The sequence below is a fragment of the Trachemys scripta genome, chromosome 10 (assembly GCF_013100865.1).
Source record: "Trachemys scripta elegans isolate TJP31775 chromosome 10, CAS_Tse_1.0, whole genome shotgun sequence".
In the NCBI taxonomy this organism is placed as follows: Eukaryota; Metazoa; Chordata; order Testudines; family Emydidae; genus Trachemys; species Trachemys scripta.
Window position 1 is genome coordinate 21,848,683 of NC_048307.1, and position 72,089 is coordinate 21,920,771.

General features: G+C 39.2%; 1 long non-coding RNA gene across 2 annotated transcripts; it reads left to right on the top strand.

The window, feature by feature from the left end:
• The first annotated feature begins 28,222 nt into the window (after positions 1-28,222).
• Positions 28,223-55,754, top strand: LOC117883802. Of its 2 annotated transcripts, none has more exons than XR_004647420.1 (3): positions 28,223-28,473; positions 54,218-54,392; positions 54,488-55,754. It is a non-coding gene; the product is annotated as an uncharacterized LOC117883802 (long non-coding RNA). The 2 variants fall into 2 exon arrangements; XR_004647421.1 differs by lacking the exon at positions 28,223-28,473 and adding an exon at positions 43,414-43,618.
• Positions 55,755-72,089: the final 16,335 nt, after the last annotated feature.

Here is a 72,089-nt window from a genome sequence, read left to right on the forward strand (position 1 = left end):
TCCCTTTATATCATACCATCATGTATTTTCTTTAGATCACACATTGTATAGAGAAGCTCTTTCACAAATGTTTTAAAGAGTTTTAAAAAATTCTGTCAGCACTGTTTTTTATATTCCTTCCCCTGGAAAGCTAGGCTACCTTAGCACTATGTACATTTCCAGTCTGCACACAGCTGGATGCTAGATAAATAGTAATAAAATGCTATGTAAAGAAGATAACCAATACATTTCAGAAACTGCTAAAACAATTGTGAAGAATGGTGTGAAGATTTTCTTAGGCTGAAAAAAGATAGTTGTACTCTTCCCCAAAGAAATACTGACAAGTTATTTTCAGACCCTGTCTCTAGACACGGAGTGAAAGGAAAAAGAACACAGGCAGGGTGGATTGCAATGTGTAACTTTAGTAAGATATGATCAATAATCAGGGCTAATATTTTCAAATTCTTTGCAAATAATTCTGTGCCCCCTTGGAAGCCTAGGATAAGGGCAGGGAGGAGGGCCGGTGAATCTCTTTAGATATGATGGTTGCTTTGCACTGTGGAATGTGGATACCTTTGGCTATTCATATGAGAATTGTATTCCATGCCTTGGTTTCCCGCTGAGGGTATACAAGGGAATACACAGAAGGTCTTTCAAGACTTTCTGCTTTATTTAATGCAAAGCCACAGGAGAAGAATCATGCACAGGATGTTTATTGAAAGGAATGAGAAAGTGTTGCTCTTCCAACAACTGAATGTTCATGAGCGATTATAACACAAATGTGATGACTTGGTGAAAGTAAACAAACATCTGTCCTGAAGGAGAAACAGCAAAGTCTTGTTTTGGTTCCATGCATTCTCAGAGACACTGAATAGCATTCTGTTTCAAGAATGAAGTTGTGTTTTTGCAGTTAGGTTGGCTTCCCTGAACATACAAGCAGTTTTCATGGTAGCAACACAAGCTATTTACCAAGTTAGCACTAGTTACCTGGTAGTGACCATTTTTTAGCATTACACTGAAATTAATAGACAGTGCCCACACATTGTGCTGTGGTATTTTCAACTAACTGAATAAATAACTTCTGCCATCCCTTATTTCTGTCTTCTGCCATTTCCAGAATGTTAAAGGTTTTGCAGAAAAGTAGACTCTGACCCTACAAAGAATTTCATGTGGGTTGCCCCAATAAAGATGGGGGGAAGGGAGAATGCCATACTGGGGTGGGAGTATACCCATGCAAATTGAGTTGCAGAATCAGGCCCTCAGAGAGAAGCACATTGCAATCCAGATGTTTTATGTATGATATGGGAGATAGTTCAGCTGGAGAAAAGTATTTTGTGGTTGAAAATGTCCGGAATAAAAATATATAATCTAGTGACTCTGAGGCCTAGAAGGTTTATGTCAAGTTATTAAATCTTCTATGAGTCAATAGCTTCTTATTGCTCAATGAGACAAGAATGCTCGCCATCCCAGCTCTGAAGCGTCTATCATTTCATGCCATCAGTCCTCTACTTATAATCATTACAGTGTGTAGCCACTGCACATAGACTGCAGAATGAGGAAAGAGGGATTTTAATGCACCAGCATTCCTCAGATTTTTTGCTCTGAAGCAGCAGGACTTATGTATGCCTGTATCATGAATAATGACTTGTGAGGAGAAAAAATATGAAATGTGCCAATTTAGCTGGCTGTGTGCCTGAAGGAACAACACCCTGTTTCAAGAATAAATTGACTTTCAACTGAATGCCAGTAGTTTTGCTGCAGGTACAGCAAGGGCTAAGTCTATCACACATACAAACCCCTTTCCCCCACACGGATGGCATTTCTCTTGTGAACTCTAGAAATATTTTTCCATGGTTTGTGCAAAAACCCAAATGGTTGACAAGAGACAATACGTAATTTGTTGTTTGTCTCCTTTAGACAGTAGAGAGTTATATTGTCTGACTAAAAGTGGTCTCCCGTGTGCTCAGATGGGTTTATAGTTTGGGTAAATATATTGTATGGGATTAAAATCGAAATCAAGTATCATACAAACCCCACTGCCACAAACCCTGGGAAAGTGTAATTGACGTACTTGAAGGAGACATTTAAGAAAGGTGCTTTTTAGATCAATTTATGTTATGTAATCTCTCAAAACAAGTAGCGAGGATCTGATTTCTGAAATGCCCTTCATGAAAAAGGAAAGTTGTTTAGGGGCTGAATTAACAGCAGATTAAACATCTCCTTTAATTTGAGGACAATGAAAACAAGACATATATCCCTTTTGATGAGAAGCTGCTTGCTCTGTAGCATGGCCATATTGAACCAATACAAAAACCCAGAGATCCAGATCTTCACCTGGGGCAAATCAGCATAATTCCATTGACTTCAGTGGAGCTATGTCAGTTTACACCAGCTGAAGATCTGTCTTAGATTGTCCCAGATCCTAGAACGGAGTCTACAAGATTTTACAGGCAAATGTAACCTGTTCTGGAAGATATATACCAAAAAGTCATTTATGGATGGTCTGATAACCCTTCTAGATAAGTCTGAGTTTTTTAGGACCTGACCAGAAAACTGTGTTGTGCGGGGAGGGGGAGTGGAGTGGAATGGAACAGCACTATCTCTTCTCCCCTATTTATTCTATCAAGACATAAGGCAAGTGTATGGATGTGGCTAGGAAATATTTAATAGTTGTTGAGCCTAGTAATATTTGTGTTTGGCCAGAACAAATTACATTTTAATGCAATTTTTTAAACCCAAGTTGCAATTTTAAGAAAATAAAATCAGTGAATGCTTGTTAAAATATTTTACTTTCTAAAATATTTATAGTGTCAATTTTAAATTCTGATACAAATTTGTAGTTTTTATTATTTTTATTTTTAAAAGACAATACTCATTGTCTTTTAAAATATTTGAGACAAATTTTAGATAGCGATGCATTTCTCACTGGCCTAAATTTTGTATGAAGGCCCAAATCTCTATGGTGCTGAATACAGTGGCAACCTGAAATGCATGGAAACACATTTAGAAAATGATTTTATAAACAACTGAATGATATATAACAGTTTTGATTGTGCTTAGTTTTAATATGTAATTTAAATATTAAAAGCTGTGATTTTTTCATGCATTTCAGTATTAATTATGCTGCATTTCAATGTTTAATTTAATTTTTAAAAGCTGTAGATGTAAATGTCCATGCATTTCAGGCTGTTGCCTAATTTTTATTTCACCGCATGATCCAGAGTGGTAGAATTTTATATGCACTTTGCCCTGGTATAAATGACAACAGAAAATTCAGGGGAGAATTGGCCCCAGTGACTCTAAATTCTGCAAGAATCTTCTTCTGGCTTTTGTTCCACAATGGATCCTGAAGCCAAATAGAAATTATGTAACAGTCTGAAAGCCATGGAAAAAAACTCACACCATCTAAAAATTATTAAATATTTAAACGGAGATGAATCAATGCAGTTGTGCCAGCAAACATTTAAACGCATGCATAACTTTGCTTTCAGGAGTAGCCCCCTTGATTCCAAAGAGCAGTCAAATTCAGTTTCCTCTTTTGTTTGTGTTTGTTTTCACTCAGTACCCAAAAGGCCTTTTAATTAAACCCCAAATACAAAACCTCTTTCCAAATATCAGTAAACTTTATGTCCATGATGAATAAAAAATGCTGTTCTGATATTCAAATTCTTACGACTTTCAATACACCTGCCATCCCAATATTTTTTACACACAATTAAAAATCCCATACTTAAACTCCCAAGAAATACAGTCATGGCAATTTAGCCAGAAAAGGAGAGAGAAATAGGGAGGATGCTTAAAGAAAGAAATAATGCTGCACATTCATAAATCTTCATGAATTCATGAAGAATGAATATGAAACTTGGAGAAGAGCAACATTTAAATCCTCTCAGAATGGTAGTAACAAATATCTCCAACGGTCAGCGATGAGACACTAAACAGGGAGGACTCTGAATTACTACAGATAATTCTTTCCCAGGTATCTGGCTATTGTGACTTGCCGACATGCTGAGTGTAAACTGATCACCATATTTGGGGTCGGGAAGAAACTTTCCCCTGGGGCGAATTGACAGACACCACTGCAGCATGGGTCACTTGCAGATTTAAACTGCAGTAAATGATGGATTCTCTGTAACTTGAAGTCTTTGAATCATGATTTGAGGACTTCAATAACTCAGCCGAGGTTATAGGTACCCACCCTGGTAAGGCAAGGGCTAAGGTGTTCCTCTGGACACAGGAAGCCATGCCCCATCGCTCCTGCTGGGCACATTCCCAGTGGAGGGAGAGGTCGGAAAGGAGCAGCTCAGCTCAGTCCAGGCTGACTGAACAGGAGAACAGCTGGGTGCTGTAGCCTCCTGCAGAGAAGCTGCTGGGGCTCCAAGAAGCCAGGCCCAGGATTCACAGTCAAGCTGTTGCAGGCCTTACAACTGCAGGGTCTGAGGATGTTGCAGAGAGGGGAAGATGCTCCAGAGAGTGACCTGAGATGATGCCATGGGTGACCCAAGACCCATGGCAGAGATAGAGGAACAGCAGGGGTAGGAATTGATGTAGGGGACTGCCATAAGGGCGCCTGTCCCTAGGCCACGTATCTGGACCATTATTTTGAAGGGCCCTGGGATGGAACCTGGTGGAGCAAGGTGGGCCAAGGGACCCCCAGCCACTGACTCTTGCCGTTGGGCGACATTACTACAGACTAACTGCAAGGCAGGCAGCACTGACTCTCCACTGGATGACACTGCCACTGGGTCTAGCCAGTAAGCAAGGGGGCCCCGGATGCTCACCGTTGGGTGACATTGTTCCTGACTCTAGCCCCTAGGCAAGGTGGCCATCGTCCCTCACTATTGGGTTATATTGGTACTGACTTTCATCAGGGGAAGACATAGACCGGAGTATTGCCACTAGGCAGTACTGCTGGCCTTGGACATAACCTCCCCCCCAAAAAAAGTCTCTGACAGGAGTCCATTAGAGAGGTTCTGTAGCCTGCAATGTGTGGAGGTCAGACTAGAGGATCGTGATGGTCCCTTCTGGCCTTAAAACAGTGGTGGGCAACCTGTAGCCCATCAAGGAAATCCAATGGTGGGCTGTGAGACAGTTTGTTTACATCGACTGGCCGCAGGCACGGCCACCCACAGCTCCCGGTGACTGCGGTTCGCCGTTCCTGGCCAATGGGTGCTGTGGGAAATGGTGGACGGCCCGCGCTGCTTCCTGCAGCTCCCATTGCCCGGGAATGGCGAACCGCAGCCACTGGGAGCTGCGGGCAGCCATGCCTGTGGCCAGTCGATGTAACCAAACTGTCTCACGGCCCGCCAGTGGATTACCCTGACGGGCCGCGTACAGGCCGTAGGTTGCCCCCCACTGCCTTAAAGTCTATGACTCTATGTCCAGTGTTCTCCAAGTATAAAAAATATCCATAAAGATTACTCTTATGAGGTCATTTCATCTGAAATGTTTATATATATTTACATATGTAAGTGGTCATGTTTGTATTTGCCAGGATAATAATACACTAAAAATGTATAATGTAAATTTGATCACTCAAGGCCTGATCCTGCACAACTGAATTCAATGGGAATTTTGCTGTTGTCATACTTGAAAGACCACCGTTGTCCTCCTGCCATATTGCAGCAATTCTGACCTGCTTGAGCTGTAGGCCCCTGGATTTAAAAGAGAAGAGGCTGGCAGAGGTTCTCTGAGAGGCAGCCCCATCTTTGGAACCTACCCCCCCCCACATGGTCTGAAATAAGTGGGACTGTTGACCTTCAGGGCATATTGCAAGGAGTGTCTATTTACTTGGACTTGTGTAAGCCAGTACAGAATGCAGAGCAGACTACTCCAGATAAATCCCTTTGCGTGCTGAGAGTGCTGCACATGTAAGTCTGAGCCTAGTGATCTGTAGTGCTCATCCCTGCTTAAATAGGTGTTCAATTTGGCCCAGTATGCATACATTCTAATAGTAGTGGTAATTATTTAGATACAAACAGTATCTCTTTGAAGACCAAACAGGTGTTTTGATTAAATTGTATTAAGAATTGAAAGTTCTCCGAAACTGAGTTTTGCTAAGTTGATAACAGACCAAACCATTCAAAGGAAATAAAGAGTTAGTTTTAAAAGAGCTGCTCAACATTGTCTACAGCTTTATTAAATCTATAGGGGTGCAAATATTATTTAGTTATCAATTTTTAAAGATGGATATTTCCATATTGGAGCTGTTATGGGTACACAAGGGATTTGCTTAAATAATTCACTCGCTGATAAATGCACATTAGATAGTGTGACTAGAATAGGATATTTATTATTGTAGTAATGAGACCCCAAGACACAAGAAAGTGGTAGCAAGGAGAGAGATCTTTTTTCTAAACACATGCAACCAAGTTCAGCACCAGAATCATTATCACACTAAAATATAGACTGCCTCAGTGAATAGGCTTTATCATAAAAAATGTGCACTGTGGAGTTTAGGTTCTCTTTTGTAACGAAGATAAAGATTTTTTATGAGATTTATTTGTAAATTTATTACTTTCCATAAAAATATTTTGAATGCTTTGTTAATCCTACTAAAGCAGCAAATGGTATGGAGGAGCAGAATGAAAGTAATAGTCATCTTCCGATGGAAAATACTATAGCATTTAATAGAGAATTATGTACTTTCTGTATACTTTCATAGAAATTATATAAACTGTATAGGGTAATTTCTATAGACCCCTATTATTTAATCGCTATGAAAGTTTATAGGAGCTTTCCATAATAGTTGGAGCATAATGTTCATTTTAAACAAATCCTTATGTATAAGAAAAGATGTAAATGGCTCCATTTCTCAAGATTTAAAATTATATGATTATGAGATCTAGTATTGTGGACATCTAGAAAAACAATGGTGTGTTGTGCTGACTATTACAAGTTTCAGAAAAGGAAATAAAAAGCAAGACAATTGGAACGAGTGGAAGGATCTCCACTTAATCTTGTATCCTGACAGCAACTAGTTCAAGGTAGAAAGATGTAGTCAAAACTTTACTCTACATATCTGAAACACCACTTCCTCCTGGATTTTCAGATCCACATCCACATTTTTTATTTTTGCCCATCTCTGGTTCAAGGACTAAATTTTTAAAAAGTAACTAAAACAATGAACATATTCCAAATCACAGGAAATGTAGCTGGTTGAACCTGATTCTGCCCCATTACAATCAATGAGAGTTTAAGGAGCAGGAGCTGCTAATCATAGAATCGTAGGAATGGAAGTTACCTCCAGAGGTCTTCTACTTCAGTCCCCAGCACTCAAGGCAGGACTAAGTGTTATCTAGACCACAGGTGTTTGTCTAACCTGCTCTTAAAAGTCTCCAATGACGGAGATTCCATAACCTCCCCAGACAGTTTATTCCAGTGCTTAAGCACCCTGGCGGATAAGAAGTTTTCCTAATGTCCAACTTAAACCACCCTGGCTGCAATTTAAGATCATTGCTTCTTGTCCTATCTTCAGAGGTTAATAAAAACATTTTTTCTCCCTCCTCCTTGTTATCATGTCCCTTCTCAGTCTTCTCTTCTCCAGACTAAACAAACCCAATTTTTTCAATTTTTCCTCATAGGTCATGTTTTCTAGACCTTTAGTCATTTTTGTTGCTCTTTTCTGGACTTTCTCCAATTTGTCCACAACTTTACTGGAATGTGGTGCCCAGAACTTTCTAAGTGGAGTACTTTGGATTTGTCCTTATTGAATTTCATCCTATTTACTTCAGACCATTTCTCCAGTTTGTCCAGATCATTTTGAATTTTAATCCTATCCTCCAAAGCACTTCCAACCCTCCCAGCTTTGTATCGTCCACAAACTTTATACATGTACTCTCTATGCCATTATATAAATAATTAATGAAGATATTGAAAAGAACCAGACCTAGAACTGATCCCTACAGGACCCCACTTGATATACCCTTCCAGCTTGACTGTGAACCACTGATAACTACTCTCCGGGAACAGTTTTCCAACCAGTTATGCACCCACCTTATAGATTGTATTTAGCTAGTTTGTTTAGGAGAAGGTCTTGTACATAAACCCCTGATTTGCTTCAGCAGATGAAGAGGAAGTGCATCCCTAACTATAGAAGCCATCTTTGCATAGGTGCAGCATGTGATTCCCAACCCACCCTCTAAAGATGGCAGTCTGGTTTTGTAGATTGAATTCAACACAGAGATGCAAAGTAGGTTCTTTCACAGCTCCCTGGATTGTTGCTGCCAGGTATCTCTGTACTGTCTCAGTGACTTACAACTGTGATATGAGGTGGGTAGTACTAGTTCTGTTGCACTTGGTCACAGCTCAAAGTTTGTGTGCTGGTCTAAGAGAAAATGGTTCTTAAACCACAAAAATGGATGATTTGGCAGGAGTTTGCAAATTCATTCCCAATTAATTGGAAATAACTGTAATAATATTTGTAATGTCTTCATTGTATGTTTAGTTTTAAAACACTGGAAGAAATTATCATACCCTTTTAGACATAACAAGTTAGCTGTACTGTCAGTTGGAGTTTGTGTATAAGCGCTGTTTGCTCCATATGAGAAAATAAAGGAAAAGCCTGGCCAACCTTCACATTAAATATCCTGGAATCTGCTATGCAGAAACACTTCCACCTCATCCTGCAGTCTACCGTCTACGGGTGGAACGCTGTACTTGCACAGAGTTCTGATTACAGTGGGGCTCTGTGTGGGCACAGCAACCAGCTCACACACCCTACACTGCAGGATTGAAGTCTATGATTTGTTTGAGTAAGAATTAGTCAGGGTAAAGTGACTACTTAAGTTGATGCACCACACAACTTTTTTGACTATTGAGTTGAAAGAAAAGAAAGAAGAAACGAGAAAAGTAGAGACTGCCTCCATATTGTCTCATTAATAAGGATAAGATTTTGTCATGATTATTTTTAGTAAAAGTCAGGTCACGGTCATGGACAACAAACAAAAATTCACGGATCCTGTGACTTTTACTAAAAACAACCGTCCAAGCCATGGCAATGGTGCACGGCCCCAGCGGCAACCCCCACCACAAGCCGCAGGGCAGAGGCACACAGCCCCCGCCGCAAGCCATGGGGCAGGGGCGCATGGCCCAGGTAGTGGCCCCCACCACGGGGCTACATGGGGAGCATAGCTCCAGCCACAGCCAGGTTCCAGCCACAGCTTCAGCTACTGACAGCTGAAGCAGTCACGAAGGTTTGGTAAAGTCATGGAATCCGTGGCTGCCATGACCTCCATGACTAAATCGTAGCCTTACTCATTAATAGCTGCCTGTCCTTGCTACTACACTGCCCTATAAGCACTCCAAATACATTTATACTACTTACAGATACCTTGCATGATAAATACTTAAAACTAAACAAGTATAAAAGAACACGGTGGGCATTTACAAAGTAAAATTATTTTAGTAGGCAATAGTAAACAAACAAAAATGAAAAATCACATAAACAAGCCTATGACACATGGAAAACTAATGAGAGGTTAAAACCCAAATCCTACCTAAAATGAGAAAGCATAACTATACTTAGGGCTTCTCTACATGGGAAAATTTATGAGCAAACTTTGACTGGTATAATTATACGGCTATAGTCATACCAGCATAACGCTCTGGGTGGACACTCTTATCCCAAAACAAAAGTGTCCACACAGGGATACCTGCATAACCACAGAGGTATAATTATGCCAGTGTAATTATGCTGGTAAACTTCCTTTTGTAGAGAAACCCTTACACAAAAACAATGCAGTAATCCCGGTGCATATATATCTCCGTGATCTGAACTATCTATCGGAGATGCATCTTTACTAAACCCAGGCACAATGTTTGTGGTTTCAAATACAAACTTGAGGCTGGATCTTAACTTTGTAAGTAGCTCTGTGTTTATAATGGAAGAAACCAAAAAACTGGATCTAAACATTCCTGAATGACGTGGTATTCAAATAGTATGACTTGAGAAATTTCTCCCTTCTTTTCAATTCTAGTTTCTTATTCTTTAGCAGGATTCTCTGGCTGTGCCTTTCTCAGTGTTTTTGAATGTGTGGCTTTCTGCTTTAATCCCTGCCTTAATGCTGTGCCTCAAAATATCTTACCTCCTTGGAATATTTGCCTCAGGGGCTTTAAGAAATCTGCATTTTACCCTAAAATCATATATCTAATTGCTGACTCACAGAACTATGTGAAATGCTCAGAAGGAAATCTGATACTACCACCACCAACAAAAAAAACAACAGCCCTGCTTTCAAGATTTTTTTTTTTTTTTAATGTCAACTGTAAACCCAGGTCAGATTCACAGACATTTCAGTGAACCTGGGCTGATTTATGGTTTCACGTCAGCATAATGGTAAGTTAGGATTGGTGACAGGAATTGGGTGAAACTCAGAGCTTTTGGAGTTTGGGGATTTCACTGAACCTAAGGTATTTGAAACTATGTGGTCCAAAAATAAGAAAATGTCTGCGCTAACCCTTCTGAGACAAAATTACTAAGGTTCACACCAAGTCTTTGCACTGCCCATAAAGTAAAAGTCCCAGAAGCTAGAAGTCATTTTGCTGCAGGAAGCACAGGAGATCCCCTCTCATTAATGCCTAGTGATTAAGCATCAGAGACTATGTAAATATTGTGTTTGATAAAAGGGGATAGGTGCACGTCCAGGAGGAGGATCTCTACGAAACAGAGCTAGACTTTGATAGCTGAACCACACAATGAGTAAACAAGACTGATGACCTTCCAGAATATTGCTACAGGCAAGCTCTTCGTGCTCATGTTTACTGAAAGGCTTCACTTCTTTTTGTGGGGGAGGGTGAAACAAATCTACAGCCATGTATTTAATTCATGTTCTTTAACAAATGCTTTGCTGCAGTAAGTGTTGCCTTGCTAATCAGCATGTGCCTTGCATGAATGCAAGGGGTATCAGCGTATTGTAAGAACAATTGTAAAGGACCTTATATCCATTTATATTGCATGTTGGTTAGTAAGAAAACCTTGTGTAAGCAAGAAAAAGGTACTTGGTCCATTATGAAATGCATGTGTGGGTGAATAAAGAGCATTTCCTGATCATTAGAGAGCTATTTCTGTATTATTCCAGTCCTTGTAGGTGGACTGAATCTAGAGATCCTCTGACATACTGTCCTAGACACCACATTTCAGGTATGTAGTTTCAATTCCAGCACATTTTGAAATGGCAAGAATAGTCAACAAAATATCCAGTAGCAAAGTCAGCTCTCCTTGTAATTTACATCGCTTTGTAACATGTTGTCACACTATTTCACACTATGCACAAGAGACAGTCACAACATATTTTAATTATAAAAATCTCTCTTGTGAAAACATTTTGCTCTATAGAGCTCCATTAAAATACAACCCTTACACACTTCCCTCAGCATAGAGATTTCTCAATAGAGCTATGTTGTTGAGATTTAATTTTTCACAGGATGTTTGCATAGAAGATATCGCTGTTGTAATGATGACCAGATTACAGGGTCTGCTTGACTACAGTGTATTTTGTAAAAAGGACATTTTTAGTAAACCACTTTAAACATTAACCTAAGTGAATCACTGTCAGTTAACAATAGAAAAATACTTAGTTACTGTTTGTTATTGGTCAGCAAAAAAAGAAAGGTCAGTGGGGAATTCACTCCATGGATTAAGGCTCTCCAGCAAAACCTTTGCCAGCTTGCTTCAAACAATAAACACTTACATATGCACACACTTCAGAACAAATACACCTCTACCCCGATATAACGCTGTCCTTGGGAGCCAAAAAATCTTACCACGTTATAGGTGAAACTGTGTTATATAGAACTTGCTTTGATCCGTCGGAGTGCGAACCCCCCACCCCATCCCCGGAACACTGCTATACCGCGTTATATCCGAATTCGTGTTATATCGGGTCACGTTATATCGGGGTAGAGGTGTATTTACGAGCATACTGCCCTGACTAAACTCCCTAACTCCTTTTCCAGCATACACTCAGCTCAGTGTAAAATCTTTGATAGATTTCCTCAGGCAGGCTTTCTTTGGTTATGCCAGAGTCCTGGTCAGGAATTTAGAATTGACATCACCAGAGCATTGCCTCCACCACCACCAAAAAAGATGTACCAATAGGAACACGGAGTTAAGGGCCAGATTTACAGAGTTATTTAGGCACCTAAAGAGGCAGATAGGTGGTGAGTGTGATTTACACTCCACTAGGAGTTAGGCTCCTAAATCCCACTTGGCCCCATCTGCATTTTAGGTTTCTAAATATTTTGGAAATCTGTCCCTAAATGCCCTGAACTGTCACTGAGTATTAAAACCTAAGATCATAAATAAAAACAAATCTTAGTGGTTTTACTCTAGGACTTGTTCCTGAAACTGATTTCAGTTGAGACTAAGGGCTTGCCTTCACTACCCGCCCGGATCGGCAGGTAGAAATCGATCTCTCGGGGATCGATTTATCACGTCTCAGCGGGACGCGCTAATCGATCCCCGAATCGATGCGCATACTCCACCAGCCCAGGTAGGAGTAAGCGCCGTTGATGGGGGAGCCGCAGCGGTCGATTTGCCACCATCCTCACAGCGGGGTAAGTCGGATCAGATACGTCGAATTCAGCTACGCTATTCCCATAGCTGAATTTGCGTCTCTGAAATCAATCCCCTCTCCCCCCGTAGCGTAGACGTAGCCTATGTCTTTAGTGAGGACCAGGGCTGGACAAGCAGAATCTACGGGATGTTAGGATTTGAGATCATCTGGCTAAGGTATATGGGAAAAGCCTGCATAGCACCCACCTAGGCTATATTTGACTACAGTCAATACTGTTAAGACCTCAATTTCATTATCACATAAAAGAAATAATAATACTTTTAAAAAGACAATATTGGTACCATCAGTCACTTCGCATAACTGAATTAAGCCTGAGGGAGTAAAATATGCAATGGGATAAGTGTCTCCCACTTTAGAAACAAAATCAGCATTTTGATGTTTATTTTAAATACATCCTTCTGTATTTATTTAGCAGCAGGAAACCTCTATCCTGTGACAATGGCATTATCTTTTAATTACATATCTGATTTTAAGTAGCATGTTACAGCTGTGCCAACTAACAGTGACATAGTTAAGGATTTGTTAATGTTTCCGCAATTAATCCTGTTTTCAAGTGGGTTTGATTTAACTAAAAATGAAGTTTGTTATAGGTTGAAATAGAGCACTAAAGGACCCAATTCTGCCCTCTGTTATATCCATGCAAATGTGGACACTATTTATCTCAATGTATATGGAAAGGACACACATTTAAACCAAAAAAAGGTTCTACTATTTAAGGTACATTGTGAAGGGGAATTCCAGATTCAGATGTATTTGCTGACGTCATTGATTAAATGGTGTAAATTTTAAAAAGATTTAGCAAGTGATTATCTCTTGATATGGATCAATGTAAGTACACTGACATCATCTCAGAAAGGTTTTATGTGCAGCACACAACGCTGACAATGGTTTCAATAGGTGCAAATAAGCAACGCACACTTCCTAGGAGAAGATCTGCCTGCCTCCAGAAGGAAACATTGACACCTGCAGTTTCTGCTGACTTGCTACGACTGACTTCACAACATCCTTTTGCAGCAGCTGTTCATACACTCATGTCCAGTGCTGCTGTCCCAGGGCCTCTCTCAGATGAAAAATGGCATATCAGAAACAACAGCTATGTCCTGGCAGAGTGGCAGCAATTCTAGGCTAGAGGAATAGACATGCTGATGAATTTCAGAAGCCCAATTTATATCCACCTGTTTGCAATCTGTGAAACACATCCTAGACAAAACTGCCACAATGCAAATATTTGGGTCAGCCCAGTCTTCACACTGTGACTGCGGAACAGCAATGTAGATGGTCAAACGTGGTGGAGGAGTGCACAATTAGAAGCCTGGAGGGTGGACTGCAAGACCTTGCTACCTCAATGATGCAGCAGTTAAATGGCTGAACAATCTAGCTATTGACTTGGGAAGCACATGAAAGAAGAAGAATAAACCCCCAAACCACAAATACATGTTTGTATAACATCACAACTCTTATACACTTATATTAGGGAATTTATAAAGGACGTAGACAAGGGGCCAAATTTATCCATAGTTCATCTCCATTGACTTAAATGGGTGAATTTAGTTTAAGAAGTCACCCCTTAACTTTTTTTGATTTGTATTACAAATTTAACATTAGTTTCATACTGAATATAATTTGTTTGTATGTTGGGAAAACTAATGAAATACTCATTACATCTGCTGGGCTGTGGTATGTAGATATTCATTAATATTAAATTATGCATTAAATTTACCTTGGTTTTCTAAAACCAATCATCCTCAATGACACGGTTAATACATTTCACCCCAAACTTAGCCTCCCTTTAAAGTTATATGATAGCTGTAAACATGCTTCTTCTTACAGCTTTATGGAAGTGGGTTCTCTCTTATTAATCCTTCCAGGCCTCAGTTGTTGTTTTTTTAAATGGTACTTAGTCTTAGTCCTAAAAAAATATAGCTTCTTGCATGCAGGGTATCCAGATCACAGCAAGAGTAAAAATTATATTGGCTCTGAAAGGGAGCCAAACAAACAGTTTTCCAGCTTCCTGTGTTTCTGGGGTAGAATCCAATGCATTGTTTTATCACTCTGTTCTTTATATCTGATATTTCAGACACTTTGGTCACATCTTGCGCTTTTCACTATGTATTTTAAATTTGTGAACTTGTACTCATAATTCCCATACCCACCAGGCACTTTGCCACAGAGTCAACTTTTGTATAAATATAGAAGTGTTCTTGTTCTGTTTACTCTCCGGAATCTAAAACTTGGATTTGAATAGCAAGCTTTAGAAGCAGGATTCTGAATATTTTATCTTATAGCAGATAAACAAATTTCTCTTTCTTTTGCAAATTATGCCCTTGATTTTGTAGCTGAATCTGAAAGGACAAACTCCTATACTCAGACAGAACCCCAATGAAGTCTATGGGGCTGTATGTGGATGCAGGAATCTGCATGCATGCAACATCTACAGGATTGAGTGGGGCTTTATATTTCTTTTCTGCTGAGTAAAACCAGAAGTAGATATAGGTTATATCTGACATTTTAAAATCTTTGTTAGATGGTAAAATTCAGAAGGTTGTTTTCTCTGTTTTGCTTAACAGTTTCTTGAAAATAAAAATATTATAGAATAATATACATTATTTGAAAATTATGTAGAAAATTGAGGTAATTTATATTCCTACACGTATCTGTTTCACATGTGTGAGTTTAGAAGTACAAGAGGGGTAAAATATTCACTAGAGACAAACATTTGTCAGGCATTTCGCCAGCACAGACTGGTTTTCATATATGAATTTAAGAAAGGTTACTTAATCCTATCAAATGTTGTAAGACCCAGTCTGTCTGGTGCAAAGGGCCCTCAATTCCCTTTGACTTAAAGGGGAGTTGAGGGTGCTCAGTTAATAAGCAAGAATCTATGAGTTAATAATAAGGCATTAAAAGCATGAGAGATAAAATCTAGTAGCAAATACATGCATAATGTCATAAGTGATAAAGCAAAGAAATAATTTACAGTACTAAAAAAGCTGTTGCTATAATTTGCTGATGTTTAGTATTGTGGTGCTATTTCTAGCATGAAGAAATCAGAGATGGACCAAATTAGCTGAACAGTGCTAAATTAGCTTGTTAACATATACTGACTATCCCATTAATCTTCCCCTGACAAACATTAGGAAAAGAGCCTTTTTATAGCCACATTTTCAGTAGCTTTGTACATTTATACGTTGTTTATGTGGTTTTACAAAGGTAAAAATATTAATTTAAAATTAACACTGAAAATATTTTTTTTCTTTGCTTACAAACCAGATCACTGCCATATTGTACATTTGTTTCTTCTGTATGCACACCTGGGGGAGGGAAAATACCTTTGCTTGCTTGTTGCTTCAGCTGATACGGCACTGTTTGATCTATCATCATCGAGGAGCAAAAAATGCAGTTTGAACGTACATGGCTTCGCTGTCTTCATGTCTTTTTATGTTTTATAGCATAGCTATCTGGAATACTGGTGTGCATGGTATGTTTTAAAAAAAGATAAGTAGGAGAGAATTCAGAATAAGCAGAGGCATGTTCTCTCTGTCTGTGTTTCCTCATTTCCTCACTTTAATTTCTCTAACATCTTACCCACTGTGATAGGCTCTTCTAAAGGAATGGAAAGAACAGCCTCTCCCAAAGGGTAAGTGATTGAACACAGGTTAGCTAATGGATTTAACCTTTTCCAGAACATAGACCTAAGGGAAAATAAAGTTTGGTAGTCACAATATACAGTAGCCCCACCTGCAAAACACTCCGTGGTTTAGACCATTTCAGCAGAGTTTTCTTTCTCTTTTAAATGAGTCCCATGACTGGAATAGTTTGAAAATTTGTAAGTCAGTACTAATATGCATTGGCAAAGTTGCGTAGGGGGGTTGCACAGTGCCTGCTTGCACTGGGGTTTGCTCTTTACAGTGATATCAGACTAGTGCTTGCTTGAATATTAACTTTCACACCAAACGAGAAGTACCAGAAACCACTCTGGATCTGGCCACCTATGCCTTTATACAGTGCTCTTCCATGATATTTTTGAATAATTTAATAACAACAGATTATGAGGTCCTTGAGTTCTTATTCCATATGGCAAAATTCAGTAGTTTTAAAACAAATTGGTGGAAAGGTTATGCTAGTAAAAGGTGCCCAGTAGGGCATCTCTTTGTTTATCCATGGAATAGAGAGAGTGCTGTCAACAACAGTGCAGGCTTCCTCACAGTACACTGCCCCAATCCTGACATGTAGGAGCCCTTTCTACCAGTAAATTAATAGTTCATTCTCTACACCCCATTCAGATATGGATTCATAGATTCCAAGGCCAGAAGGGACCATTGTGATTATCTAGTGATTATCTAGTCTGACCTGTATAATGAACTTCCCCAAAATAATTCACAGAGTATATTTTTTAGCAAAACATCCAATCTTGATTTTAAAATTGTCAGAGATGGAGGATCCATACCATGAGCTGAGGTAAATTGTTCTAATGCTGAATTATTCTCACTCAAAAATGTACAGTATATTTCCAATCTGAATTTGTCTAGCTTCAACTTCCAGCCATTGGATCATGTTATACCTTTGTCTGCTAGTTTTAAGAGCTAATTATTAAATATTTGTTCCCCATATAGACACTTATAAACTGTAATCAAGTAATCCCTTAAATTTTTCTGTTAAGCTAAATAAATTGAGCTTTTTGAATCTATCACTGTAAAGAAGTTTTCTAATCCTTGAATCATTCTTGTGGCTCTTCTCTGAACTCTCTCCAGTTTATCAAAATCCTTCTTGTGTTCAGTTCTGATGCCCAGAATTCAGTATTCCTGCAGTGGTTGCTCCAGTGCCCAATACAGTAACCTCTCTACTCCCAGTGTTGCATTAACTCTTTTGACCACACCATCACACTAGGAGTTCATGTTCAGTTGATAACCACTCTGACCCCCATGTTTTGACAGGGACTGCCAACATAGAGGCCAGGGAAGGGTGGTTGTGGTTTTTGTGATGTAGATACCTATCATCTACATACTGGACTGAGATAACCAAACTAAATTTGCATAGATTATCAAATAGTTATCAGATTGATACAATTTATTATGCTGGATTTGAATCAGCAACCGATGGGTTTGACCCAAGCCCATTAAAGTCAATGGGACTCTTTGATGTTAGTGAGATATGGGTCATGTCCTATTTCACTTTCCATTAACATTTGAAAATTCTTTTTCCATTTCAAGATTCTGTTATTTCAACAAATATTTTATTAGCTGTGGTATAAGAATGTGGATAAATGGATTATATAATTTTTAATTGTGTCAAAAATTTGCTATTTTTTTACTGAAGTTGCAAACTAGCTGTGGCCATGTTATACATGATTTCTAATTAGTATGATGTAGAACTAGTTTGCATAAAAACAGTGGAATATTAAGTCATTTACTCAGGGAGAAAAATATTCAATTTGTTCCATTGTGGGATAATAGGAGCTGCACATTAAAGCTAGGAATACATGAGAAAGATGGGTCTATTGCACTAAGTTCACCAACGATCTCCAGAGGACTAGGACATTAGTAATCAAAATGGAAGCTTCCCTTGTAGAATTCTTTTTAATAATATGCTTTTTAAAAAGCTCAGACCTATTTTATAACATAATTAATGAACAACAGAATATGCCAAGGTTAAAGGGTGATTTGGAATAAGAATTGGGTAGTCATTAGCATGAAGTTCAGTTGGCATATGTTTGTGAAATGTCTATATTTAAAAAACAAAACAAAACAAGAAAAACGACTTTCCCCTCCTCAACTTTCATTTTATACGTGAAACATTCATTGACATTTTTTGACAGAAATAGGACAGGTTCAAGCCAGAAACATTTTGCTTCAAATTATAATTTAATTTTTTAAAGCATTTCCTATTAATTCTCATCTCAAGAAATTATATGGTTTTTGGTTCTTCATCTTTTTATCACAGTATTTCCCTAATATGCTAAAATAAACAATCTTGCACTGGCATGGGGATGGGCCTGTAGCAATTAATATGTCTTTTTTGTTTATTAATGTTTATGATTATTTTGTTATTTATTTGATAGTCACGAAACATTTAACAAACCTGTTAACCAAGATTTGGATGTGTGGAAGAGATTTTCAAAGGCACAAATGGGAGTTAGGCACCTAAGTTATGTTGACTTGCAGTGGTAGTTTGGCACCTAACTGTCCTTTTTGCCTTTTAAAATCTCACCCATGAGGAATATTGTCACATTGTACTATACCTTAAAGGACTACTATTTAAAACATAAAAGAATGAGCAAACCAAGAAAATTTCTACAGTCTCTTAGAGATCTGTGTTACTTTCCAGCTTTTATAGTTTGTGCTCCTAAGAAATGGAAATTCCTGAACTACTCGCTACAGACAGAAGAATACCTAAAGATAACTAAGGGACCACTCTGCTGTTCAGGGGCTGCCGTGTGCTCTGGCTCCACTCCCAGCCACAGTCAAAGCGCAGCAGGATTTATTTTGGGAGCCCTAAGTCAGCTCTCTGTCCTCATTACTCCAAGGTGGACAGAACCACAGGCCAGAATCTGAGCCTGCTTTCAGTTCTTGCCCAAGGACATTGTGTTGCTGAAATTCAAGAAAAACCTGCAACTATCAAACCTAATTTTTTTTAAGTGCAAAATAGATTTTTTTAGAAAATATTAACTTTCTCCCTTCCCCTAAATATCACAAAAATTAAGTCAAAGAAGATGAGTTTAGACTTAAATACCCCAAAATGAATTATGAAGATTTTAAATTTCTCTCTCGTTTGGACAAGCTCTGGCAGCACAGATCGGATTTACTTTATGTAGTGTATGCACTCTTTATTTTTTCATTATTAGCATTTGTTTTATTCTCACTGCAGTTCAGTGGGATTGCCAACAAGATATGAATAGAGTGGGAAAGTAAATTTAAGATGGTGCAACTGAGCAGAGTAATGTAGCAAGGGAGAATGTTTTCCTTCAAATCAATTCCCTTAAAGTGACTTTAAATTGAAGATCTCCTCAAACAAAACCATAATGAAACCATTCTTCAAGGGATGTTCTGGTATTTATGATAAGTAGCAGGCTTGATTATGCTGGTACAAAGAGGCTCTTACTCTATCTCCTTCTTATCATTTGTTTGCGTGGTACAAGAGTCTTTTAGACGGCATAGCAAGGTCCAGCCTTTTTACCTATCCGTGCAATTCTAATGCCAATCACCACTAGAACTTTTCTCCACACAGGCCAGATACTTCTATCCTGTGAATTGTGAGAAACTTGGCTGCATGGTTTTAAACAAACAAACAAACAAGTTCACCAAAATTACACATTGATCATATTTCTGCCTGCTGGGAGTCCCTCTTGGGGTATGTCTACACAGCATTTTGGAATGAGTGGGAGCAAGCCTCCCAGCCTGAGTCCACAAACTCGGCCTAGTGGGGCTCATGCTAGTACTCTAAAAATGGCTGTATAGACAGCCTTTTGGAGTTGTGGCTCAGACTCTAAAGCCCACTCCTGTCCTGAGGCTTCATTCCATTTCTCCCTCTCCTTGCTTGAGAGGAAATGCAGCTAATATTGGGAGATTGGGGTTGCACTGAACCAATGGTGTGTCTCTTTACCTATGACCTTGAGTGCAGATGCGTTTGACCCTGATTAGAAGACTGTGGATGAGAACACGCAGCAGACATGCTATTCCAAATAGGCTTGCTCTTATCGATAAGGATTAAGATGAAGGATGTTATAGCCCTGCCTAACACAGTATGCCCGCCTCATGCCTATATTGATCTATGGATGATTTTCTCCTTTTTATTTGTTTACAAATTTATGAAGTATGAAAAGATAAAAAATCATTAAAGTTGAAAGAAAGAAAGAAAGAAAGAAAGAAAGAAAGAAAGAAAGAAAGAAAGAAAGAAAGCCATTTTCATTGCTCAACCTTTTGATAACCCCTGACATCATTTGAACAGCTTCTCAGGGAGTGACCCAACTAGCAGGATCACATTCAGCTTTAGCAGATGCATATGCCAAGAAAGAGGATGAAATGGCGTAGGAATGGAAACTCAGCCCCCCTCTATGCCTTGCTTGTGCAATTAGGGTTTGATTCTATAGCAACTCCATATGAAGAATTCCCTCTATTTGTTGCAACGGGAGTTCCATATGCAGAGCAGTTTAAGAATTTGGGCCTAATTATTTTCTTCACCTTGGCTATCAAATATTCTGTCAAATTACACAGAGAGAACATACTTATTTTGCACATGAAATTGGCAAAAGACTCAGCTTTACAATCTATTAAATGTACCAGCTTTCTCTGAAAAGCAAAACACCAGTACAGGGAAACACAGCAACCTCTATTCCTGAAGCAGCATGTTTGCTTTGACAGGCAGCTACTGATCTTCCAAGTCTTCTCAGTAGTTTCATAAAAAGGGTTGTCAATAATACCAGGAGACAAAACTGTCATCCTCTCATCATGCGGAACATTACCCAAAACTTTGATCTCCTGTTATTTCCCAATAATAGAGCTGACTAAGAGCTTGATTAAGAGTCCTTCCCACCCATCCCATTCCCAGCATAAATTTTATTGCATTATATTTGACATATATTTGGATAATTTAGCAGTATGGGGACATTTACATTTATAAAAAGCAGTTACAGAGTATAGTACTGAAATGAATGATGTTATATAAATAAAAATTTCACATAAAGCAACAATCAGAACAATAATACCAAGAAAACAGAAGAAAAAAAATTAATGAAAAAAAGAATCGGAAGAGTCCTTAGAAAGAAGAAACTAACTAATCTTTGGGTTTAACTATTTCATGCCTAGTGATTAGTGCCCAAAGTCACAAGGGTTGGTGTGTTAGGCCAAAGAGACTCCCTATGATAATACACCTCCATATATACCCCGATATAACGCGACCCGATATAACACGAATTCGGATATAACGCAGTAAAGCAGTGCTCCGGGGGGGCGGGGCTGTGCACTCCGGTGAACCAAAGCAAGTTCGATATAACGCAGTTTCACCTATAACGAGATAAGATTTTTTGGCTTCCGAGGACAGCGTTATATTGAGGTAGAGGTGTATTATCCTTTATCAACAACTGTTCAGAGATTCTATTAGATTAAGTTATTCAAGGCCTAATTCAGAGTAATTTTGTTAGGTGATGAAAGTTGGAGCCCTTACATTAATGCAGATACCCTTATACTCAGGCCCTGATCCAGCAAAGCACTCGAAGGCAGCTGTCACAAACTGCTAAACAAACATTAGCTAATATATCATCACAACACCCTTGGAAGGAGGTGAAGTAAGTAGTATTATTCCAACTTTAGAGATGGAGAAACTGAGGAACTGAAGCCAAGTTATTTGGCCAAGACTACACAGTCACAGTTAGAACTGGGATGAGAACTCGGGATTTCATCACTCCCAACCTGTGTTCTGTCTGTCAGATTACACAATCTCATTTACTTAAGACACAAATTCCTTTACTCATCTGTGAGTGATTAATACACTGGGAGGTGCAATTTTCTGAATATCAAAAGAACAACTAAAATCTTCTTGGGATAACAGGATTGTTGAAGATGAAAGAACTTACATTAATGTTCTCATCTTCACTGTTGTTCAGGATCTCAATGATTCATCTCTTTGGAATACTTCATATATTGCAATTTACATTATATTTCCATCATGACACTGACAGTTTGCCAAAACAGTTATTCCACAATGCTTTGTCTCACCATTATCAGTTCCTAAATCAAATGTATTCAGTCTGCCACAAATCTCCATATTGTGTCTCCACTAATATTTTTGTGAAAATAAAAAAATCCCATTTTTACCACTGGAGATCCAGGCTACTTAGATCACTAGACTCCTTTGGGGTAATCCATGGGTATGCATCATGAACTTTCCATTAGATACTGGCATTGTTCAGATGACCAAGCTAACTGACTAATACTTACAAAGCCTCACATATTATCACCATGTTTAAAAATTACTGAAGGCATTAGTTGATCAAGTTAAGTATTATTATTAATATACTTAGTTCATTCTTGTATTTCCTTCATAGATACACAGATTCCAAGGCCAAAAGGGACCATTGTGATCATCTAGTCTGACTTTGTGTATAGCACAAGCTATAGAATTTCCTGTCCCCCATTCCTCATTGTGAGATTATTTCCTTCTGTACATAAGCCACAGTAAAGGAACATATAAGGAGAAGACAAAGAACAAGATGAAAAAGAGCCATCCCAAAATTAATCTTGGATAAAATCTTCCCAAAACCAATACATTTTGATTGAGAAGAATGAAGCAAAATAGTCCAGAATAAATGCAAACTGATAACGCAGGCTCCCAAAAGAATGAGTTCTCAGCTAAGAATTAAAAACATTAAAATAGCACCATGCATTAAGGTTTGAGGCCTCTGAGAAACATCAACATGCTTTTAGGTAGAAGTCAGAGACTGTATTTAAACACACAAAAAAGGTTTAAAATATAATAATCTGAATCAAGCCTCCTCTACTGGGCCTTAATTGAGCAACATGCAAAGCACATGCTTAACTTTAAACACTTGAATTCGAGCCTTGCTGCCAAGGACTTCCCACGTGACAATGGCCCCTTGAATGCCCCATTAGGATTCCAATTTGGCAAATCACTTAACTGTATTCTTAATTTTAAGTACATAAGTAATCAGATCCTGATTCAGCAAAGCGTGTGAGCACATGCATAGCACTAAGCACTGAAGTAAAATATATTTAGACGTGTGCTTATGAGCTTTGCTGAATGAGGCCTAAGAGAGTCCTCCCTTCTCCAGCATAAAGTTGGCTTCAGCCTCTGGTTCTATTAACTTTCCTCTCTGTTTGTTGCTGGAGGTAAGAATAGGTATCCATCTCTACTCCCTTCATCCCATCCACTCCCTGACTTCTCCCTATTCACTTAATCTGTTCACTGTCACTGCACTCCAGCTCCTTAGAATGCTCCAGCAATTACTAAAGATACCCATTCACAGAAAAATTTAACTTCATTCATAGAGGGTAAAGGATTTAAGGACTTAAGAAAGTCAATGGGTCATGCATGCCCCCTCTGCATTGTGGTGAATTTCACTCATATTGCCCATTTAAGGTTTACAATGTTAACAGCCATATTTTCTCATGATTTGGTGACTTGTTACTGGCCTTAGACACACTAAGTGGGATTTTCTAAGTGATTTAGGAGCACAAGTCCCACTGAATTGTGCTTCTAAATTTTCCACCTTACTTGTCTACTTATTAGAAATTATTAATTTTCCAATAACTTTGGAATATGAATTCACATTCTGTGTTGTCAATCAAAATTATATAACTAGATTTTCTATAAAACGGTGTCTCATGCTGTGAATTCCTGACATAAAGATTAATAATTCAAGCTTGTAATAGTAATTGAATAGAGTTTCTAATTTATAAATTTAACCTGGGTCTACTTTTGAGAAATGTCATGTGCAAGAACTCTGTAAATGCTTATGCGAATTGCACCTAAAATACACAATGCTCACTGTGACTTGAATATGGCACAATATTCTGAATATGGATATATAATATGTGCATGATGAATTTATACCAGAAACTCTTGGGTAAATAAGAAATTAATTAATCACACATTTAGGGTTTAAAATAGTAGATTGAGCTAAGAGCCCTATGCATGTTCTCTGGAACAGACAAACATTTACATTTGCTCTACATATATGGAGCCAAATCGTTATGCTAATTACTACCTTGAGTAGCTGGGGGGATGTGTATGTGAATCCTCTGCTTCAAGCTTCATTTCTTACTTCTCTGCCTCCTTTCAAGGAGCAGGGGACCAGAGAATCCATGCACAGGTGGATCCTCTGGCCCTGACTCCACCTACCCCGTACAGAGTTGTTTCAAACAGAAGACATGCACCTTCTGCAAGGCTCTCCTCCAAATCTCGCTCCTCCCAAGTTCACAACAGACCCACACTGTAAGGGAAACTTCCACAGCTGTGGAAAAACAGGCAAGATATGCCTCATGGCCTATGTAGGGTTTTACACATGTCCATTTCTATGAGTGTAATTTGTGTTTGGCAAGTGCCTTGTAGGATATTAAAATTCATTTCACAAGTTTTCACTTTTCAAAAAGAAAGCAAAGAAAGGAGATGTAATGGGCCAAAGTCTCTTCTAAGCTAATTAAATCCATAGAGTGACTCTGTATCTGGTCCAATGTAAATGAGAGTTGAAATCAAGCAGTTATATCAGTAAACAAACTCCTGAAAATGTATTAGCATTTCAAGCAACTAAGATTACTTAAGTCAAACCGGAGAGGAGTTTCATATTCACCTTTTAAAAACAACACTAGAATAATTTCCCTTTGTTACATAGTTTTTAAAGAGTGCTATGGATTGTGTGCGTTTTTCATAGCAATAACATATTGTGAAGGAGACTATTACTCAAAGATTGCATACCATCGTATCTTTTGAACACAACTATTGAACATAAAAAAAAGGAGGAAAGATTTGAAAGAATTCATTTTCAAACTAAAACCCTCTTTGTGTATAGAAGTTGTGCAGTAGATATGGGATGGACGGATGACCATTCATGCCACAATGATCACACACTATCTTCTTTAAAATTAATGTTTAAAACAGGGGCAATAGTACTGTGGCATAATTTGTTTTTATTAGAGATGGCACAAAATTCTGAATCAAATTCAGCTCTCCAACACTTCATTTGGGAGTGCCAGGTCCAGGAATTTGGTCAGCTCAGTATAAAGGCAGACTCTTTGCGAAGTTTAAAATCAGATTTTGTTCACTCCTATATTAATGAGTGCTGACATAAGAAGTTTTAAGGCCCAGTCCTGCAAACACTTATTGGTGCTTATTGCCATGGTACTCCTCATGGTAGTAAGAACTACAACAAGGAGTATGTGTGAACAAGATTAGGCTTTTGGTTTGGGATCATCTCTAGTTTATAACAGACCCTATAATTTTTCTGTACAAAATAATGTTTGAGGTTTTATCTTTTCTAATTCAAGCAATCCTAATCATGTCCAGTATCCCAATACATTATTATTTCTAAATTCTAGTCATGTGTGCCATGAAACACTTTCAGACAAAAACTAAAACTTAAAAGAAATGTATATCCACAATTGTTCCATTCTATCTTACTCCTAATAAAGCAAATACTGTACTTTTATAAAATCTGTTGTCCTCTCCTACAGCATGTTTGTTTCCTTTTTAAGCTACCACAGTTGAAATGGCTGTACAGTTAAATAAACTATTACAGGGAAAAGTCATAGAACAAGGCATTTGGACTTTCAGATGTAAAACCTATAGTATCGGGTGACTAACTCTTTTCGTCCTGTTCTTCATTAACTACAAGTATTTTAAAATGAATGGTTTTAAAATATATATATATATATATATATATATACATACATACACACACACACACACACAGACACATGTGTGCACAAATGTGGAGAAAGCACATTTAACCCAGTCTAACAATTTCTTAAAAAGTTTAAAAAACAAACAAACAACCAAAGCTTGGCATTTGGCAAAAAGACAGCATGACAGTTTAGTTTAGCCAAATGCTGCCCTACTTTCTGATTTTGGGATCTGGAAATCTGATTTTAAACATGGCACTTTAGCAATGTGGCAAATTTGCATTGTTTGGAAAAAGCGCTATGAAAGATTGTGCTGCCTGTGCTCTGATTCTGCCCTTTCATTAGAAACGGTAGGGTGAGAAATTTCATACATGACAATGAACATCATGCAAGCTTGCACCATGAGCCATATTCAGTAATTGGTGTACAAAGGATTAAAACATTGTCTATGGCACCGGCAACTGGAATTTAAGATAGAAAACAGGCTACTTCTAGTGTGTGTTTTTCTGGATGGCATGAGGGCTACACAGAGCAGATGGTTACAAAAAATGAAGAAAAAAGAGCTCCACTGGGCTGATTTTAGTCATTTACATGGGTATAAATAAGGAATAATTGTACTGAACTTGGCGGAGCTATACCAGGGTAAAATTGGGTAACATGAGGAGTATCAGGTGATACATTTTAAAAATCAGTCTAAGAATGTTGGTCTCTACAAAAAAATGTCTAACAATGAGTAGTATTCCCCTTCATAATGAAGATAGGGAAAATGTTAAAGACCGTTTCATAGTTTAAGATTGCAAGCTCTTTTAGGACTGATCCTGCAATGTGTTACACATGGGTGATCCTTGTGCTTGCATGCAGCCCCACTGAAGTTAACTGGAGTCTATCTGTGCATATATGACAATGCCAAATTAGGGCCTTAGACTGTAAATCTTTTGGGTCTGTCTTTTATTATATGTCTACACAGTGCCTGACATTATGGGACCAAACCTGGTTGAGGCCTCTGATGCTACTATGATATCAATAAAATACTTCAGCATAATTTAATTACTAATATTTTCTTACTGACAATCAAAATGATTAATTGTACAAATTTTAACATAGTATAAAAAGTGAGTGATAAATGTAAAGAAGAAAATACAGCAGAATTGAGACAATACAGGTTATGTATGCATCATTGTTTTAATAAAAGTAATTTCAATATTTTTTTAATCAGTTCATCCTTTTTGGCCCATCTTTGCTTAACAGTTCTATTATTAATCTAATACAGACTGTGAGTTAATTCTTCATTTTAATTTAGAATGATGAACAAAAATTCTATCAATCTGAGTTAACAAAATTGGCTGTTACCCTCATGCTAAGTTTAAGGGACATTCCCACAAGTGCAATAAGTAGGTATTTTCCACCAAGCAGCAGTAACTATATTTATTGTTTCATTTTGTTATGTTTACCTTTGTGAAGAGGCAGTGGCATTGGAACATTTTCCCCAGGAGGAATACTGATCTTAAGATATCTTGTTTCATATTAGTATCTTGTTTACTAATATGAAATTTTGTTTTGTATATCTAATAATCTACAAAATTGAACTTTATGGGCCTGATCCTGCTTCCAATGACGGCAACAGCAAACTCCTGTTGATTTCAATGTTGGAGGAGCCAGCCATGCATAATTTTTAAAGTGTACTCTATTTCTTAGCAGAAGCTCAATTTCATTTGTTTGATTTGTTTTATCTATTAATTTGACTGTAGTGTTCTCTCTTACCCCATCCTGGTAGCAGTTTTAAATTGTATCCAGGTGATGGGCTGAAGAATTCCACTTTTTACAGGTTTTTCTTTTATTGCTATGTTAGTATTTTTCTGTCAACTCCTATTATGATGATTAAATGAATTTAATTGTAAAGAGTTCTTTTTGATTTTTTTCTCCCCTATCCAATCTCTGAGATAGTCATGTTTATTTGACGTACTTTGTTATCAGATAATGCTCGTGTTTGTGCAGAATTCCCATCACCACCACCAATGTTTACATATTAAACAGGGCACTAGGATTAATTCCTTGTTCATAACAAACAATGCAGAATAATTTTCTTTATGTACTATTATGAAAAAAGCTGTTTGATAAAGAGGAAAGGAAGAGGAGGGAAAGAAACATAAAAAAATAAGCACTGAAATCCAAGTTTCTAATCCAGAGGTACAGTGCCAAAATACAGCTCCAGAGAAGCTGATTAATTGCCAGCTTTTCTACCTGTTGCCAAGAAAACATTGCTCTGTTCACTGATCCTGTAATTAAACTGAATTTGTTTTGAAACTGTTTTTCCTGAATTGTGCCATCCTTTGGGGGAAGAGGGAGAGGTGGGGAGTTTCATTTTTACAAGGCACCAATGAAAAGATAGTTCTGGGCTGAAAAAAAAATGGGTCAAAGTGCAAGAATGGTTTAATCATGAAACAAAACAATGTTGCATATACACTCTAAAAAAAAATCCAACATTTGGAAGGAGAAAGCTTTTTGCCTGCAGATGTTTGGTGGGAACCAGAGAACTATAATTTACATCCCTGAAAATATTATTTTGCAGGGTAAATAATCTTTATTGTTATATTTTAATGTCTCATAATATTATACCAGAAAGTAAGCTTACTATATTCTTGCCTATCTTATGTTTTATATTAAAGATGTATTTTAAAAATCCTGTAATTTAATTTGAATATTTTGTAGCACTTTTTTAAAAATTTTCCATCAGTCCAATCTTTCAAGGACTTACACATGAATGATGTCTCATGTTTGGGTAAATGGAACTACTCATATGAGTAGATTTACTCATATCTCCCTCCCTACTCCATTTTTTCTCAGCAATAGCTGGATGCAGAACATGAAACCATGCCAGAGACAGTTTAGTGAATGCACACTCTAATGAAGCAACCAGTGGCATTCAGAGGATTGAGCTCTGTTTAGTTAATCACACTAGGGATCTGGCTTTGGCCTTATACAGTGTATAATCAAAATCAGAAGTGCTCTAGTGAATACAGAAGACAATACAGACAACTGTGCTTACGCCATTTTTGTTCATTCTCTTTACTCATTATAATTCTACTGTTGAAATGAAACCTTATTCATAAAAATAATACTTGCAGTTATAAACTGCCTTGCATAGAGAGTGTGAAAGAGCAGCAGGGGGAAAACATAGACTCAAGTCTTGTCTATTATTAGGGGTTTGCTCCAGTTACAGCCTCCAGTGGCCAGGCATTAGTATAGCTGCACCAGTGCAAATCCCTACAGTAGCCAGGCAAAAACCTCTCTGTAGCTGTGATTTTCATTGGTCCAGCAAGCAGGGGTCAACTGTACCAATGAAAATTATGGTTTATAGCATTTTGGCCTGTGTACATTAGGTATTGGTACTGGGGCAGACACAGAGGTGGATGGGCTTGCATAATTTAAATCCCATAATTTAAATATCAGATATGTTCAGGGAATAGCTCAAGGCCACATCGGGTATGTCTATACTGCAAGTGAAGGTGTGATTATAGCATGGGTAATTTAGCTAGCATGGGTAATAACAATAGAGTAGACATGGAGGCATGGGACTATCAACCAGAGTAGAAGGGACCCTGAGTATGAACTCTGGTTGCTAGCCTGTGCCACTATGTCTACACTACTGTTATTGCCCGTGCTAGCTAGAAAAAAGCTACCCAGGCTAAAATCACACCTTCGTTTGTAGTATAGACATACCCTCTGTGACTCAGTGATAAAACCAGTAATAGAACCTAAGAGTTCAGACTTACAATTCTTCCTCCACTTTTCCTGGTTCTTCACAGCTTGGCACAGTAGATGATGATACTGTATCTGTATGACTCTATAACTATTTCCCAGTGAAATACATAGTCATTGATCAAAAAGTTCAATGTATCAATATAGTATCATACAGTATCCTAAAGTATATTTCCCCATCACAAGCTAAGCATGAATTGATAGACTTGTATCCCTGTTTTGTTAACTATTAGGGAACAAACATAAAATGTGTTAGAATTCTTAAAAATGCAGTAATAAATTAGTGCACTATATATCACTGATTTCTCTCTGAACAATTAAATAGACTAGTCAGTTTCATTTTTACTTTGAATAATTTTCTACTCAATTTCATTTTCTGGGTTTTGCAGCATGATGTTTGTGTACAATGTTTGGTTTGCAAACTCTGCAGGGCAACATTTGTTTAAAAACAAAACAAAAACAAACAAAAACCCAAACAAATCTGCTTCCTTGGGAATGTAGAGAAATCATAGATACATTTGTCTTGATCTCCTGAAGTTTATTTTTATAACACCTAAATTTTGGGCCAACTTTTTATTTCTAAATAGCTGCCATATTTCACCCTAGATGTGGCTGCATTTCGGGGTGGATTACATGAGCCCTTGTCCATAGTTTGTGTATCTGATTTATTGGTAAACCATTTGGGGATCGTAAAGATAAGGCATTATATAGGATACTATTATTATTCATAGTAGAATGATCATGCAGTGACAAGCCCAAAGAGAATGAGGTTGGATATGTTTGTTTTTCTTCAGTAAATTCATGTTACATACATTGAAACATTCCAGATAGGTGTTGAAAACAGGATGAATACAAACTGTAGGTGTGAGATTACACAACTCCTCACTCTATTTCCTGGCAGCATTCTGCTTGGAAGTTGGAAGGGTCACAGATTCTACTTTCTTTTCCACCCCTATCCCTGGGAAACTAAACACATGATCTTTCCAATGCTGAGCCCTTAAGGCAGTCAGAATCCTGAGGTTTCTCTCAAATAATGGGTATTCTCCATGGCATTGAATTTCACAGAGCAAAGTGCAATTGAAAGAGTAATTACTGATCTTTTCCCCTGCAGGAGAAATCTCAAAATCTTAGACTTTCCAAACCTACCCCTTGTAGATTTTCAAAGCATCTTCTGAGGTAACTCTGTAATTGATCGATATTCTCTAGCTCTTCTTTCTTTCTGCACAGATTTTCAGTAGTCTCTGAAATTTGTATTTCTGATGTGACCCATAAGCTCCAGGTTCTAAACAGCTCTGGTCAAATGATCCCATGACAATTTTTGCAAAAGTAGCTGTGTTATCCCTGGTGTCCTGGGCAAATGCCATCTTTGATAAATACATTCAGCCTACCCTAATCCCTCTTCTAATTACAGTTACATCCACAGTTCTTCTTCACTGCTTGTCCTTCACTGGTGTGTAATAGTGCTGTGTGTCCTTAAAACAATTCCAGAAATGCTTCATTCCAGTAGTCCCAGCAGCAATCATTGTACTGCGCAACCCCAATTTTCTGAACCAGGGTTTACCAAAAGTCAGCTACGTCCTCGGATGTTGTATTGCCTGAAGCTATGCAGAAAGCCAAGTTCTTCTGGAGTTTTGTATAGTTTAAGGTACCAGGGAACCCAGTCCTGAGTTTAGCTTTATAGGAGTTTATCTGCTTCTGACCCGTGAAGCATACAACCTTGCAGGGATGAAGCTCCACATCCGCTCTCAAGTATCTGAACCTTCATTTTTATGAAGGTTTGAGGTCCCCCTGAGATTTTTATAAATTTTGTGTGCTATTGTATGTTCACAGACAAAAAGCTCTATTAAAAAACAGAGAGAGAGAGAGAGAGAGAGAGAGAGGATTGTAAATACGGGTCATTCCATTAAACATTAATGGAACATTATAGCAATTATGGAGAAAATGCTTGAGAGCAAGGAAACTCAGTGTGAAGACTCTCCCAATTAACCTTAACTATGCTCCACTCAATGGAGATATTGGCATATCATGAAGATTCATTAATATTATTAAGGGTTATTAGCCTACTGGATAGGTGGGAAGCAGTAGATGGGATATGTCTTGATTTTAGTAAGACTTTTAACACATGGAAGAATATGATCTAGATTAAATTACTATAAAATGGGTGCACAACTGGCTGAAAGCCTGTACTCAAAAGAGTAGTAATTAATGGTTTGCTGCCAAACTGGGAGTATGTATCTAGTGGAGTTCTGCAAAGGGTCAGTCCTGGGTCTGGTACTAATCAATATTTTAATTAAATGATGGAGTGAAGAGTATGCTTATAAAAATATATGGATGGCACCTGGCTGGGAGGGGCTGCAAGCACTTTGTAAGATGGGATGAGAATTCAAAACAAACTTGACAAACTGGAGAATTGGTCTGAAATCAACAAGATGAAATTCAATAAAATGCAAAGTACTACACTTGAAATCAAATGCACAACTACAAAGAAGGAATAACTGACGTGGTGGTAGTACTGCTGAGAAGGATCTGGAAGTCATAGTGGATCACAAATTGAATATGCGTCAACAATGTGACGCCATTCTGAAAAAGGCTAATATAATTCTGGGATATATTAACAGGAGCATTTTATATAAGACATCAGAGGTAATTGTCTGCCTCTACTCAGCACTGATAAGACCTCGGCTGGAGTACTGCGTCCAATACCATTTTAGGAAAGATGTGGACAAATTAAAGAGAATCCAAAGGAGAGTAACAAAAATGATAAAAGGTTTAGAAAACCTGCCTCTGAGGAAAGGTTAAAACACTTCGGCATGTTCAGTCTTGAGAAAAGACGACTGAAGGGAGGACCTGATAACAGTCTTCAAATATGTTAAGGGCTGTTATAGAGAGGACTGTGATCAATTTCCATGCACATAGTAGAGGACATAAATGATATCGGAGACATCTCCATTTTGCCTCTTTCCTGCTCCATATTCTCTGGACTGTGGATTTACAACTAAAAGGAGTATCTTGAACTATGGTTTGAAGACCTTCCAATCTTTTGGAAGTTACCTGAGAGACTTTTGTAAGCCAGCAGTCTATTCCATCGCTGCTATAGACCTAATATAAGGACTTTGAAATCATGTAAGATCTGAGATATCTATTGACCTGGGGATAAGTGTTGGATCCTTTGGGATTGGTAGAACCTCACATATGGTGAACTGGGTTTTCAGTAACCTCTCACTATATTAGGCCTGTTTTTCTGGATGGAAGCCAAAGGCTAGAATGCCTAAAGGGGACTGTATTTAGATTCTGGTTAACCAGTATGGTACTGCAGAAGCTCTTTTGTTATTGGCTTGGTGAATCTAATTATAGGATAAACCACCAGTTTTGGGGATTGTCTGCCCTATTTCTTGCTCCATCCCTGTCACACTGTTACACACAACACTTTTTAGCCAGTTCATTCCTTCCTAAGGGGATGGCTGCTAGATAACATGCCTACCCCACTAAAGATCCAATCCTGCAACCCTTATTCATGTGAGAAAGGACTGAAGGATTGGGCCCCATAATTAAAGTGATCAGATGAAACATTCTTTCCAGGACAGGTCCTGTTTTTCAACAGTCTGTTCCAGAAATTTGAAATCTTAAAGCAAGACAATTAAGTGTCCCATTTTACTCTCAGCAGCTCCCTCATTCTTTCTTAATGCATCTGTTGCACATAGCTAACCAACCATTTAAAGCAGAAAGAGCACTCAAGTTTCTGATCTTGGGTCCTGCTTCTTCAGTGCGCTCCAAGCAGGAGGATCCCTGGACCCTGGATGGAGTTTCTCAGGGCTTTAGTTTAAAAAGAAAGAAAAGAAGAGCTAAGGAATACCAACTAGGAATTCTGCTACTTCTGCTCTCCTCTTATATCAGAGCTATATTTTTTTGCAGCATTCTATTAAGCTAAACGCTGTGCAACCTTTTCCTAGGCACAGTGTTTGGATGCTGCTAATGTTCCTGTTTCTTTAACCTTTTGCTTTGGTTTTAAGCAGATGTAAAAATCTCTGTAAGATAATTTAATTCCTACAGATGTTCAAGAGCAAAATGAGACACAATCGTCATCAGCAGAAATGGGTCTGCATGTTCCATCAGCTAACGGGATGTCATCTGTGTATAGGTTACAGGGAAAAGTTTGAAAACTAAATCGATGTGACAATTAAAGTGACTATATATATATAGCCAAAAAAAAAAAAAAAAAAAAGCATCTTTAAAAGAAGTAATTGCTGAATTCAAAAAGACTGAACTGCTTGCGTTGCTATTTAACAAGGTGATTCAAATCACTGACTCTCTGCCAGGCTTGATTTGAGCTGTGTTGTTTAAACCATCCTGCGATAGCTCCAGGCCACTTTAGTGAACTTTATTTTCAAAGATGTAGGGTGGAGATTCGGGGGAATTATGTGTTGCTGTGACTAACAGCATTTTAAATACAGTCCTAGTAGGATGAGAAAGGGATTTTATTTTATATATTTTTGTATCTAGCCATTTTGAAGTCTGTCATTTTTCAGTTTAGTTACTAATTTCCTTTCCATCGCTATAGTAACCATATTTTAACACATTTTTTTTTAGTTTGAGGCAGTCTAGAAAATAGCTTTTAAAATGTATCCTTGAAGACTAAACTAATTCCCAGGCCCTTTGCTTAATTTTTGTATAGGACTATCTTTTCTTCCCCACCACATGAAACATTTCTATGTGGAAGCTAAGCAGGAAACTAAAAGAGACCTGATTGCATAGCAGTGAAAAATGCAAAGCCAGAGTGATTCCAGTTTGACTCCTCAGAAAAATACTAATGCTTTACCTACTGCATAGGAGCTGTAAATAGTTTGCAAGTTAGTTGTGATTGGATCTTCTTTATCAGAAAGAAAAAAGTCAACCAGCTGGATCATGACATTGATTTTGAGATCTGAGCATATGGCCATGTTAAAGCAGCTGAAGGGGTAGTAGCTAGGACATAAAGGAATCTGTATGGCTGGGTTTCTAGTCGGGTATATTCCACAACTGAGCCCCACAAGTAAAACAGTTGACTAATCCAAGCTCTGATCCAAGAAGATAATAGGGTTATAAGTAATAGCCAACATGGATTTTTCAAGAACAATCATGCCAAACCGATTTCATTTAATTCTTTGACAGGGTTTCTGGCCTAGTGGATGGGGGGGAAGCAGTAGACATGATATATCTTTATTTTAGTAATGCTTTTGACACAGTCCCTCATGATATTTTCATAAACAAACTAGGGAAATGTGGTCTAGATTAAATTACAAGGTGGGAGCACAACTGGCTGAAAAATCATATTCAAAGAGTAGTTATCAATTGTTTGCTGTCAAATGGTCGGAAATGTATCTAGTGAGATTCTGCAGGGATCAGTACTATTTAATATTTCCATTAATGACATGGATAATGGATTCGGGAATATGTTTATTAAATTTGTGGATGGCACCAAGCTGGGAGGGGCTGCAAAAACTCTGGAAGACAGGACTGACAAACTGGAGAATTGGTCTGATATCAGCAAGATGAAATTCAATAAAGATAAGTCAAAAGTACTATGCTTAGGAAGGTAAAATCAAATGTACAACTACAAAAGAGGAATAACTGACTTGGGGGTAGAACTGCTGAAAAGGATCTGGGGATTATAGTGGATCACAAATTGAATATGTCAACAATATGACGCAGTTGTGAAAAAGGCTAATATAATGAAAAAATATAAATATGTGCTGGAAATATGTCCTTCAAATGTGTTTGGCAGCTAGGGCTTAAGTCACCCTGCCTCAGACAAAGGAATGTGGTTCTGCCTCCTTGAATGTTTCTCCAATGTAAATTGATCAAGGAGAGACAATGGAAGTACATTTACATAAGGCAAACAAAGCCATCAAACTAGTGACTGGGGGAGACATGATGGGGGGGAGGAGACTTCAAAAATTAACATGGCGTTAGCTGAGCCCCCTGGTGGGCTTCCTGACTTTGAAAACAAAGACAAACTTAGGGAATATAAGCAGAGAGTGAGCCATTTTGGCATCCTTCACCTGAGGAGACTAAGGTCTGGTCTATACTACCCGCCTGAATCGGCGGGTAGAAATCGACCTCTCGGGGATCGATTTATCGCGTCCCGTCGGGACGCGACAATCGATCCCCGAATCGGCGCTCTAACTCCACCAGCGGAGGTGGTAGTAAGCGCCGTCGACAAAAAGCGGCAGAAGTCGATTTTGCCGCCGTCCTCACAACGGAGTAAGTCGGCTGCAATACGTCGAATTCAGCTACGCTATTCACGTAGCTGAATTTGCGTATCTTAAATCGACTCCCCGCTGTAGTGTAGATGTACCCTAAGAAACCCTGAGCTTTGGGATCTCTTTTGGATCCTGGCTAAGAACTGGCCAACCATATTGGAAGAATGACAGTGGTGAGAAAACTACTTTGAACAAAAGACTATAGTTTGTTAAGTTAGGTTTTAGACTTAGAAGCATATTTTACCTTTGTTTGTTTGTAACCATTTTGATCCCTATTTCTTCTACTTGCTAACACTTAAATATCTGTTCTTTGTTAATAAACTTAATCTTGTTTTACTACACAACCTACTCAGTGCAGTGTTTCAAACTGAATAATAAAGTTCTCAGTCAAATTAACAGGCTGATGATCTGTACTGTCTCTTTAAAGGAGCAGCAAATTGGATAAGGTTTTGTGAGCGCTGGTGGTTGGGCGTATAAAAGCCACAGTGGCGATGAAGGGGTTAAAGAGCTGCTGGCAGCTAGGCTGGCCCATCCCTCCATCCCTGTCAATCATGTCAATGGTGGAATAAGAGCTTAAAAACAGGAAGTTCCCACCAGTTGCTGGGCAGCTCTGGGAGAGAGAGCACAGATGGTGGCTATACAGCTCCTAAAGAAGTCTCCTGGAAGATCTCAGGGGAACTGCCCTCAGGAAGGCCATTTACCAGTGCCCCCCCACCCCCCACACTCATGACTGAGCCTACAGAGAAACAACGACCCTGGTATATTGGCTGGGTAAGATAGGTTTGGCAAGTCTGAAGGTTAGCTGATTAGGTGGTTAGTGCTGCCCCTCTCTACCCCTTTTGGGGTTAGGGAATCTGAGAATACATAAAAGGGACGAGGGGAATGGGAACCAAGAACCCTATCCCATCAACACAAAGGGACTGTTTAGCATGATTTGTATAGTAGAGACCCCTACTTAGGCAGATGAGGATGTGCTAAGAATTTTTCAGTGTCTGTCCAGTATGAGGTGTCTGTCAGCAACTTGAGAATTGTGACAGTGCTACAGTGAGAGGGGCTGAGCACTACGGAAGAGAAGGTTTTGGGAAAACTCTGAACTGGAATGGCAGTTGGTGTCACCCTGAAAGGAGAATCCAGGCTGGTAGAAGCCAGGGTGAGTTCACTGTGCTGTAAGCAGGCTGCTGCTGTCGGCGTCCTGAGCCAAAGCTTTACTGCACAGAAGCAACATGATTACAGGGCAGGTGGTGACACAGCTCCTTACTGGTCTGAGTGAACCCTCATAGCATCACAAAAGGATCTGGGGATTAAAGTGAGTCACAAACTGAATATGACTCAACAGTGTGATGCAGTTGTGAAAAAGGCAAATATACTGGGGTGTATTAACAGGCGTGTCCTATGTATGACATGAGAGGTAATTGTCTTTCTCTATTCAGCACTGGTGCGGCCTGAGCTGCAGCACTGTGTACGGTTCTGGGTGCTATACTTTAAGAAAGATGTGGACAAATTGGAGAGAGTCCAGAGGCAAGCAACAAAAATGATAAAAGATTTAGAAAACCTGCTTTTGAGGAAAGGTTAAAAAACCTGGGCATGTTTAGTCTTGACAAAAGAAGGCTGAGCAGGGACCTGATAAATCTACACTAAGGGCTGTTATAAAGAGGACAGTTATCAATTGTTCTCCTTCTCCACTGAAGGTGGGATGAGAAGTAATGAGCTTAATCTGCAGCAAGGGAGACTTAGTTTAGATATTAGGACATTTTTTCTAACTATAAGGGTAATTAAACACTGGAATAGCCTCCCAAGGGAGGTTGTAGAATCCCTGGCATTGGAGTTCTTAAGAACAAGTTAAACAAACACCAGTTGGGGATGGTCTCATTTTACTTGGTCTTGCCTCAGAGCAGGAGGTCCCTTCCAGTCCTACATTTCTATGATTCTATAACCAAAAACGTGTAACAGCTTTAAATGCCACTATTCACAGGCAATCCTCTCTCCAACTCAGGCAAACAAATGGGTAAGCGTAGCTGCAAGGCACAGTAGCCCAGTTCTGCAAAAGGAAGTGTACCCAAAGCCGAATGGAGTCAGACTAAGGCTCTAATACTAAGACTCTGCTTATCTGTAGCTGTTCTAGACACATGTTGCTGTGTGAGGCAAATGTAATTATATTCTGGTGCTGCCTACAGGTCTATCTGATGGCTCATGGTGAAAGTAGTCTCATCTGAGAACAGCCAGAGCACAGTGCACTGCAGCCATGCCACCCCATTCTCCTTTGTTGGCATGCCCTCAGGAGAACTCTGTGCTGGAGGCTGGGAGAGAGATGGAAGTCGATATAGAGCTGTTCTACTTGCTCTATGCCACGTTGGGAACCTTTTAATGGCAGAGGTATTCCCTGACAGCCAGTTCCACTCACTCAACAGCCCATTTACACTCCTGGAATGGCATAAAGGGGCATCACCAGAGCAGAGAATTGGGCCCTATATTTTTCTTCCTTAGCACCATTACAGTGTGAGAGATAAACTGAGGTTAGAAGTAGCAGGAAAGTTGTGTGTGTGAGTGAGATATGCTCCTTCAATTACCACATTAATATGGTATGATTTGGAAGAAATGCTGGGCACAGAAAGTTAACCTGTTTATTAAACCCTTAAGAGTTCTTTCTTGGTCCTCTCTAATAAATGAAGAAGAAGGAGTTGGGAACTCCAGAAGAATTTTAAAAAAAGTTTCTTAATTGGGCTATTGACTTTTCTCTTTGATCCCCCTCTCCAAGTATAGCAATAGCAGCTGTCATGATGTGGCAGGTTTACGGCTGACAGATTTGCATTGGTGCACACACAGCTATGCATACCTGGCACACAAGGGTCAGATTTGTTTTGGAGGGCTTTTTTTTTTCTTGCTTAGCAAGCAGCAGTCAGATTTTTATAGGGGATCTGGAATTATTGGCCAGAGGGTGAAGTTTATTGTAAGTAATCTGCCTCTAAAATAGATTCAGTGTTTCAGCCAGGCCACTCTTCTCACTTTCCTGCCCTGAGCCTGTCATTACAAGACCCTTTGTGCTTCATTGCTGCCAGGGCCGGCTCCAGGGTTTTGGCCGCCCCAAGAAGCCAAAAAAAAAAAAAAAAAAGAAAAAGCCAGCACTGATTGCTGCTGGGCTAGCGATTGCTATCACTGGAACTGAACATGCACAGGTGGTGTATTAACAATCACTGCCTCCATTCTTGACACCAACTGTTCAGACCTTGTTATTATTGTTCCAGACTTTGATCTTTTGACTTGACTTTGACTTTGATCTTTTGACTTGATCTTTTGACTTTTGATCCAGAATTTGATCTTTTGGCAGTTTGTTTAGCAGAGAAAGGTCAGTACCTGTTGGTGTTGGGACATTCCGCATGATCACCTGTTATTTCTCAATCTAGTTTTGAGCCCGGACTCCAGGTGCTATTCTTTAGCAGATGTTTTTTACTGAATAGTTCCCCCATGACAATTGCTGGAGAAGCAACCAATATATTATGTTGCATTAACTAATGGTCCAATTCGGCATCCCTCTATTGACTTTGAGTAGCATAACACCTACTTACTCACATGAATAGTTTATGGGACTCCTCACATGATGAGCACTACTCAGGATGAGTTCAGGTTGTATCTAGGACTTAAGGGTCTAAATTAGCTGTTACCACTCAAGAAAGAGATCTTGGTGTTATCATAGGTTGTTCTCTGAAAACATCTCCTTAGTGTTCTGTGGAAGTAAAAAAAAGCTAAAGGAATGTTAGGAACCATTAGGAAAGGGATAAATAATAAAACAGAAAATATGCCACTATATAAATTCATGGTATGCCCACACCTTGAATACTATGCAGTTCTGGTCACCCTATCTCAAAAAGGATATATTAGAATTGGAAAAAATACAGAAAAGGGCAACAAAAGTGATTAGGGGTGTGGAACAGCTTCCATATGAAGAGAGATTTAAAAGACTGCGACCATTCAGTTAGGAAAAGAGATGACTAAGGGGGTATATGACAGAGGTCTATAAAATCATGAATGGTGTGGAGAAAGTGAATAGGGAAGTGTTATTTACCCCTTTACATAACATAAGAATCTGGGTCACCCAATGAAACTATTATGCAGAAGGTTTAAAACAAACGTAAGAAAATACTTCTTCACACAACACACAGTCAATCTTTGGAACTCATTACTAAGGGATATTATGAAGGCCAAAAGTATAACTGGATTCAAAAAAGAATTAGAGAAGTTCATGGAGAGTAGGTCCATTAATGACTATTAGCCAAGATCGTCAGGGATGCAACCCCAAGCTCTGGGTGTCCATAATTCTCTGACTGTAGAAGCTTGGGACTGGATGACAGAGGATGTATCACTTGATAAATTGCCCTGTTCTGATCACTTCCTGTGAAGCATTTGGCACTGGCCACTGTGAGAAGACAGGATATGAGGCTAGATGGACTATTGGTTTGCGGCAGTATGGCCATTATTATGTTCTTATGGTGCAAAACTGAGCTCTGTGGATAGATATGCAGTTACCTGATTTCACCAATAGCATCTAAACTAGTCTGAATTAGGAGAAGCCCAGAGCATGCTAAGTTTTCTACGGTGAGCTTTATACACAAAGGACCTAAATTCAGATACACTGGGCATCTGTAGCTTCCACTGAAATCAGTAGGAGCTGTGGCTCCTTAGCACTTCTGAAAATCAGGCCATAAAGTCTCTTAAAAGAAGACTGGTGTGGAGTTACCGTTTTTGAGAGACTTTAGCAACTCTGAAAAGCTCAAAACTGGGCAAATAAACAGGCCTGTGCACTTATGCGGCTCTCCAACTTGGAAGGAAATTGGGAAAGATTTGGGGGTTTTGATGGTACTTAGATTTCAGTGGTTGGTGACTGCAATGATTTTTTTGGCAGGCGATCTCAGATGCAATGCTAAATTCATCCCTGTTGAAGTCAAAGAAGCTACATCAGCAAGGTGTTTTGGCCTACTGTATCCACTTTAGTTAAATCTGTGGTTGGTTTTTGGATATTATTAATCATAAGGCGGTCTCTTTTGAACCTTTGATGGGTGTCTCTCTGACGCTGTTTTATCTTGGTTGTCCTAGTGTCTCATTTTATATAAAACACCACTGGTTATGAGACTATATGTAATTTTCAGGTTTCACAAGTTTCACTACTGTGGGACAAATGTGGATGTCAGTCTGGATTGTCCTTTCATATACTACATAGAATCCGGAGATGCTCAGAGGCACTTAGCTTCATTTTTGAGTCTCTGGTCAATAATATGGTTTATCTTAGTTGTGCCCGATGCAGAAAGAATATATGCATTTAGGTTTCTGTATGGAAACAGCCATTACCTGCAGCTGACTTACAGGAAAAGTTCACCCATTCTTTGTGGCTTGAATTTTCAAAGATGCCTAAATGAGGTAGGTACCCAGTTCCCATTGACTTTCAATAGGATTGGGTACCGAATTCCTTCAAGTGTCTTTAAAAATGGGTCTTTTTCTGCTATTGTTTTATCTTGCTCCTTATATTGTCTCATTGTTTTTAACACACATTGGTACTTTTATATATAGTTAAAAATTCCTCGGGTTCATTCCTACCAGTTTTTGGGGCTCCATTCCTGCCTCCTTTTCCACAGGTCCCTGTCTCCTCAACACAACAGCAATCACTACCTTATTGCTATTATCTGTTTCAGCATCCGTTAAAAGTTTATCTTTATCAGTATGTTTTAATGGCACTAGTGGTAGTCTCCGTTTTAAGCACAGGGAATGGCTGTTCGCATCAGTAATACCTTAAAATGTTTTTAAAAAATTAAAAAGGAAATTTTTAAGCGCATTCAGTATATTAATTTTTCTAAGTCAGTTACACTGGATATGACATTCTAATGTTTAGCATTTAAGAAATGTAGTTCAGCAGCAAAATCCCTAACACAAATAAAAGAAAAAAGGAAGGCCTAGAGTATGTAACATCTAGGATTGGGTCTTATAACTGTAATTGTTGGCCATCCAGACAAGCTTCCATAACATCTGGAGTTATTCCTGAGCATGAAGGCCAGGACAATTACCCTGCCAAGCTCTTTCAGGGCATTATTCCCATTTTAAAATAATTTAATTTACTTCCTGTAAATCAATTTTGAATATTGACTACACAATTGCTCTGCTGGCTTTGCTTGCTTTACCTAATGCATCTAGATTCATTGTATGTTCTTGGTTCTCACTTAGACCAATGGATTTTGGATTTCTTCCTATCAACTACAATCTAAAGGCTATAGAACTTAAAGTTGCTTTGCTCTGTGGTTTTGGTTGTCTTTCTATATTACCGCATATGATATTAGGAATGTATAATTGAAGGAACTTTCATATATACACACACAACTTTAAAGTACTACCCTTTAATAGACTATAAGAAAATATTTGACACTGCTAGTGCATAGGTTAGTGCAAGTGCTTACTTAACCATACTGACTGTAAAACTATTGGAACTGAAATGGTGTGCATAGATGGAGCTGCTCAGCCCAGCTCAACCCAACCCAGTCCAGGCACATCAGGAGAAGCATGAATTTTGCAGAGTTTGTTTTAGGATTTGTTTTATTTTAGCTCTAGTGGGAGAACTAAAATATATCCCTTGAACTAGCCAAATTCCAGCATTTTGATCTAAGTAAACATACTAACAATGCCAAGCAATAAAACATTTGGATTTTCCTCTGCTTACCCTTTATGCAGGGCGCTTACATTTTGATAATCAGGCCCTAAATTGATGACAATTGGAATAATCCAAATCAAATAGCATTCCAAAACTAACCCCTCAGTACAGACTCTGATTGCCTATGTGTGTGGTTTTTCCTTGCCTCTACATGAAAATAATGTCATATCATGAGTCTTGGGTGTTCCTTAAGTCCTACCCACAATTTCATGATCCTCACCACAGATTCAAATTTCAAGCTGTGCTCGTGGCTCAAGAATCTCCTGTTAATGTTACAAATTCAGTTCAGTTGTTTATAAACATAAACATGCAGCAATTATGATGAAGCAGCATTGAGACACAGTGACTTCTTCACGAATGAACAAAAGTATAGTATAGAGAGGGATTAGCTCCTACATATAAGAGGCTTATTGTTATTGTAAGCACTTTTTTACTCAATGAGTTTGGATGAAGATTTGAGTAAACCAGCGGGTCCATTTAAAAATGCTTTAGAGATGGTCCAGACATGATGTGAGGCACTGCTTCCTGGACAGCGCACAACTTTTGGTCACTTAGGCATGGATTCACAGAGGTACTTAACCACCTAATCCCCAGATTTAGGTGCCTAAATGGTGTTTTTAGGCACCACTGCAATCCACAAAACTCCTACTCAGCTGCCGATAAAACCCTGTAGGTGCCTAAAATCACTCAGCACCTACTTTTTTGCAGTAAAAGTTCCCTAGGCACCTATGTTTCTGCTTCTGGGCCTGCACACTCCTGCCTTACTCTAGGCATTCAGGCACCTATCTCCCACTTAAGCCACAGAGCAATTCATGAACCAGAAGAAGATAGGTGCTCCTCTGCCTTACGTGCCAGGCCAATCCTCACACTCAGAGGTTACTTAGATCTACACAGCCAAGGAGTAAAACCTCTTTCATAACCTTTTTCACAGTGGTTAGGGAATTCACCTGGGATGGGAGGAGACACCTGGTTCAAGTTCCCCCTCTGCCTGAGGAGAAGATATTTGAACAGGGATCTCACACCTGTCAGGTGAATGCCCACACCACTGAACTACCAAATGATTCTTACTCTCTATAACCCAATTAATATTTAATTAAAGTGGAACTACTTAAACAAGAGATTGAAGGAGACCCCCATCAGCATATCCCATAGCTCATTGGTTAGGCAGGACAATCTCCCGAAGGCTGATCCCCCTTCAAATCCCTTTTCCTCATCTGGAAGAAGGAGTATTTGAACCAGGGGTCTCCTACATCCCAAGTAAATACCCTAACAATTGGGTTAAAGGTTACAAAGGAGGTCTTCCTCCTCCTTCTCTTCTCTCTTTCCCCCAGCTGTTTTATGTAGTGCTAGGCAGTCTTTGAGCACCCCTACCAGCTCAGGCCCCACACACAAGTTAGGTGGAAGAGCACCTATCTTACCCCAGTTCATAGATTGCAAGCAGAGTTGGGAGCCTATCTCCATTAGAGAGGTGGAGCTCAGAACATATCCACTCATCAGCATCTCCCATGGGGGAGCTGAGGTGGCTCCCTGCCGAGCACGCTGGCTTTTGTGGATCGCATCTTTAAGATGGTATAGAGAGCCTAGGCACCTAACTCAGGCTTTGTGGATTGCAGTGTTGTTACTGTGATTTTTTTTTTCTCTAGATGCCTATAAGTTAGGCATTGTGAGGCTCAGTGTCATAATGCCTATGTCCCTTTATGGATCTGGGCTTTAGTTCCTGGGGTGGGATTGGGAGTCATCAGAAGGTTACACTCAGAGCTTTCAGAAGAGAAGGTACAGCCAATATAGCAATGGTTGTGCAGATCTGTGATTCGCTCCCTACCTAAACAATGAATGAAATGTGCAAAGTCACGACAAGAGAGCACATGAGAAAACATAGTGAAAAGGCAGCCCGGAGAGTAGAGAAGGATAAAGACTTTGGTCCCCATTTTGACCTGCTAATTCTATTGTCTAGTCACTGCCCTGGAGAGGAGAGACACCCCTGCCAGATGCAAATTGACAGACTCAGCAGGGAAAAAGGGAATCCACTCTCGGCTGATTAGGAGCTTTTGGCAAAAGAAAATGCTGTTTTATTCCAAATTGAAGTAAATGTTTTTAATATAAAATATACTGCTTGCAATGAGCTTTAAAAAGCATAAAAAATCAATTTTCTTTGATTGCTACCACATGCCTATTTTTCATTTCATTGTCCTTTTCCCCTGGGCTTCCTGAACAGGCTTTTGCAATCATATAACATTTATTAGAACACTTTATCACTGCCCTATATCAGTTTATGGGATCAAGGCAGAAGAAAATGGAACATCCTTACATGTTTCATGTGGAGAGGGTGCATAGACTGGGTCCAAGAGTTGGCAGGGAGAAGGTTAACACTCTCCCTGAGCAGCGGAAGGGCCACACTGCATGCCCTCAATGCAGTGATTAGGAGAGAGCCCATCCATGAGGGAAGTGTGGCGGGGCCCATCTGTGGTGCATTAGATGAGTCTGTCCAAATTTCTATAAGAAAGGTGTGCACTGAGGATTTTGGCCTAACCTGAAATAGGAACCAGACCCTACTTGTGAGGAGGAGGAATATGTTAGCTGGAAAACTGGTTTCTACTTAGAAACCTGGGTACAAGAAATTCCTTTGTGAATTGTTACATTAAAACTGACTGTGAGAAGCCCAATGTTATCTGTGAAATGAGTGAATGATAGTTAGACCTCATGGTAGCAGTATAAGGTTTTGGCTCATAATAAAGTCTGTGAAGTGCACAGATATAGCAACAGCAGCCAGTGGAAAAGATGGGACTGAAACTTAGGTCTGGTCTACGCTTCAGAGTTAGGTCGACGCAAGGCAGCTTACATTGACCTATGTACGAATCCACTCTCAAATTTTGCTTCCGCTGATGTTTGCCCCACTACACCAACTTAATAACTCCACCTGTATGAGAGGCATAGAGTCAAGGTCGACATAGTTAGGTCAACGCAGCGTCACTGTAAACACTGCATTGCTTACATGACTGTTACTCGCTTTCAGAAGCCAACCCACAATGCCTTGCACAGACAGTACAGTTGTTACAAGTGCTCCTGGTGAGGATGTGCACTGCCGACACAAGGAGTATAGTGTGGACACACAAAAGCAATTTAACTACGGCGGTTGCTGTATGCCAGCATAGCTTAGGTTGATATAATTTTGTAGTGCAGAAATGCTCTCAGTCTCTCGGCTTGCAGTTTAGTGTCCCTTCCATAGAGGCCAGGGCATTGTGTAGTGTAGTCTCCCTCCCTCCCCAAAACGCATATGCAATATACAGGTTTTCTCATCATCACAAAATTGCCTGCTGCAGGGACTAGAATCATATTATTCATAAGAACGGGGCATGCTATTAACATCACTGTAAAGGCTTTTTTGGTCCAGGAATGTGCCACTGAACTGTTAGCCTGAATAGAAATAGTCTAAATACAGTAGTCTGAGTTCTGCCTGTACCTGAAAATTCTATCAGCCCTGGAGGGACTTTTGGTCCTGCAGGGGGAATTCCATTGACTGAGTTCCTATAAGGCCAAGTCTAAACTCAAAAGTTAAGTCAACTCAGCTATGTTGCTCAGGGGTGTGAAAAATCCACCCCCTCAGTGACTTAGGGCTTGTCTATACTGACACTTTACAGTGCTGCAACTTTCTCACTCAGGGGTGTGAAAAAACACCCCCCAGAGCGCTGCAAGTTTCAGTGCTGTAAAGTGCCAATGTGCAGCTCCGAGCGCTGGTAGCTATTCCCCTCATGGAGGTGGGTTTTTGTGCCGCAATTACACAAGTCATGTTAAAGTGCTGCTGCGGCAATGCTTTAACATTGCCAGGGAAGACGTGCCCTTAGGTAGGTCGACCCAACCCCTGATGTAGACAGCACTAGGTTGACCGAAGAATTCTTCTGTCAAACTTACCTACTGCCTCTTGGGGAGGTGGATTAGCTATGTTGACAGGAGGACCCCTCCAGTCACTGCAGTGAGTGACTATGCTGAAGCGCTGCAGTTGTGCCCTTGTAGCATTTCAAGTGTAAACTAGCCCTAAGAAAAAGGATAAAAGACAAAAATGCCACATCACTCGTGGGTGAACACTTTTCACAAAAAGATCACTTCACAGGTGATGTCTCAGTCCTCATCCTCAAAGGAAACCTGCACAGTACCTTCAAAGGATGAGCCTGGGAGCTTAAATTCACAACTTTGGTAGATACTAAAAATCAGGTCTTAACAAAGACACTGGATTTATGATTTATTACAACAATCTATAACCCACTAACCCCTCTTTTTTTGTCCTGTGACTGGAGTCCACTTCACCTAGAATGGCGTCTTAGAATATGTGTTAACAACAAGTGCTAAACAATCTGTTCCACCTTGTATTTAGTTGTGACACTCTGAGTAGTGAGCACCTTTCCCAGACTTGAAGAAGAGCTCTGCGGCCATGTCTATATCTACAGTGGCACAGCTGTACTGATACAGTTGTGTCACTGCAGCGCATCTGGTGAAGACGCTGTATGCCAGGGGTTCTCAAACTGGGGGTTGGGACCCCTCAGGGGGTCACGAGGCTATTACAAAGGGGGTCGCGAGCTGTCAGCCTCCACTCCAAACCCCCCTTTGCCTCCAGCATTTATAATGGTGTTAAATATATAAAGACATGTTTTTAATTTATAAGGGGGGGGGTGTACTCAGAAGCTTGCTATGTGAAAGAGGCCACCAGTAAAAAAGTTTGAGAACCACTGCTCTATGCCGATGGGAGAGCGCTCTGCTGTTGGCATAAAAATCCACCCCCCATGAGTGGCATCCTGCCAACATAGTGCTGTGCACACTAGTGCTTATGTCAGTGTAATTTATATTGCTCAGGGGGGTGAAATATTCATTCCCCTGAGTGACATAAGTTTTGATGACATAGGCGGTAGTGTAGACATAGTTGGTCCAATTAAAGTTCTTATGAATTACCTCACACACATGGGCAGGACGTGAACCGCTGGCTGGGAGTGGCCGGCCCTCAGCCCCCCTCCGCCCGAGAACTTGCCCTCCTTCCCCCGCCAGGCCCTCCCTGCCCCAGCCTCCAAGCACAGGGCGGGTGGGTGGCATGTAGTCCCCCAGACCCTGAGCAGAGGGTGGGCATCGCGGACGCCCCACCAGAGCGCAGGGTGGGTGGCACCCCCTCCCTGAGCGCAGTGCAGGTGGCACCTTCCCCTCCCCCAAGTGCAGGGCAGGTGGCTTGCAGGTCCCCCTCCTTCCCAGCCTCCAAATACAGAGCAGGCAGCCCCAGCACCCGGGGCCCCCCCAGCGCTGGGCGGCCCCAGCTACCCCAAGTCCTGGCTGCCCTAGCCCCAACCCAAGTCGGCTTCCCTGAGGAGTCGCCTGCCTGGGCTGGAGCCAAGGGGGAAGGGCAAGCAGGGCTTTGGGGAGGAGCATGGGTGGGGGCCTAGCCGGGCTGTTTGAGGAGGCACAGCCTTTCCCAGCCTATGTGATGCACTGTCAATACTCACCCACCTTGTCTCCCTTTGTAAGAGAGGCACTCTCTTCCTGTGGGACAGCTGGCATTTTAAAGAATCAGGTTTTTGTGTTATCACAAAGCTACAGGTGTTGCACACAGACTCTCTCGGAACCAACCTTTAAGGGAGGTATTCAGAACTAAAGTGCAAGCAGGTCAGACAGTCTGCTTTCTAGTCCCAATCTGCCTCTGAAATCCTGGGCATTATCTAGGAAATTACATCACTGTGTGACAGTGCTGATAGGCTAGCAGAATGATGTTCTACCTGGATGCACAGCCTTCTGAAGACGCCCAACTGGTTCAGGACACTGATTGTTAGGTATGCATACCCATGGGCACCCAAGAAGGCCAGCTATCCTCTTCCTATTTCTGGCTTCTCAACTTTCATGTCCCATTGTTGGCTCCCCAGTGATATTATTCTGCTGGTTTTGTGGGCTTAATTTAGACATGAACCTTCTGCTGTTGTATTTTCTTCTCCTCAAGAACAGCCCCTTTCTCTTTCTTCTTGATAGAAACCGAATGCTCTGACTAACAAAGTGGATAAGCTTAATCATGTGTCCCGAAATACCAATTCCAAAGGGTTTTATATGTTAATTTGGTAACATACTCATTTCTATGCATATTGCACACATTCAAGGACAAATGAGATTTCTAATAAATAGCGTGGATTGAACTACATGAAGTGAAAATTACTAACAGCTGGAGGGAAGGTGCTGGGATGGCAGCTGGCCATCAGGAAACAATGAAGAGATAACAACGAGGCAGATAATGGGTATCTGTCCACAGACAAATGCCTTTTAAGTGCAGGAAGCCACGAAATTGGACTAAAGAAAGACAAATTTTTAAAAAAGAAAACAAAGTTATTTTTTAAAAGTCCTAACCTCAAAGCTAGAAGGGCAGAGTGGAAAGTTGGCAATAATCAATTAAGCAAAGCAAAGGCCACATGGTAAAAAAATTAATAAAACAACAATGAATTTTATTTTGATGGCCTCTATCCATTTTAGCATTCCAGGCACCTCATAGAAACAGCAGAGTAAAACTACCACTAAAATACTTTCCCAACATTAAAATAAAAAATATTTTATGCTGCTTTTAAAACAGATCAGATCCTGGTCAATTCTCATTTCAAGTGGCTGGGCAATGTCCCAGATTCAGAGGCACAGAGGCTAAAGTATAAACTACAGTACCTAATCTAGTCCTCTAAACCCTTCAGACCCAAACATCCTACTTCCCTCCAAACTACATGGGTGGGTTTAGACAGTAGAGCTCTTTGCCTAAAAAGAGGCAGAGCTAAAGAGCACAGATCAGTGTGTTTGGCAGCAGCTCTTTTTGCAATCTGCTAATGCCCCGTGAGTGCCAGAGAATCACACTGGGAATTCATGAGATCCAGATTCTGAGAGAGCAAGATGAAATACAGGGTGTCAGAAGGTGTCTGTATATATCCTGTACTTGTAGAACAGTATTATGTTTTTAATTGTTATCACAGACAAAACTCTGCTGAAAATGTAACCTGACAAAAGAGCATGCAGTGACCCACAATAGCCTCAGGACTTTGGATTATAAGAGTCACTTTCAGCTCTCACTTCTTGAGCAGCAGTTCACTATATCTCATTAAGCACTTCTGAACATGAACATTTTTCTTTATTTATTGCCTTTGCCTTGCCAGGATAATATACAGTTATGGTTTCTTAAGACAGAGGTTTTGTTTTATTTATTTATTTCCCCCTCCTAATTCTTGTGTGAGTAGAAGAAATTCTTTGGGAATGAATAGAAGCTATTTGGTGTATAAAATCTTGTCCTTTTTTGGCTCTCTCTCACATCATGTCATCTAGTTATTTTTCTGAATGATTCCAATGTGTTTGCCTCAACAAGTCTGCCTGTTGGGGTTATTATTTGAATGTACTATTATTCTTATCATATTTTTGCAAGCACAGTTCTACATTTCTGTTCTGAAATATATTTTTCTTTATTTTCATATGGTCCTCCTATTAACTGGGAGGGAAAATGGAATGAATATATAGGTTGATACATTGCATCCACCTGCCTTTTGAAATTCTATACCTCTAATACATTTTCTGAATTTCCAATATATTCTCTTAATAACTTGTGATGACGAGGACCTCTGAAAAACAAGTTTTAAGTCAAGATACTCACCAAAAAATTGAGATAACCAAAATTAATAGACACTTGAAATTTTTACCCCAAATCCTTTTAATCCTTGAATGTGTCAGTTGTCACCATCCCTCTGTGTTATTTTGCCATGTCAAGTGTTAATGTACCATGTTTAATGTCAAATGGATGTAGTAGACTAATCACACAACAGGAGCTGTGGAAGCTCTGAAAAAAAATCTTGCCACTTAATTAAGTGCCTAAAAAGATTTAGATGGCTAGCATTAGGAACCCAATTTTCAAAAATTGGCCTTCACTTTTCAAGTCATTATTGTATGGCTGCAGGTCTCATACTAACTTATTGGAAACTGTAGTCATATAAACACAAAGGTCCTCATGTATGTTTGGCTGGCATATTGAAAAATGCCAATCTTAAGGTTAAATCACCTGCTGAAACAGATACGATGATCCTAAGAAAAGCTCATTTTATGGCACACTTTAAAATAAGGTATCAGAGGGGTAGCCGTGTTAGTCTGAATCTGTGCAAGAGGATAAATGGACACAAGTCAGATATCAGGAATGGCAATATACAAAATCCTGTAGGAGAACACTTCAACCTCCCTGGCCACACAATAACAGATGTAAAGGTAGCCATCTTACAGCAAAAAAACTTCAGGACCAGACTCCAAAGAGAAACTGCTGAGCTCCAATTCATTTGCAAATTTGACACCATCAGATCAGGATTAAACAAAGACTGTGAATGGCTATCCAACTACAGAAGCAGTTTCTCCTCCCTTGGTGTTCATACCTCAACTGCTAGCAGAACACCTCACCCTCCCTGATTGAACTAACTTGTTATCTCCATACTGATTTATACCTGCCTCTAGAAATTTCCATTACTTGCATCTGAAGAAGTGAGGTTCTTACCCACGAAAGCTTATGCTCCCAATACTTCTGTTAGTCTTAAAGGTGCCACAGGACCCTCTGTTGCTTTTTAAAATAAAAGGCTTCCTCAGACTGACCAGCTTTCCTGCTGAATGATTTAGCCTACAGCAGTGTTTCCCAAACTTGGGAAGTCGCTTGTGTAGGGAAAGCCCCTGGCGGGCCGGGTCAGTTTGTTTACCTGCCGCGTCCGCAGGTCCGGCTGATCGCGGCTCCCACTGGCCGCGGTTCGCTGCTCTATGCCAATGGGAGCTGCTGGAAGCGACACCCAGTATGTCCCTCGGTGTGCTTTTCAAAGTAGCTATAGTATGCAACATAGTGACAACTCAACTATCTAGGGGCCACAGATTTGTTACAATACTACAGAGAACAGTCCTGCACTGGCTGAAGAGAAGGCAGTATGTAAAATGACTCCAAGGCTCTTTTCCATCTCTAATGTCTGATTCTCTTGCTAAAGTTATGTTAAATATGCCATGTGTCTGTATTTACATAATAAATTCAAATCCTTGCAAATCTCTAGTTGCTGCTGGATCCTTGTTCCTTTCTCCTCTCAATTTTTTTTATCGTGTAACACTTGTATAAATGCTCATTCTTTCATATGGATAAATTAGAATTAATAAATTAAAAATCACAGATATCCAACAACTACCTTAAAAAAATCCTAACAGACATAAAATATACCTAAAACATCAAGTTTTTATATGACTAATAAATATGTATACATTGATTAATCAAATAAAAACTTTATAAAAACAAGTCTGTAAACACAGTAACCAGCAATGTAACATTTATATATGAAAAATAGGCCTAAAATCCTCAAACATCTCTAGATGTCCTTGGAGTTGATATGCAATACATTCTTCAGGATACATGCATTCATGCCCTTAATCCATGGAAGGTACAGATTCCTTTGTCCATTTCATTATACATATTCTTGCTACTGATTACATTACTCCCGCAAGCCTTCTTACATGACTACTTAATATAACATCTAAACTATTTAAAATGAAAACATCTGAATTAAGTAAACTAAGCACATCTGGCAAATCTTCCATAAATTTGATAACTTCAGACCAAAATTTGCAAGCTTTCTACATTTCTAAACCATATGCATAAAACTGTGGACCTCTCTCCGCACCACCACATTAGCACTCCTGATTCCAGTAACTCCTTGTTTACATACACTCTCTTCACTGTTATATTTGGTGAGCAGTGCGTGCACTTACAATGCAGTATGTAGAAGGGATGAAAAGAACCTGGTGATCAAACATATAAAAACAAAACTTTTGCAGCTCTTTCATGTTTTTCGGTAGCCGTCTAGGGAAAGGCAAGAGGAGTCCCACAACAGAAAGACCCAGAGAAAAGCAGTCAAGGATTCTGACTAGACAAAGCAAAAGCCACAGAAGAAAGAACACACTAAATACTTGTACTAAGGGGATGTGATAAGTGATTGAAACCCTCTGGATGTCCCCATAAATTGTCATAACCATTCTCTCTCTCAACCTTGCCCATTGTCTTCTCAGAGAAATTCAAACAGCTGGGTAAAATCTAACCCTTTACATCCTTTGTCTTTTATTTCAAAAATGTTTTTTTTTTCCACCTACCATATACATTCACAGGACTGCTTTGGCCCTTACCACAATGGCCAGAGTCTGGAATTTTACAATACGTACCAAGCTATTAGACTTTTAATTTTCAAGTCAATCTCTTAGGTTGAGGATTAAGGGGCCTACTCATGAAATATCAGTTACTCATGTGACATTCCATTCCATAATCCCTATGAAAATATGCTTATGAATATGACATCACTGAGATGTACTTTATGCAAGATGGCTCATGTAAGATATCATTGGAAAGGTTATGATTTACTGAATGTGATTATCTAATTTGTATGCCTGTATCTGAAGTTAGGAATATTAACTATGTATACTATATCTGTATTTCAAATGTGTTACGTTGGGTGTCAACCCCAACCAGCCCTTCAGGTACAACAATGGAAAACCCAGACAGGGCTAATGGGCCATTAGCAGAAACAATAGACTGTGAAAGAGCATAAACTTCCTCTGGACCCTGAAGATAGCCATTGCTCCCTAGGCTGCCACAGCCCTGCAGAGACAGGGGTCCGAGTCACCTGGTGCGGGACACCCTCCTCCCCTTTTGGAATGCCAGTGATTTTCCACTAGAAAAGACAAAGGGTTCCCACCTTACACAAGAGCTATATAAGGCAGGGGACTGACATCATCATGGTTCTCTTCTGCCTCCCCACCCAAAGAGACACTGAAAAAGACATGGAATCTAGAACTGAACAGGGGGGAGAAGGATTGAGCCCAAGTTGGAAGGCCGTCCAGCTTGTGAGCAATAATATCTAAGGTCTCAAAAGAGAGACTAGTGCAGCTGCCTTTCAAGACTTTCTGTAATCTGCCTGCAACAATATCTAGGGTGAAAAATACTATTTGTAACCAATTTCTTTAGTGAAACTAGCTTAGTTTGTGTTAGGTTTAATTTGCTTAGTAATCTGCTTTGTTCTGTTTGCTACCCCTTCTCCCCAAGTGCTGTCTTTATAAGCACTGACTGAGAAGCAGAACAACCTGCATTATAAAGTGCCCCTTCCCAGCATGCTTTGTTGACAGGATATTGACAAATAGGCCTCCTTTCTTCCTCTTAAGTGGAGAAATCCTGCCTTGTCCTGAGTCCATTTAATCTCCCTGGAGCTATTTAAATTCCTCCTGAAACCAAGACTAGGGGAAAAGGGGAGACCTGACTCATTCTTCTCTCAAGGTACCAGTCACAGGGCCCTAACAAGTACAAAGAATAATTCCATCTTGTTAAACAGCACATAGTATTTTCTTCCCCTAGGCTTTTTCTAATTCCCAATGACAGTTTGCTCTGTCACCATGTTATAGTTGAAATGGTACTAAAAGCTGCCAGATTTCAATACAGTTATTGTTTGCGGTATTCTAATGAGGTTGGCAAGTGAAACCATGCTAGAATCGTATTACCATGATGTTACTAGCAGTTTTGACTGCTGTACTGACAGAGACTCAATATGTAAATGTTATCTTTCCTTTTTAATGTATTCATGTACCATGAAGAGGAGGAAGAAAAGCAGTCTGATGGTTGGAACAAAAGAAAGGCAGAATCCATTTGGGAAGTGCTCAGATACTATATTGAGAGTGTCAATTAAGAAGATAAAATGTATTAGAAGGATTATTCTGTATCTGCAGAATTTCTTACAGTCAAGATAGGGAATGCTACAAATACTGAAAGGTAACCTTATTTATTTATCAAAGGCAAAACTGACAAATTTGTAAGGGTGATATCAATATGATGGTAGTAGTAAATATTTGTTTGACACCTGACAGAAACTGGAAAGAAGGATTATGACCAACCCCCTCTTAGCTCCTGCTTGGACCACCGGCCTCTGCCCTCATCTTTATCTGCTGCAGCCTGATGGTACCACAACTCGCTGGATAGATAACACATCTCTGCAACTGAGACAGACAGGGGAGCAGGTTTCAGAAGCTATTTACCCTTCAAAACTTCTCATTAGAGATTATAGTGATTTCTTCTCTTTGGGGACATTATGTGAAATCACCCACACAACAGTAATCCTACAAAAACAAGGTATATGAAAAAACAGAGAGAAAATGTAATTTAAACAAAATTATTGGTTTTCTTAACATATCTAGATGTATACTTCTCATAAGTTAAACTAGATAAGGCATTCTCGTCTTAATGATATAAAGAGAAAAAAGATGGGGTATATATCCCACATGACAAAGGAGTTAATGGCCTAAGAGACCAATTATGCTACCTGACTACACCTGAAGGGACAGCCAGGCTTATGGCAAGATGAAGTCCAGGTTAGGAGGGGCTGCATGGTAATTATAAAAGCAGGAAGTTTAGAACAGAAGGGAGCTGTAGGGAAAGGAAAGAGCCCTGCAGTCACTCTCTAGAATTGAAGGTGGTGGAGTAAAGCCCCAGAGGAAAGGAATATGGACCAATGTAGAACCCTGACAGAAAGGTGTGAGGACCATGGATCCTGCAGTTGGGGCTGAAGATCTTTTGTGAGGACATTTGGATTATTTGTTGGACTTTGTTACCTGGGAATGGGTGGACTAAGGGTATGCTTACACTGCAATTAGATACACACGGCTGGCCCATACCAGCTGACTCAGGTTCGTGGGCTTCAGGCTAAGGGGCTGTTTAATTGTGGGTGTACGAGCCCAGGCTCTACCACTCTGTGAAGTGGGAGGTCCCAGAGCTCAGGCTGCAGCCTGAACCTGAATGTTTACTCCACAATTAAACAGCCCCTCAATGTCTAATTGCAGGGTAGACATGCCCTAAATGGTGATCTGGTGGGAGGGCTCTCTTCCAGCCCAGGAAGAGACACCTCCACAGTGGCAAAGTTACTGTTGGTAGAGGGTCCTAGACAGGAGAGAACCTGCCGTGCCACTCCCAGCTAAGAGGGGGTGTGCTAGCGGTCAATGTACTCTTTCACATGTCTAAAGCAAGTTCCTGTTCTGAGATTCTCTTGTCAGAATCCGCTCCTGTTGCTGTGTTGTGAGTCAGTGTCTCCTTCACTCAACCAGCCCATCAAGCCCCACCCCTCCCACCTTCTTAATCAAGGGCAGCACACCCACCACCAAGCAGTTTGCTCTATTTACACCCACAACAGAGTTATGTGGCCTCTATTCCTGTTTTGAAGCGGAGTATATCAAAGTGCCTTGCAGAACTTTCAGTGTACAGCAGCAGGGTCAAGATACCTTAGTGAGCAACAGGGTAGATTTACACTTGAGCTTGCTGGTAATTAAGTGTTGGTATATAGATAGCCACTGAGGATACAAAGACCTGTGAACAATTACTATTAGCTTCCTGTATCAGAGGGGTAGCCGTGTTAGTCTGAATCTGTAAAAAGCAACAGAGGGTCCTGTGGCACCTTTAAGACTAACAGAAGTATTGGGAGCATAAGCTTTCGTGGGTTCTGAAGAAGTGAGGTTCTTACCCACGAAAGCTTATGCTCCCAATACTTCTGTTAGTCTTAAAGGTGCCACAGCACCCTTTTTTATTAGCTTCCTGTCACATGCTCAATAACTGAGCTTAAATATTGCCTTTCACAGACACCAATGGCTGCTTGTAGCCATTTTAATTCACACTCTTTGGTCAATCTCCCCCACATAGATTTTTTTGCCTTTGTCATCAACTATGAATTATGGCTAGTGGTCTAAATTGCAAAGATACATGCCAAACACAGTTGGGGGAAGCTTTATTTTAAATGGAAACATAAATGCAAAGAAGTTCCTGCTTCTGTAATAGGGGCCAAACATAACAGAGCTCCTCTGAACCAAAGTGTAACAGGATAGGAAGGATGTGAGGTGTGTGTGACTTGTTTCAGCCAAGCACCAAAGAAGAAGAGGAACCTCCTCTGCTGGCTTCCAATTCTCCAACTGCAGAATTCATGTCAGGCATTGAAACTGGATTTGTGTATGCTATGGAAGGCACAGCAAGTAAAACCTATTGGAAAATGCTATGGCACAGACCCAGAGATCTTGGGTTTGAGAGGCAAAAAGCTCATACAGAAGCCTGGCTGCAGCTGTCTTGGGAACTAGGCTCACTGAAAGCTTCCAGGAAATAGAGAAAGGATACAAGAGAAAATACAAGTGTCACCAAATGCTTTATATACACAATTACAGATTTTGTAAATTCATCTGTGTTTGCCAAACCTCATACTTTAATTTTATTGGAAGAGGCTAGATTTAGTAGCTTTCTAAGTAGCATTTGAATATATTACTTTTTTTTTTTTCCCCCCTTCCCCTAAAGCCACACATCTTTAAGTAGGTCCATGGCTTATCTTGCTGTCTGGCTTGATCATCTCATGTTGGTGAGGTATCACTGTATTTGTTGTAGTGACAGGTGGTGAAGTGCTGTTTTCTCTCTGACGTTTCCACTACAACCCTTAAATGCTGATTTTTATGAAGTGGAGTCAATGCCCCTTTGAAAGACCTCAAGGGAGAAACTCAGTAAATCAGCACATTTGTTATAACACTGCATTAATCTACTCAGGTATAATATACCAAATATATTTTTAATGAATTTGCTTCAATTGTGTTTGCACTCCTTTTGGGCAATATTTCATATTCTAGCAAACAAATGCAAGGAGGATTGTTTACTGAAATAGCAAATCTTAAGTGAATGCTGCAGAATAATGGAAAAGCAAATTTCACAAGCATTCACACTTGAAATCTGAACATTACAAAAATCGTGTTGTTGTTTCTATTCCTGTGTCCAAAGTTCAAATTTTGAATAGCAAATATTCACAACAAACTGCTTATGAGAAGCTACAATTATTCAGCAAATATTCCAAACCTGTTTTCAGCAAACATCTCCACAGGCAACCTTAAGTCTACATTTCCTAACTTTTGAGAGCTTGACTTTGCAATCTTAATGTTCATTTATCAGAGTTTTTGTGTGATATGAATACACACTTATAGAAAAAAGTTTCAATAGCTTCAGATAAGTATTCATTAAACACTCTCTCTGCTAGTCTATACATATAGTGTTCCTGTAGCCTATCAACATATTGAAATAATTGGATATAAATAGGTGCATTCTGCAATCCAGCATGTTTATGCTACATGGACATTCTTAGATTGTTTTACAGTAGTCAATTAACAATTACTATTTCATGGTTTATGTTCTTCTTGAACAGCCTTAACAGTTATTGACAGAGCCACTTGGAACAGGACATCCTTTAATGATACTTTATTGTAGAGCTTCCTAGACATTATACACTACACTCTCTCCTGAAGGTAATAGTACAAATAAGGGAGACTTCTTGTTAGCAAGAGGCAGAAAAAAATGCCATTCTTAAATAGCAGAGAACCTTTCAGCAGCCACATGTGGAACAGGCGCCTTGTCGACCCCAGCAAGCTGTGGGAAACGGTTATTAAATGTCCTCTTTTAGAGTGCTAGACAGCTTAACAGATACAAAACTTTCCCATCATCAATGAGACTCTTCTCCTAAGTGACAAGATTTAATGAGTTCAGTTCAATTTTTGTGAGATATTATGTCACAATCAAACAAGTTGATCATACTAAAAGACAGACTTAGACCAACAAAAGCCAAGAAATTCAGACTGAAACATTAATTTCTTGGCAAACAATCCTTTAAACTTTGTGCCTAGACATCAGATGCCAAACAGAGGCATTCATGAAATCACTAATGCTTGTTCAGGAACAATTGTTAAAACATGTATTCTTTATTTGATTTAGAGCTGTTACAACCTGTCCTTGTATAAGTCCATAATAGGAATCTTAGTATTATTTTAATTTATATTGCAGTGGCATCTATAGGCCCCAAAAAGGATCAGCAGCCCACTGTGCCAAACATCGCCCTGCCTCACCCCCCCCACCAAATGACGGTCTCTATCCCAAACAGCATAAGTCACATTTGTGTCCATCTACTAGTCATTCTATAAATCAATAATGGTAAGAAAAGCAATAATTTGCTTATAGAGGAAATGTATATATTTAACAGGCTATGCAAGTGTTATTCTATATTCTTAGGAGCTGATATTTAAGCATAAATTATGGAAATTAGGTGCTTAAATATTTATTAATTTAAATATGAAATGGGACCCAGTTCACATTATAGTATGGACCAATAAATGAAACATTTTCATTCTCAAAAGCAATGATGTTTTTGAATTACAGGAGCACAAAACAGTGTCTTGAAGGAAAAGTGATAAACTTTTAAAGTCTATTTTCTATGTCCTTGGAGTGCACATAGTCATTTACCCCTGTGCAATTTGGGCAAAATATTACCAAATTAAAATTCTTCACTCACTCACAGCTGTGATAGCATTTTAGAGCAAATGTCTAATGACTTTGCACAGGTGTAAATGACATCACAAGGTGATAGGCAGTAGAGAACAAGGAGTCCCTCTCCTCAACCATCCCCTATAAATTAAAAAACCCCAATACACACATTGTATATATATATGGCCCTCCTAGAATTTTGTTGGGCAAGGTTCAGCAGAGAGAAAATTCTTATGACAGAACTATACACTCCTCCAGCTAAGAGTTTATAAGGTAAACACCAAGACTGCTTAACTATAGTGCAGTGAACAACTCAATAATTAATCACAAGTAATAATCATTAATTAGTCACAAAAGGCATTTTAATATAGTTTGGGATGATGAGGCCTCTGGGAGGTCAGCACTAAACTAACATGAATGTTGCATTACTCCTCTTTGATTGTTTCTCTGACTCCTTCCAGCATTTTGAAGCTGTAAAGCAATATACAAGTACTAAGTAATATTATTATTCTGAAGGGTGACAGGGAACAGTGAGCTGAAGCCAAAGATATGGTCGTAAGGTCTTGAGAAGAATAACATTTTAAGGCTACCTGCATGGTAACTTACAAAGACAATTCATACTTAGTGCTGCTACTGGACCATCTTTTACCATTCATGAACACAAGGAAAATCCAGTGACAAAGTACTGTACACTGCATAAGACTTATAACCAGTAAAGAAAGTGCAGGGCTAGGTTCTCCAATGGGGCTATGTTGCACCACATAGTTGGCAGATTATGCTCCTAAAAGCCACCATACCAGCCAGGGGAGGATCAGTCCAACTAATGACATTGGCAATTCACTACACTTGCTGATCACTGGCCAAAGCTCAGCACAGAGTGGCTCAAGCTTAGGGGAGCATAAAGGCTACCTGTGCATGGCCCTCTTAGGCCGCACTCTGCTCTCACTGGCCGTAGTCAGGGATCTAGGCCATAATGTTTAACAGTGCTAACGCGTGGCAACTTAATACCTTTTGCTCAAATCTGTATTAAATATTCTATATATTTTCCTAAGGTGCAATAATAAAAGCAGCAAATCTGATTCCATCCTTGATTTGTAGTTCCATGATGATTTTTTTTTTTAAACAAAAACCAGCTACATTTGGTAAGGCCTGATAGGAGTTAACCAGTGAAGACAATGTACAAATCTGAAACGTATCATGTGGGACTGAAGCTCAGAAACCTGTGAAATTGAGGCTTCTGACACCCACTGTACATCTATTGCAAATGAAGCATATGCATTCAGTAAAGCTTAGTATTCAGGACTATACTTGCAAGACAAAGGCTGACCTATAATAAGATTGCACCTCATAAATTCAGTTTCAATGGGAATAAAATATGTATCATAAACACAGGGAAAGTTAAAATTAATTAAAAATATATATATTGGCAGGTAGATGGATTAGAAGCCCTATTAGGTCTTTTTGCATCTCTAATTTCTGAGATTCTATTAAATCACACGTAAGAAAGAAGAACTGTACTAGGGTCAGGAGAGTTGAATACTTGGATTTATCCCAGGAACACCTAGTATTGCAGGAGGTGATGCTGGTAATTTAGCAGCTTTCTCCTCCCACTCAGTCAGTACTATACCAATATTCCACCATAACTGTAGGAAGTAGTATACAGCTGGAGGTTCTGTTTTTTTCTTCATAACATATATAATTACCAGTTGTTACTAAGGCTAGATCCTCAAAGGTATTTAGGGGCCTATCTTCTATTGAAATCAATGGGAGTTAGGAGCCTAAATACCTTTCAGGATCTGAGCATAAGGACTTTATCCAAAGTCCAGTGGATTCAATGAAAATATTCCCATTGATTTCAATGGTCTTTGGATCAGGCCCTAAAAATTCATTGCACTATTGCGAGAGTATGAGCACAGGCCAAATTCCACTCTGCTAATTACATCCTGTCAACCAACATCAATTTTGCAGTTTCTACTGATTACATTATTCTTAGCCTCCTAAACTATTGTGTTCTATTGCTTTGTACTATTTAAAAGCTGCTACATTACACTGCAGAGATGGCTCCATTTCCGTGGAAATGATCCCTGTCCAAAGTTTGCATATTTTGCAAAAGCATGAGAAGCCTTTTGTAGAGATGAAAGCACTGTATTCAGTAAATGTAAGATTTGTATGATTTCTAAGAGACTGTAAATAACCAAGGAAAATAACAAAAATTGGTATATTTCTAAATAAAAAAAGATTAGATCACAAAATAAAAACATGCTCTGAATGCTAAGAGGAGAGAGAATGGAGATTCATGATCAGAAAACAACAATGCTGCATAGAGTTACTGTAATCCTGTGGATAATGACAAGATACAAATACATCAAATGCGTACAGCATCAGACTTAAATGACTGAAATACAATCAGTGACAAATCAATACTTATATGATCAAGAAAAAAATGTAAGATTTATTATAAATATAAAGTATGCATATGAAAGCCTTTCTGCTTTGGAATTCACTCCCATTCTCCTTTTCTTTGAAATAGCCCAAATCTGTCAACATTCCAGGCATGCAGCTAAGCTTATATGTTTGTGTGGGCATTTGTGGAAGGCTGAGACGGTTAGAATGGGTATTTTGGTGGCAATGTAAGCCATGGGAGATTCTGATTTGTAATATGTTTTCTAACTGGTAATTGGTATGTAATAGGGAAGGAAGAAATAAGCTGCTCTTTTCATTGTGTAATAATTTTTGTATTGTGTTTTCCAATTAATATCAAGGGCATCTAGAACCCTACATAGGGTCAACAGGGGAATATATTGCCCCAAATGAGTGAGGAGGCAGGAATGATACCACAATTTCTGAAGCATAATCCTTTGTGGTGGTACACACACACACACACACACACACCAGAAATATGGTGCTGCACTGGCTCACCACAAAGTTGTCTAACTAGCACAATCTAACCCTAAATGCAAAAGATAGTGTGCTGGGTTTCAAATGCCAGATCTGACTCTAATGGATGTACACTAATGTTACTGCAGATGGAATCTATCCCCACAGGGTGGAGCATGTTAAAGAAAACCAAAAAAAATAAAAAAGTTCCCAACATACACAGCCTTTGATGATTGGTAAGAGGGGACAAGGGCAGGCGATTTCTTTAGACCTGCCATGCCTTAGGAATTCAGTTAAATTCCTTAGACAACAAAACACCCCAAAGACCCACCCTTTCTCCCTCTTCTGATAATTAATTCCACCATTTATTTGATGGAGAGGCAAGTGAGAAGCTTTAATGGAAACAAGAATGGGCACTTAAATTACTGTAAAATTCCATGTGAATGGTGCATCTAATTTTAATTAGACACTTCATTTTCCCTTGTATTAAGAAACATGAAAAACTGCTCTAGATGTTAAGATGTCTATAAAAAAAAGTGACCTGGCTAATGCAGAGAGAGAGAGAGAGTAAGTACACGAGAGAGAGTTGTGCTAAATGTAAGATTCATTTCTTTGCATAAGTCTTCCATCAGTCACTTCACACACACACAAAGCAGGCAAACAAAAAACCCCTATAAACTAGTCACAATTTTTCTCCAACAGGCTGGGAAGAAAGAAAGAGAGATATTGTTGTATCTATTTTTAAATACTTGGGATATGCTTAGATACTGCCGTGATGAAGGTCATAGCCATATAAGTACACTGACAGACTGACAAATAAGGTGAGAGAGAACATGCAACAAATCGGCTAATTTATTGAATGAGATTTGCTTGAATTGTTGAATAATTTTTGTTGCCAAAAAAGGAAGGTATTGCCTACTTCCAAATTAGCAAGTAAACAAAGAGGGCTTCAGGAACTTTTACTTGGCTCTCAGTTGTTACAGTAAAACTTATAGTATACAATAAGGCATCTTCTCATTGTGTTTAATCATAAAGGAACAGTATTTTGTATTTCCTGTTTAGCCATGAAGAACAAATGTATGCAGTGTTCTCTCCCAGTCCTTTTTATCTTACTCCTGTATGTCTGTAGATATAGGTTAAGTAGGATTTATTTTTTCCCTGTAGGTCTTCCCTTCCAGGTTGAAAATCTCTTAACGGTTTTTGATAGTCAGACTTTTTTTTTTATACTGTAACATCATACTCGTCCCCAGAGGCACTTTACTTCTTCCTGCTTTTCATTTGTAAACTGTAAATATGAAGGGTTCCATTTCCAAGTTCTTTAGCTTGTTTTGGGCAATGTAATCATTGCTCCGGTTGATCAATGTAATCATCATTGTAAATGATTCTACAGACAAAAGTTGTGAAAATAAGATTTGGGTTTTCACCCATTCAATATGGGTCAAAGTTTATGTTTGCACATTATTCTGTTTTTATCAGCTTCCCTTTCAAACGTGTACTTTAAATAGTTAACTAAGATGTTCAGCATAAATGGCAAAGTCACAAACACATGAATGCGGATTGATTATGGTGTTTTGACAGCAAAAACCGCTTCCAAGAACTGACTGTTACAGTATTTAATAGAGATGGGCCAAACAAAACCCCAGACCTTCTCACTCCTGAATTTTGGGGCAGTTTGGATCTACAGTAAACTTTGTGACATAGATTTTTCTTTAGATGACTTTTACATCCTGAGATTTAAACACATTAATCTAATCATGCAGTCAAAATGAAAAGCTATAACTTCCTGGTTCCCTTCAACATCACGTATACATCTGCATGAAATGTATTGAACCTCATAAGATTACAAGCAAAAATGTTTCAATACACACTGATGTATAAGTTAAGGTATTTAAAAAAATAATGTTATGATAGTAAAGTATATATATTTCTAATTTACACTTTTAAATGCTTTATTGTATTTAATCATTTTTCAATTTTTGAAATATATAAGGGTTCATGCAATATTCCACAAAGACTTTGAACTAACTGTGAGCTAATAGTCAGACATATAACAATTAAAGAAGAATTTTAAATAAAATCAATTTGATCAGATAAAATTTTGAAATTGCACACCAAACCCTCAGTACTATAAAACAAAACAGAAATCAGCCAGTGACAAGGTCTTCAAGTTATTAGAGAAAGTTTCTTGTAAGCAATTAATGGAATCTGGATGATCCTCCTGCTCTTCTTTGAAGATATACCAGAAAACAAAGAGAAAAGAGAAGTTGTAGGGTGGGAAGTAGCAATAGCAGTTGTTCTTTCAAGCCTCCACTCAAATATGTAGTTAGGATAACATCCTTTCATCCACAGAGCATTATCAAATAAGGATCAGTCATTATTTTGAACAACAGAAATAGAAGTAGGTAAGTACATGTGTGTACATGAAATACCTTTATTGTATCAGGAAATATGTCAACTGTGACCCACTCCATCAGACTTGCTGCTGTTCAGTACTACGATTGTCTACTTTCAGATACTCTAAATGTATATTTTATTAAATGCTAAATGTGATATTGTAAGTAGCAAAACAACACTTCCCAAGTACTGTGAAGTTTTCTCCCCTAAAATTTAATTTTGTAAATTTCTCTAACTTCAAAATAAATATTGTAATTTAATGAATAACATTTGGAAGCTGAATTAAAGGCCTGTATTATGATATTTTCCAGCTTTAAGTGTATAAGGATTTTAGACTCAGATTCTTCTTCTTATCAATACGTCTTGTTACAAGGATCATATTAAATTGTATATAGCACATGGAAATATATGGAATTTGCCTTTGCCACATTAATGTATCTGGTGTTCCTGACTCATACATATTATGAAATGATTGTGTCCAGACAAGGTCAGAAGTTGGAATTTATACAAGATTTGATATAAAACAGCTGCTGACCATGTGATCAACTGTTCTTCCATACAATTCCCTAATGTGTTACTTAATTCTCACCTCCCAAATTCCAATCTACTTTGATGCCTGTGTATATTCTTTCCACACACAAAAGAAGAGCACTCTAGGTGAAGAGCATATATACGAAGAGCACGACAAATTGAACTCAATTACAATACAGATGTTTGTAAATTTAAGCCCTGTGTGTATTTTGCAAACTGTGCAGAAGTGGGGTAAATTTCAGGGGGAAAAACTCCTGTAAGGTTTTAATGAACAGAGGCCATAGCTTTTTCCAAAACATATACAAACAGGTGCTTGTGTATACGTATTGCTGCTCATGTGAATGCATATATGATAATCCACTTCATAGACTATCTTAGTGGGTGAGCAGGATAGCAAAATCTAGCTCTAGGGTTTCTTCAATGTAGCAGACAAAGGCATAACAAGATCCAATGGTTGGCTGTTGAAATTAGTAATGTTCAAACTAAAAATAAAGTGCGATTCCTTTATTCAGAGTTGCCTAGCTCGGGCACAAATTAGGGCTATACAGGGACATACAGCTCTAATTTCTGCTTGGGGAACATGAAGTTTACACAGCTCAAAGTGGTGTTAGTGGATGGGAGACTCTAGCCCTATATATCAATTCAAACACAACAGAGGCAGCCAAAGTAGGGACTGATTCACTAAGGGGGGCAGGGGGAGTAAAATGGGCCCCAGCCAGGGCCACCCTTCCTAACTTTACCCCCTGGATCAAAAACAGTGCAGGGGAGACTCCCCCACACTACAGAGGCATAGGTACTAAGACCCATGTGTTGCCTCCCCTCCCCCCCACTATGTGATCTTTGGGAATACACTGCAGAGAAACACCAGCCAGAGACTCCAGCTAGTAGGAGCAGCCGAAGGAGCAGCCAAAGCCAGGACCACTGGACATTCAAAGCACTTTCTGCAGTTTTAACTGGATTTTCTCTGCCCTGTGCTAATTGTCTGCTTGCTCCAACCCTCCCTTACAATTCCTTCACATCGTATTTTCACTACTCAGAGGTCCCTCTTTCTTTCAATGTCCCCTCTCTCATCACTTTTCTTTCCATTTAGTTTATCCCCTCCTAAGTACTAAACTCACCACCCAAAATAATCATGGAATTAACATGACATTTGCCACTATCACACTGTTCACTCTGCTAATGTGTTACACCGCTTCCCCCACTCTGCATCTGTCTTGTCTATTTAGACTGTAAGCTCTAGAGCAAGGACTGTCCAAACTCTGTTTATACAGTGCCTAGCAAAATGGGTCCCCATTTTTGGTTGGTCCTTAGGCACTACCATAATGAACATGATTAATAACAATCATCATGTGGGCTAAGTGCCAGAATCATTGGATGAAATTCTATAGCCTGTGTTAAGGAGATAGGACTAGATGATCATAACAGTCTCTTCTGGTCTTAAAAGCTCTGAGTTTATGTATTATAAAATATGTCTGTATAGAATTGGCTTGAATTAGATCCAAGTGTCTACATGAACCCTCTCCTCCCCCCACCTCCCAAAAACCCAAACCCTCCTCCCCCAATCTTGTTCTTTCCTTCTTTTCTTTCCCTCAGTGGATGGTAGCAAGTAGTTGACTACACTTTAGAAAAAAGGTCAAATACTCAAGATGTTAAGAAAACATCTCTGAAAACAGACCATTACTATTTCTTCTGACTACTGTATGCTTGACGACTACATGCCCATTTGGCAGCTTTAAAAGAACCCCAAGGTTTTGCAGTATTCAGTAAAACATCTTAAGAAACAATGATTATACTCAGAAAAACATCTTTATTGTCAGTTCATTTAAGTAACTGTGACCAATGAAAGATACAAAATTTGAAACATTCTAATTTTTAAAATTCTACTATTCTAAGTTTCTTTTAACTTAAAAAAATCTTTCTGTGATGTTGCTGCTGCTGTAAACTGCAATGCCTTAGAAATACTGTAAGATAATAAATTAGCTACCAAACTCCAGTTTTGAAATCTTTGCAGGCACCTAGTGAGTCAGATACGTAGGAGAAGTAACAGTTAGTTTACAAGAATGTTGTCTCAATATCTTGAGTAACTGACCTTTTTTCCTCCTCAGTTGTACTTAACTGCTTGTTATTTTAAGGAGCATTAGTTTGCATTTTCCATGTATTCCTAAACAGTTTTCTGCTCCTCCTCATTACTATTTATAATGTACACTTGAGACTGAAACCATCAGAGTACATTGGCATATACTGCCTTCCTACTACTCTTTAAAAAAAAAAAAAAAAAGAATCATAAGCAGAAACTTTGGAAATCACACATTAGCATAGTGTTCAGTTTAAACTATAGCCAAATAGCTTTGACTGTCATGCACTTCAAAGAGTTGGCAAACCATCATGCAGTATTCTTCCAAGCTCTGATTAATTTCCATACTGGTGAATCATGACCATCAAAAGCCATTCTGTGAAAAAAAATTCTGCAGGAACTGGCTCTGTCTTAAGAATTTCAATCAAGCACATTAATAAAAATAGAGCCACATAAGTACAGCCGAACTGTGCTTCAGCAAGTTCTAGTTGGCCCAATTTTTTCCACCTGAGACCCCCAGCCATAGGGCTGGTATTTCCGCCATACAAGTTGCTTGCTACGAAGCACCTGCTAGAATGGAGACAGTAATTCCAGGTACAGGTTTAACTAATTTCTGTCTCATTACCAAACTTTAATGCACAAGCCTCTTTAAATCTTGTTACCATTTCCTCTCAGTGCATTCCTCCTTCACTGAATTTTAAACTGTCTCAAAAAAACTCATGACAGAGCAAACTTACAAAAACCCTGCCATTGAGCTGAGAGCAAATGCAACTGCATGCCAAGTGGCAGAATTCAAAGCTAATGAAAAAACTGCTAATATTTACAGTGAAATCACTTTATCACAATTGCTTTCTGAGTAAAATCTCGATTCTCCATGTGATGGGCAATCCCAAGGCCAGACTGGTGAGAGTGCTTCAGATAGAAAGAGAGGGGAAATGGGAGGAAGGGAACATGGATCAAGAACCTATAAAAACTGTTATGTGGTACTTTTTTTTAAATTCTGAGGTTTACTTGGTAGATAATAGTGAGCTAAAAGCAACCAAAAAGCACAGTCATATCTTGTGGACAGGTATAAATTCTGTAAGATCTTTAAGGGTGACTTCTCCACTGAGTGAAAATATAGGTTAAAATTTAAAACAGTATTAATAGGCTTCTATGATCCTACACATGCTAAGCAAAAAAAGGATTGCATTGGTTGAAACACCACAAGCATGCACTGCCTGCACATTGCCTTGCATCCACACACAACTGCCTCAGACATCTTGTAAACATTGGCTGTTGCTTAGTTTCAATGCTTTGGACGAGGTCTTCAGCACATGTCTCATGGAAATGATACAGTCCAAAGTGGCATAGATATGTGTATTCACAAGTATTCCAGCTGTAGCAGTTCAGCTGATCCTCCTAAACCCATCCCATAATACAATATTTTAATACTTGGAAATCACCCAGAAGTCCTTGTGCCGAGCAACGATGGTGGACTCAATCGGATGAAGGTTTCAGAAGTCCCAGAATGAAACTGATACTAACATGGTTGTAAAGTGCCGTGAATAGGAGTACAGCAAAACGTTGATGTTGTGGTTGCACAGTCAAGCAGGACATCCAACAATTTCCTGCAATTGACATTTTCCCGCTTAGTATAGATAAGGAAGGAGCAGATTCTCCTCTGATTTACACTGGTGTATATCAGATGTAACCTCACACAAAAATGTTGGCCAGTGCTGGAGACAGGATACTGGACTATATGAACTAGTGGTCTGATTCCTTAGGGCAATTTCTACTTTCCTAAATTTTGCCAGATAAATGATATCTTGTCCCCAGCCCCAGAATCAGCTGAGGCAAAACAATTCAAACTTACAAGAGATGACATTTTTAATATACCTAACAGCTTACCTAAACTACAATCTATTTTACCAAGAAGAAAGAAAAAATATATTCCCCACAGGAAACTGTGGCCATTAAAATTCAGAGAAAGATAATTTAAGGTGATGACACAAGAAAGAGGATTGTCAAGCCTTTCAATTACAATCTGGAGTTCTAATTTTATTTCTGTGGGGAGAGAGATTCCAAGGATCAGCAGCAACATGTCAGCTGACAAAGAAATGGTATGAATCAAGCGGATGCTATAATATTCTTACATGTTATGTAGAAATGGGTCCAGTCCAAAGCCCAAGATCCAAAATCCTCAAATTCTAAATGTGTGGATCTGGATCCAAGCTTTCCACTTACAAGTCCTTCTCTAAACTGGATACCCGTGCAGTTGTTAAACTAGAAACATCTAAATGCAAGAGCCCTTCCATAAAATACTAATTTTCTATATGTGTTTTGCTCTACAGCATTTTACTTCATGTTTCTTCTATCTGTAAATAATGAATATAAGATTAACACTTTTTTGTATTTTTTTAAATCATAATTAAAGACAGACATTAATCTGTCATTTCACTGCATAGGAGGTACTCTGTAATTGTGTGTTATATCACAGCCTACAGGGACCCCAATCTTAACAGAGTAAGAGAAAGTATGTAAAAACCAGAAGCACATGACCACAGCAAATTGGGCTAGTTCTATACACAGAGCCCAGAACTGTTCTGGTGGTTTTATGTCAAGCACTTTAAATGTTTTGTTTTCCATTAAGGTTTATTTTAGCATGAATTTGAATTAGAGGTTGAAATACCAATGGAGGAAAAAGGGAAAAAAATTGGATGAGCAAAATATGCGGTTGAGGCATCTAAAAATGAGAGGAGAAGGGAGTTCTGTAAAATATACAAAAGTTACAATGGAATTGTGCTTGTCCATTTGGAAACAGCACCCTCCACCCGGGGATGGCAAAACTGACATCTGATGTGCAAATCTTTCATTGCCAGAAGCTACATATGCATTTACTTTTAAAAAAATCATATTACATGAATGTTATTTAAGTTACAAAGTTACAAACATGCAGAAGTTAGGAAATTCCAGATTTCTGTGCAACCTTTATTCTGCCTTCTTGTGGTACATCCTGTAGACTGGATGAGGCAGAGGCTCCGTGGAGAAATATGATGTAATAATGTAATTAAAGACTGTGCTATAATGCATATGCACAAGAGGGAAGTTAACGTAAATCTCGTATTTTTCAACTCTTGCATGCTTAACTTTACAATTTAAATAACTGTTTCTCCTTGGCCCAAGCGGTGAGCCAATATTTAGGGCTTGCTGGGTTGCTTCTGCTAGGAGGAGAAATTAATTATCAGTCAGATATTCCTTTATGTACATTTTTTAAAATAAGATTGTATCAAAGTCCTGTTTGCATGAACACAGGAACAACTAACAGCAGTTTCCTAGCTCACAGTTTTGAAGCCTGCCCTTCCAGTTATTCCTGTGCCCCAAAGGAGCTCAGTGTCTGCTGTCTCTCAGGGCTATGCTCTCTGCTGGATTTTTCTTCCTTTTTGGTTATTCCCCCATCCCCACTTTTTCTCCCTCTAACACACAGAGGAGAATCCCCTCGGGCTGCATGAGTTAGCTGCTGATTAGCCTTGCATGTGGCCAAATGCCTTGGGTGGTGGCTTCTACTGTCTCTAGCTGTCTTACTTTATAAAGAAGGTGAACTGCTTCTTCGGTTTAGCCTGAATGAAATGTGGCTAGCAAATCTATCTTCTTTAACAAGATCTGTGACTGCCTGTAGACCAAAGACGTGTTTGATGACAGCCATTAACACCTTCTAGAATAACATAACTGTCTTTTAATTTAGGATTTTTGTAGGCAATAAATAAAAAAAGCCAAACCAAAGTCTATTATGTGCAACTGTAACAGCCCCTTCCACTCCCCAAGTCATGCCTCATGAGCAGGATTTCAACCTTGAACCTTCAGGAATGCACCACAGAATTCTACCACTTGAGCTACAGAACATTAGCTGGCAACAGGAAAAAGCAGTTATCCTGGGGTGGCGTGGGAGGAAATGGCTTATTAGGTCCAGAGGATGGTCAGGGGACAGCAAGACTTGACAAGCCCCAGGAGTAGGGTGCAGTTCCTGACCCATATGGTGCCCTTGGTGAGGGAGATGAGCTGATGGGGCCAAATACTGGGTAAAGAAAGGTTAGTCGGGAGAAGCTCAGCCTGGCTCTATTCCTCTACCCTCCAGACCCCACTGCCACTGTTCCGAAAGTTCACAGGTGTTCACAGTGCAGTAACTGCTGCTACTTTAGTGGCGGTGTGGGCCCTGGTAAGTGCTCCTTGTAAAGAGCTGCAAAAACAGGACAACATTTGTAGTGCACACCACCACATTTTATTGGTCTTACAAAACCCAGGAATTATGCCATATTTTCTTGTGTGCAATCTACTGCCATCTCATCTATTAACTATGTGTGAAGAGATATCTCTCCTGTATTAAGCACTCCTGTGACAATTTCAGGGCTTGTCTACACGAACATTTAGTTCGCAGCAATCTACCCCACAATAGCCTGCCCCAGACTAAATGTTTCCATAGACACTGTTGACACACATTAAGAGTTTGTTAATGAATTTTGATCTAGTTGTCTTTGAAACAGGATTAGATCAAAGCTCGTTAATCTGTACTTCGGCAGGATCTACACAGACCGTCTGCTGCAGGCTAGAGTGGGGTATATTCATGCCCCCAGCTTTCCATGAACTAAATGTTTGTGTGATGAAACCTCAGTTTTTTTAGAAAAATCATGTCATTATTACTTTGGCATAATGCCAAAATTTTCCTAAAGCATGGACACAATGAAAATGGTGATTTTTGAGCAGTTTATATCTCAGAAAAATCATGGGGCAAAGTAAAGGTATTTTGCTAGCCCATTTCCCCCTGCCAAATTTCAAATGCCAGCTACAAACAATGGAAGCATTAGAGCTTTTTAAAAAAGATCACAAGAATCCTTTATAATAGTAAGTGTTAGGCAACCTAAGTATAGGAGTTGTTATTAGCTCCTCCTATAATAGAGGAATGAGTCCTGGCAAGCCTGGAACTCACTTTGGCACTGCACACACACATAAAGATGCCAGCTAAGAGCAATGTGCACATCGCAATACACTGGCAGTTGTCAGTCTGAGGAAACCAAGAGTGATAATACAGTATTTGACACCTCATCAGTGTCCCTTCCTTGCCCCTGAGTGAAATGAGCTGTCAAAGGACTAAACTTAAGCACCACTGCAGAACTAATAAGAACAATAAAAACTTGCAGCAGGTGATACCTCCTATGTTTAATTCCAGCCAAAATAACCTCTTCCCCAGGATTCCCAGTTAGGCAGAAGCACTGAGTCTCCAATAAGTGATTCAA